We start from the raw sequence: 69,608 nt of genomic DNA on the forward strand, positions 1-69,608 counted from the left end.
CATTCTTAATCCAGCGTACCAGGCCTTGAGCTGAATGTTTACAAACACCATATCATGTAACCACTTCTACAGGTATATGAGGAATCACCATGGTTTTATAGATTAGGAAACCAACTCCGTGAGTGAGAGAGATCCTGAAGTTACAAAGCTAGCACATGTTTGAATAACATTAGAATTATTTGAGGTAATACATACAAAGCACTTAAAGTACCGGGTCCCTAGTATATAACTAGGTCATCACTTCGCATGTAGGACCTTAATACAGTTCTTTTCGGTAGGAACTGTTATCAATATCTCCATTTTGCAGGCAGGGAAACTGGATCAGAGCTGCTAAATGATAGAGTTGGGATGTGGACTCAAGCTTTATGGCTCCATAACCTGGGCTCCTTGCCTCTAAATCATAAGGCTTTGTCCATTGGACTCAACTAACATTCAAGCCCAAAATCTGTCCTATGTCAAAATGTAGGGTTTTCACATATACTAAATACAAGCAAATAAGTGTTTTCCAGTCTCCAGCAATCTTACAGTTCAGCTGGGGTGGCAGTAGAGTATGAAACAGGCAGTCAAAGATGGGACCTAATTTAGATGTAAAATATGTGGTAGTGACCAAATACCGCAGGAGTTCAGCAAGGGCCGGACTTAGGACTTTTGGAGCCAGATCCAGAAGATCGAGTAGGATTTGGGTCAGCAAGAGGGAAAGCACACATCATGAGAAAGGCAGAAATGAATGTGGCACATTCACAGTAGACTACTAGGCTGGTCCCTGCTGGGTTGGGGAGTATATATTTGGGAACAGGAGAAAAGATTGGCTTGGTATGGAGAGTCTTCAACAAAATTTTCAGGAGGATAACAAATGCAAGTGAAAAAGATCCAATGAAACTATACTAACCTGATAAAAAGGCTGCGGCTATATGGCAGCTGTGCTTCCTACCTGTTGGTGCCTCAGCAACTGCTCTTAATCTCCCCCATCAAGGTGAAAGACCAGTAGAAATCCCACCAATGTCTTTAGTAGAACCTGGGTTTCTTTGAGAATAGCGGGTAATTCAAATCTTCAGGGCCAATAACACCTCATTCCAGGCCCCTAGCTTTCTAGGGAGTCTATCTAGTAAATAAACTGGAAGGCAGATTCTGTTTTCCAGGAGTATAAAGTTTCCCTTAGGGATGTTTGAAATTTTGTGTGTTAAGCACTGTCATCTTGTTTCTTTAAAAGAGACATTATCTTGAGAACAAACATATTAAGATCTGTATATGATAATGCCAATCAGCTCTCCTATCCCTCCATCCCAGGATTTATTGGAATAATGTAAGAGCCCTGGATATGGAAAATGAGAATGATTGAAAAGTGGAAGGGGTGCCTGGGTGGCTCTGTCGGTTAAGGGTCCAACTTTAACTCAGGTCATGATCTTGCGGTTCATGAGTTCGAGCCCCGCATCAGGCTCTATGCTGATGACCACTTGGGAGCCTGGAGCCTGCTTCAGATTCTGTGTCTCCCTCTCTCTCTGTCCCACCCCCGCTCGTGCTCTGTCTCTCTCTCCCTCTCTCTCAAATAAATAAATGTTAAAAAAATTTTTTTAAAGAAAAGTGGAGAAAAGGTATTGGAAAAGAAGTAGATATGAAGACAACTCTGTTTAATGTAGAATTTTTCTGAGGGCTTTCTGCTTTTCTCCTTGAAAGAAACATGAAAGTGAGTTGGTTTTCTTGAATTAGGGAGCTAAGGCCTGGTTAGAATGGCAAGAATTTTTTAGTGCAAAAATTTATTCAGCCTTCTAAGATTTAAAGTCTATTAACTACTTTTCCCTTGTTAATCTCAGTTAATATGGTTCTTCATGTGGCCTATTTCCCAATTTAGTCTTAATAATTCAACAAACAAGACAGCAACTTTACTAAGTGGTTGAGTCCAAGAGGTGGTGTTCTAGATCAGTGTTTCTCAACATGTATTTGATGGAATATTTGCACCAAATCCTCCCATGGTACTTAGAAATGCAGATTTCTAGGCCTCACTGCAGAGTTACCAATCCTGAATCTCAGAGGATAGGGATTGATCTCAGTTTCTTAAGCACCTTTAAGAGCCATTGTACTAGATGGGGGCCTGGGTGGCTTAGTAGGTTAAGCATCCAATTCTTCATTTCAGCTCAGGTCATGATCTCACAGTTTGTGAGTTCAAGCCCCACATCGGGCTCTGCTCTGACAATGTGGAGCCTGCTTTGGATTCTCTCTCGCACTGTCTCTCTGTGCCTTCCCCACTTGTGTGACTGTTCTCTCTCTCAAAATAAATAAATAAACTTAAAAAAAAATAAATGAACTCTTGTGCAAGAGCAGTGGTTCTCAAGCTTGAGAGTACATTGGAATTACTTGGAAGGCTTATTGAAACACAGAGTGCTGGACCCTACCCCAGAGTTTTGGATTCAGTAGGTCTGGAGTGGGTCCTGGGAATATGCATTCTAACAAGTTTCTAGATGATGCTGATATGACCACATTTTAAGAATCACTGTATTAAAGTATTGTGAAAGATATGAAGAAGTATTAGATACAATTCCTGTCATTAAGGGGCTTATGATGTGGTTGGGGGAGATAAGTCATATACTTAAAAATATAGTGAAGAATATGGTGTTCTGTATAGTATTTGACACTGGAAGGGATAATATGGAGGATTTGGGATTTAATCTGGGCCCTAAAAGATGGATAGGCCTAAGGTTCAGCTGAGAATAACATAGGTGTTCCTTTTTTTTTTTTTTAATTTTTTTTAAACATTTATTTATTTTTGAGAGACAGAGACAGAGCATGAGCAGGGGAGAGGCAGAGAGAGAGGGAGACACAGAATCTGAAGCAGGCTCCAGGCTCCAAGCTATCAGCACAGAGCCTGATGTGGGGCTCGAACTCACAAACCATGAGATCATGACCTGTGCCGAAGTTGGACACTTAACCGACTGAGCCACCCAGGCGCCCCTAACATAGGTGTTCTTGATAGGGATATATAAAAGAGAAAAAGCTTAAAGGTGGATGGGAGTGGGGTAGTCGATACTTGTTTGTCTGGTGCAGAGCTTTTTATAGGACTCTAGTGAAGGGGTAAGGCCCAAAAGTTTGGTGCTAGACTGTGAGGAGCCTTGAAAGCCTGTCCCTCTCCCCTGCCTCCACCAACTTCACAGTCTTACCAAAAATGCTACACAGCTAGAAAGAGGAAGTGTCTCCTGCTGAGTGTGCAAGAGGAAGCACAAGAAGATTCTGAAGGCCTGTGAGCTGTAATGACTGCTTTCCCCCATGAGCCAATTGTAGAGGCTACAGGAAGACCAGCGCACCAACCAGGCTGGGTCCCTCCGCCCAGGGGGTGTCACCACCCAAGCTGAAAGTGTTTGGGGAGATTCGGCATTGCTGTCCGGATACTCCTCTCTTTCGGTGGCCATCATGTCTTTGACCTCTGCCTACCAGCATAAATTAGCCGAGAAGCTCACTATTCTGAATGATCGAGGTCAGGGGGTTCTCATCCGCATGTATAACATCAAGAAGGTAAGCATGAACAACTGGGCCAGTACTAATTATTCCAGCAACAGTAGGGCAGGGGACCCCGTGGCTGGCAGTTCCAGGGGCTAGACTCCTCTTCTTTCCCACTGGCCTTCAGTCACTCGGATTACATAGGCCAGCCAGTGTAGGAAGGCAGAACGGGAGGCTCTTTTTAAGGGCTTTCCCCTTCTAGATATGATTCTCGCCCCAATGAGAGTGTCTGCTTTCTGCTGGGCATATGGAGGTAGGAAATAATTTTGTTCTGAGTCACTTGAATAAGGTCTGGGATCTAGAATTCTGGGTCTCATTGTTTATTGTTGATCTCCCATACTCTGAAGACATCCAAAGTTGGGTCTCTGGCAAAAACTTTTCCATGGAAGTACTTACCTAAAAGGAAAAAAATAGATATTTCAATAAAATATGGGTAGGTGCCTTCTGAGATACTTAGAGTCTGAGAGTTCATGCTCTGGTTGTGTGTGTATGCTTAGGATAGGATCTGTTGAGTTGAGAGAGGCTGGTGACAAGAGTGAGACTAGGCGGGGCTGTGGGGTGGGGGGTGGGTGGGGGGCAAGGAGCTGGGCCTAGGGAAGTAAAGAGAGAAAGACAGGGGCGGGAGTGGGGAGTTTCTGGAAGAGAAAATAGGGAGAGGGAACTTTTATGCATTTTGTAATAAAACAAATCACCAGGAACATGGTTTGACCCCGTGACTCCTACAAATGCCCTCTGGGTGAGATACTTAGATATGGACATAATTGTGACACATTTGCCCATGAAGTCTAATTCAGGAGCAGCTGCTTTTCTCACTCCTTCCGGCTTCAGCTGAGGGGTGGGGAGAGAGCTTCCTCTTTGCGCTGGGGCCCCAGCAGACGCTGAATTCACTGAATTCTTCTCCGTGAGACAAGATACCCAGGTTGTTCAGCTCTACTGATAGTTGGCTTCATGTCTTGGAGCTTGTTCCTCGTCTGCTTAACAGTAGACTTTCATAATGCTTTCATTATGAATTCTCAGATTCCCTTTCCATGAGACTGTGTGAGAATGAATGCTACAGGGAGGGGTATGTTTGGAGGGACAGGAGAAAGGGTTGAAACAGAGTGTGCTTTATTGGTGCAGACTTGCTCAGACCCCAAATCCAAGCCACCTTTTTTACTGGAAAAGTCCATGGAACCTTCTCTCAAGTACATCAACAAGAAATTTCCCAACATTGATGTCCGAAGCAGCACGGTGAGAACATGATCCGTCTCCTCTCTTTTCTCTGAAATAATTCTGTGCTTGGATGGCTTAAACTCTCCTCTTTTAACTGCCTTTCTTTGAACTTGGGCAGGGCATAGAGTAGCCTCCTTTTAGTTTTCCTGGGCTCAACCACAGGGCTTCAGGCTCTTGTAATCTTGAGAGTTCTGAGATAAGATGGGATTCTCTCAGGGTAAGCTAGAGCAAAGCATTGCCCCTTTCTCTGTTGCAAGATTCATGAAAACACTTTGTTCTTGTAGAGAAAGACAGCTTGGTCAACCCAGCAGGGTACATTTATTTTACCGTTGTTCCTGTTTCCCCCTCTGTTTCCTTGCTGATTATCTGAGAATCAGGCATCTCATGGAATGTTCCTTAGTTCTCCTCCATTAAATATTAGCCCTAGATTTCTTACCATTATACATATAGCATCTTCTCATTCTGCTTCTTTTGACTTTAATATAAATGACAAGCCTCTTTGACTGAAAGAGACCTTGAAGTTTCCTCTCATTTAGCACTCTGTATCTAGTCAAGATTATACGCATCATCTTACCTAGAGACTCTCCTCTGTTTAAGACCTTCAGAGCATTGGAGATTTTCCAACTTTGCCTGTTAGTGTATTTCAAGTCTTTTCAAGAATGTTTTAGGCATGACTCCTATTCTTCTTGGATTACCTTGAACAATTGTGTTATTTTGTGTTTTAAAATTTTTGCTTTGTGTTTCCCTCAGCAACATTTAGGACCAGTACATCGAGAAAAATCTGAGATAATTAGATTCCTCATCAACTACTACCAGTCATTTGTGGATGTCATGGAATTTCGGGTGAGCTCTCTCTAGCCTAGGACCCCAGTATAGGCATTATCCTTCTGAGGCTATTCCTTCTTTAGTAGATGTTCATTTATGTTTCTTAATATTGTTTCTTGAAAAAGTAAGGGATTGGGGCGCCTGGGTGGCTCAGTCAGTTGGGCGACCGACTTCGGCTTAGGTCATGATCTTGCGGTCCGTGAGTTCGAGCCCCGCATCGGGCTCTGTGCTGACAGCTCAGAGCCTGGAGCCTGTTTCAGATTCTGTGTCTCCCTCTCTCTCTGACCCTCTCCCATTCATGCTCTGTCTCTGTCTGTCTCAAAAATAAATAAACGTAAAAAAAAAAAAATTAAAAAAAAAAAAAGAAAAAGTAAGGGATATGTACTGATGTGGAAGGATATCTTGGTTAAAGAAAAACAAGTTACAGTGTATGATATAATTACATTTCATTTATGGGGCACCTGGGTGGCTCTGTTGGTTAAACGTCTGATTCAGCTCAGGTCATGGTCTCACGGTTTGTGATTTCAAGCCCTGCGTTGGGCTCTGTGCTTACAGCTCAGAGACTGGAGCCTGCTTCGGACTCTATGTCTCCCCCTCGCTCTGCCCCTCCCTGCTTGTGCTGTCTCTCTCTCTCTCGAAAATAAATAAACATTAAAAAAATAAAAATAAATAAATAAAAGGATACATAGGCTTGTATATATATATAGTGTTAGTATGTACTTGGGCAGATTTGGAACATTATACATTTAACTGTTAGGAATAACTACCTTTGGGAGTAGACTATGATTAGCTTTAATTTATTACACTGTATATATTTAAGCATTATTAAGTATTCAAGTATTTTAAGTACCATTCCCCAATATTTTATTACAAATCTGAAAAATTTCAAGAATATTACAATGAATATGATTCTATTCTTCTCTTAGATTTCCTAATTGTTAGTATTTTACCGTGTTTGCTAATCTTTATTGTTTTCCTGAACCATTTGAGTCAGTTGCAGATGTCGTGCCATTTCCCTTCCTAAATACTTTAGCATACATCTAAGAACAAGAATATTTTCTTACATAACCCTAATATAATTATCGCACTCAGGAAATGTAACATTACTGCAATATTATTAGTTTTAACATACAGTCCGTGTTCACATTCTACTAGTTGTCTCACGTATAACACATTGGATTTAGCTGTCATGTCTCTGTAGTCTTTTTTTTTTTTAATTTTTTTTTTTAACGTTTTATTTATTTTTGAGACAGGGAGAGACAGAGCATGAACAGGGGAGGGTCAGAGAGAGGGAGACACAGAATCTGAAACAGGCTCCAGGCTCTGAGCTGTCAGCACAGAGCCCGACGCGGGGCTCGAACTCACAAACCGTGAGATCATGACCTGAGCCGAAGTTGGCCGCTTAACCGACTGAGCCACCCAGGCGCCCCTGTAGTCTTTAGAATAGTTCCCAACCATTTTTTTTTTTTTTTCCTTATGTCTTTGATGACACTGACTTTTTGGAGTCCAGACTAGTTATTTTTCAGAATATCTCTCAATTTGGATTTGTCTGATTTGTTAACTCTCTGATTGTAGTTTTGGTAGCAATACTACATAGATGATATTTTCTTTGTGTTTTAAATAATGAGTGGGTACTATTTTTGTAAATGTAAACAAACTGTAAAAATTATTTGGTATGATGTTTTTGAAGGGCAAATTGATGATGTGTTTCAAAAGTCTTAAAAACACATATTTTTTTTTTTTTAAAGTTTGTTTTGAGAGAGAGAGAAAGAGAGAGAGAGAGAGAGAGAGAGAATGAGCCGGGGAGGCATAGAGAGAGGGAGAGGCAGAATCCCAAGCAGGGCCTGCTCTGTCAGGACAGAGCGTGACTTGCCGCTCAAACTCACCAACCATGAGATCATTGACCTGAGCCGAGACGAGTCCGTCGCTTAAGGGACTAAGCTCCCAGGCATCTCTAAAACACATACTTTTTAATGTAGTAATTTTATTTCTAGACGTTTTTCTTAAGGAAACAATCAGAAGTACAGAGATATGTAAGAGTATGTACTCTGTTAAAAAAAATAATGTACTCTTTTGCCTTATTTAAGATCGTGACAAATTGATAATTGATGTATCCGATATATAGAGGTTCGGTTAAAAGTTCAGAGTATATGTCTATAAATGAATATTATGCAGCTGTGAAAGATGATAATATTTATGATAATCAGCATGGAAAAATGTTTTTCATATATTCTTTAATGTCAAAGCAAATTATAATACAGTAAGACATAAGATGTCTCTAATATGTATATTTATATGGGGAAACACGCATATAAAGAAAATTTGAACTTCTGATTGGTGGGATTTTGAGTGATTTTAAAAATGAATTAAAATTATGCTTGTTTGTATTTTATAATTTTTCTGCAATGAGCATGTTATTTACATATTCAAGAAATAACACAGATTTTAGCCATCTGAGCAATCCAAGTTTGTGATGGTACCATAGGATTTCTTCAGATGAAACAAGAGTATGGAACCCTGCTTTGGGTGCCCCGAATCTACCCGAGGGGGCTAATCCAGGCCTTTCATCACACAATGAAGTGGGGTCATGGAAAACTGTAAAGTCTGAAGGAGGGTCAGGTCAGAAGTTATTAATCTTGGAATTGAGGGTAGTGGTTAGGAAGAAGGTAGGCAGGCACTGGTGGAGGTGGTGGAAAGAATGCTGGATGCATATAAACTAGGAAACTTTTGGGTCCAAAGGGGATTTTAGGACACCTTCTGGTTGCTGCATTGGTAAAGTTCTGAGCCCAGGGTGTATGGTATCGCTCATTTAGGGTAAGAGGAATAATAGAGACACTGAGATATTGTGCATTGTAAAGTAGGTAGGCTCTGAATCAGACAGACCTGGTTTCAAATCTCAGCTTTACCATTTGCCAGATGTATAAATTTAGACAGGACACTCTTTGGATTCCAGTTTCTTTATCTATAAAATGGGGAAATAAGATCTATGTGGGGTATTTGTGAGAATTAAATGAGATGATGCAGGGAAAACATCTAGCTCAGTGTTTAGCATATAGTAAGGTTATAGGCCAACAAATGCTAATTCCATTCTCTTTTGATTCTTACCTTTAGAAGATGACTTATGTAGTGACATTGTGTGAGTGGCTGATAGTAAATCTCATCTATAATCTTTGGGAATTGGGTTTCAGGAAGATGTGGTAGAAAGGCCCTCCTAGCAAATGAGGCAACATAGGGGTAGACAGAGATTTAGAAGTCATGTAGTATACAGGGAAAATCATGAGCTCTGTGTTCTAATTCTGATACTATCCCTTACTAGTTAGTGATCGTGGGCATGTATCTTAACTGCTCTTAGCCTTGGTTTCCCCATGTATTAATTTATTTTTAAATTTTGTTTGTTTGTTTATTTATTTATTTATTTATTCATTTGAGAGAGAGAGAGGGAGGGAGGGAAAGAGAGGGAGAGTGTGCATGCATGGAGGAGAGGGACAGAGAGAGAGAGAGAGAGAGAAAGAGAGAGAGAGAGAGAGAAGGAGAATCTTAAGCAGGCTCCACGCTCTGCACAGAGCCGGACATGGGGCTTGATCCCACAACCCTGGGATCACGACCTGAACTGAAATCAAGAGTTAGATGCTCAACTGGCTGAGCCGCCCAGGCGCCCCAATCCCCCATGTGTTAATTTAGATTAGGTCTTTTGGGGAAGATAACGTGGAAACATTTTTTCCTGTTTTAATAAGTTTGACACATATATGCACCTATGTAAAAACCACCACAGTGAGAGTATAGAAAATTTCCATCACTCCAAATGTTTCCTGAGCCTTTTTTTCCCCAGTTCAATCCCTATCTCCTCAACTCCTGGCCCCAGGCAACCACTGATCTGCTTTCTAGATTAGAATTTTCTTTTCTTCTCTTTTCCACAGGTTCATATAATTAGAATTTATACAGCATGCATTCTTTTGTATCTGGCTTCTTTCACTCAGTATAATGTTTTTGAGATGTCTCTCTGTTGTTTCATGTAACTGTGATTCATTTCCTATTTTTGTGGAGTACTGATCCATTGTATGGATACAATTTATCTATTTACCTGTTGATGGCCATTGGGTTGTGTCCATTATGCATATTGGTGGCCATTATGCCCACGATGCTATAAACATTTGAGTACAAGTCATTGTGGCAACATATTTTTCATTTCACTTGGGAAAATAATTTAGAAATTGAATTGTTAAATGGTATGTGTATGTTTAATTTTGTAAGAAACTGCCAAACTTTTTTTCCAAAGTCGTCGTTCCCTTTTCTCCTCCCATCGGTCATATATTAGTGTTCCAGTTGCTCCACATTCTCATCAGCACTTACTATTAACTGACTTAAATTTTAGCCTTTTCATGGGTATACAGTGTTGTTTTAATTTGCATTTCTCTGATGACCAATACCGTTGAACATCTTTTCATTTGCTTATCGGCCATGTGTATATTTGTTATTATCAAGTATCTGCTCAAGTCCTTGGCAACACATTTTTAAAGTAAAAATATATATATTCTTTGATCTAGCAGTTCCACCTTGTAGAAATCAAAGTACCAATATGTTAGGAATAGGGAACAAAGGAGAGGCCAGGGACTGGGAACAAAGAAAATGTCCATCAGTGGGAAAAAAGGCTGAATGAATTGACCACACCATGGGCTATTATGTGACCATTAAAAAGAAGTACATTAGTGTTCTACCAGATGACTTGGAGGACTTTAAGCAGATAAGGTTGGATGAGAAAAACAAAATGGCAAGAAGAATATAACATTATCTCAATTTTATAACACAAGTGATGATGAAAAAAACCTCTCTCTCTAGTTTTCTCCTCCCCCCCCCCCCCAACTGAATAAGACTATATAAATAGGGAGAAAATTAAGAAAGGCCATACTGGGTTGTTAAACTGGTTTACCTGGGGGTTGGGGCAGGATGGAGGGTGGTGCCGATGTGGGGGGAGGGAAGTGTCCACAATAAAACTGCATATTTATTTAGGTAAAATTATGTATGAAAAGAAAACGAATCCCTATCACACTGGAATGAGGGTTCAATGAAGGATATGCAAATTACCTAGTAAGTAGTACTTAGCACATAGTAAGTGGTCAGTAAATAGAAACACAGGTTGGGTCGTAGTCTCATTTGTTAATGACTAATTTCTGAAAACAGGAGATGGATTACAAGAAAAACTTTTGGGATTTATCAATAAAAAATGGGTCTAATTTCCGGTATCTTAGAAACAGCCTATCAGATGATCTGCATTTTGTAACCTTTTTGTGTGTGTGTGTGGAGGAAGGGGGCACTGGGATGATAAAATTAGGGAGAGTATGTGTAATATAGTAGTGACTTGTGTCTGTGGAAACTTGGGCATTTGGTAGGGTAAGCTTAATGGGGGCCCACTGATGGCTTCCTGAGGAGAAACTCCCTCTATTCAGCTTCCCTTATGTAACTCAGTGGCTCTCTAGGACCTCTAAGGGAGAGAACCTTCCCTTCAAATTCTAGTAGTACATGTCACCTTCTCTTTATTCTTTATTCATTCTCATTTCCAATTCTACCCCCAGGATCATGTATATGAGCTTCTCAACACCATTGATGCCTGCCAGTGCCATTTTGATATTGTAAGATTCTTCGTCATTCTCTTCTACCCTAGAAAAGGTCTTGGTTGGAACAGTGTGGGTTGGGAAGGGACTGGAAGAATGGCTATTCCTTCAGGATGATAATATATTACAATATGTTTAATATAATATACTGTATTATTCACTCCGTGACTATGGTTCTTTTGTATAAAGTGCTGAAGTTAAAGGATATTTACATGTGAAGCAGATCAGCAGTATGATTTATTTAATATAACAATGACACCAAAATGTTCTTATTCCACCTCTTCTAACCTCCAGATGTTACCAAATTTCCTGGCCTTTTTGTATCTTGAGCTCATTTTTAACCCCTGACTGTGGTTCCGATTTTCTCCTTCTGAATTTTCCATCCTACCAGTTCCTCCTTCTAAACAGACCCTTTCGGAGTCTATTTAGTACTGTCTGGAATGGTGGGTGAAATAGGGATTAATTGGCCTTGCTGTTCTTGGGTTCCTATGTATTTTCCTTGCAGAATCTCAACTTTGACTTCACCCGGAGCTACCTGGACTTGATCGTGACTTACACCTCAGTTATTTTACTTCTGTCACGGATTGAAGACCGACGGGTACTCATTGGCATGTACAACTGTGCCCATGAGATGCTGCATGGGCATAGGTGAGTTAAAGGGATTTAGGAGATGAAGAATCTCATACATGGTGGTATGAGGTACAAGGTGGACACAAAGGAAATAGAATCCATGTTTTCTCATTTGAGGACTTACACTCTACATGATGATCCAGGCCAAAAAAAATTTTTTTTAAATCCTTATAATGGCATATGTCAACAAGTGCACAGCTCTTTTACATATAGTTAACTCTTGAGCATCTTCTAGTGGATTATCCAATTTGCATTGTCTCTGATCATTTTTTAATCCTGGGCTGGCTTCCACTGTGCTTTTCAGGTTATTGCGAAAGGAAGATAAAGTTTTCTTTTTTTAGTATTGGTAGGAATAATATTAGCAAGGTAAAGCCATTAGAGGTAAGTAATGTATGATAGTACATTTGAAGCCAAATATAAATGGATTTTGGATTATCTGAAATTCTGTGCCCCTCCATTAGTGCAAATAAAAGTATTTAAGGGCTGAAAAAATGAAGACGAGAAGAATCAGAGTAGGCTGTGACACATTGTTCTATGTATGATGTGTATTCCCATGTGTCTCCATGAATACCTAGGCACGTGCCTTACCCATTAGCTTTGAATTTACTTGTATCTTTTTGGGTTGTGTACAGATTTGGACCTAGGCATGTTATTCGAATTGCAACTAATTAACATGAATTTATAGAGTACCTATCATGTGTTCAGTACTCTTTTGGGTACTTACATGGCAGAAACTTTCATGGACCTGCCCCAAACTATGTAGTTCTATCTAATAGCTTGATACACTTGGGTCTGGAATGGGTTATCTATATATGTAACTCACAGTTTAGTTTCTATATCTTTGAAGGTGGAGGGGGATGCCAGCCTATGCACACAGCTTTATCCCATCTGCAAACATGAGAGTTTATATCATGGTCAAGGGAGACCTGTAACTCTTCTTTCCTATGCTTTTTCCAGTGACCCCAGTTTTGCCCGTCTGGGGCAGATGGTGTTGGAGTATGATCACCCTCTGAAGAAGTTGACAGAGGAGTTTGGGCCTCACACGAAGGCATGTTTCCTGAGAGAGTGGAGAATTCCTCTGGTGGAAGTATATCGTCCTCGTCATTGACATTAAGGATTCATTTGTTTCTTCCCACAGGCTGTGAGTGAAGCTCTCCTCTCTTTGCACTTCCTCTTCATCCGGAGGACCCAGGGGGCTGAGCAGTGGCGCAGTGCCCAGCTTCTGAGTCTCATCAGCAGCCCCCCAGCCATGATTAACCCTGCCAATTCAGACACAGTACGTTCCCTTCTCTGGTCAGTGATAACATTCTCTTTGCCAAGGCCATCTCTGTAGAGAGTGCTTCTTTCAAGAAATATCATCCCTAAGAGTGCTTTAGCCCTCTTCTAGGATATGCATCTAAGTTGATAACCTCTTATAGCTAAAAAATCATGTTTGGATTCGAGCTTTTGTTTGGACCAGGATTAGCGTGTGGCTGCCCATAGGAAGAATTTAATGAATAATCATAGAATGAATGGACAGATGAAAGTGAGTCATTAGACACCTATTCAGCCCAGCAGGAAATTAAACATAGGCATCAGTTAATGAACAAATATTTTTATTCAATTAATATGGGCCCAACATCCGTGCTTCAACAACTTAAACTCTTGGAGGGAATATATGCCACGTAGTCATAAAAATACAAGAGATGGTACAAGATGAATGAGAAAGGCCAAATGAGTGATTTGTACTTGAAGTGGCAAAAGAATCCAAAGGAGGAAGCGATCATGAGAACATTTTGAGTATTGCTTTTCTAAGCTGTTAGAGAGATATTATATTACATGTTTCGTTGTCCCAACTTCCAGCCCAAGCTTCATTTCCTTTTCTCAAGTGTATTCATTTTTGCTCGTTTCACTTCCACTGCCTCACCTCCATGATTGGCAGGTTCCCCAGCTACTAGTTTATCAAAGTGTCCTGAGTCAGTCTGGTAAAATAAAAGTTGGTTTTGATACTTAAATTCTAGTTTGACTGCCCTGGTCTTGACTGCCTTAGTCTTTAGGGGAAGACCAGGTTCAATAACTGCTTGACCATCTCTGCCTCTCTTCTCACAGATGGCCTGTGAGTACCTATCTGTGGAAGTGATGGAGCGCTGGATTATCAGTAAGTTTCATGGGATCAGGTGGGAGTAGATGTCGCAGCGTGTTACGTGGATAGAAAATTCTAAAAGTCTTCCTCTGCACTATTTTATCCACCTGCAGTTGGGTTTCTTCTTTGTAATGGGTGCCTCAACTCCAACAACCAGTGCCAGAAGCTGTGGAAGCTGTGTCTGCAGGGCTCCCTGTACATCACCCTAATCCGGGAGGATGTGCTACAGGTGCACAAGGTCACCGAGGACTTATTTAGCAGTTGGAAAGGGTGAGACATGAGAGCCAACTAATCTTATTTTGAGATTTTTAGGGTTTTGGGGAAGAGGGAAGACAGAAGTGAAGGGAAGAAAACATTCTCAGGAGGGAAGATCGGTTATTTACATTAGATGACATTGAGAAGTCAAAGAAAATGAGGACTGGAAAATGTTCATTGGATTTGGCTGTAAAGGTGGTCTTAGTGCCCTTCCTGTGCACAACTTCAGTTGAGTGGTAAGGTTGAAAACCGGGTTGTGGGTTTAGAAGCAAATGGGAGATAAGGAATTTAATAAGTAATTCTTTTAAGAAGTTTGACTATGAAGGGAAGAATAGAGAGAGAACTATAAAGAAAAGGAGCCGTTGGATTGAGGAAGGGGTCACATATCTTTATTACTTTTTTATTATTGCGCACTAATGTCCAGAAATGCACAAAATAGAAAGTGGACGTTGACTACAATCTCATCTCCCGGAATAGTTTGGCGTATGTCCTCCAGATGCTTGTGTGTCTGTAACACGTAAAGGCGTGAATGTGTTTTCAGCCTTACATAAGCAATTTTTAAAGAGCAATGGACCCGCTGCTACATTATGTTCTGCAGTTTGCTTTTTTTCACTTACTATATTTCGGATATTTTTCATGTCCGTCTATAGTGACTTAATCTTATTCTTTTTAGCAGTTGCATAGTATTCTATTATGTGGTTGTAACATAAGTTATTTACCCAATCCCCTGTGATGGACATTTGAACCATTTCCACTTTCCTTTCTTTGTTTTTTAACTGAAGCATAGTTGAGAGTGTTTCCTTTTTTAAAAAAAAAATCATTACAAACAATGCTATAATGAACATTCTTAGACGCATATCTTCATGAACATTTCTCTAAGGTAGATTCTCAGAAGTGGAATTGCTGGGGTAAAGGGTATGCATATACCAAATTTTAATAGCTTCTACCAAATTGCCCTCCAAACAGCTGTATTATCTGCAGTCTATGAGAATTCTTATTCCTCATACTCTCAACAACTGGATATTACCATAAAAAGAATCACTGTCAGAGTTAAGAGAGAGTAAGTCTAAGATTAATAATTAGAAGTTACAAGGGGTGGATTTGGGTCTATATCTACATCCATATCTGTATACCTATAAAACTTTCTAATAATTATTGCTTGTTTTTTTTGAAGTTTCTTTATTTCTGAGAGAGAGAGAGAGAGAGAGAGAGAGAGAGAGAGAAAGAGAGAATGAGTGGGGGAGGATCAGAGAGAGGGAGACACAGAATCCAAAGCAGGCTCCAGGCTCTGAGCTGTCAGCCCAGAGCCCGATGCGGGGCTCGAACTGGCAAACCGCAAGATCATGACCTGAGCCGAAGTCGGACGCTTAATCGACTGAGCCACCCAGGTGCCCCAAATGATTATTGCTTTTAAGGAATGGAAGCACGTTTGAAGAGTGTTCAGTTCCCCATCACTAAGAACAACAACTAAGATGTAAGGTTTATAGTTGAGGGAGGTTTTTGGTATAAATGATCTAATTTGATCTTCATGGTACTTATACTCATGTGTAAGTATTAATATATTTTTTATAGATGAGAAAATGGAGTTAAATCTCAATGCCACTCATTGGAAATAGGAAATAATTCCAGATTATTTGACTCTAATCCTGTCGCTTTCCATCATACTATGTAGAGGTGAAAAAATTATCTACCAGGAATGCTGTGGAGTTGAATCCTGATTTAATTAAGATACTTTCCAAGTCTAAATTTCTTTCATTCTGTGCCAAGTTCAGTAAGGGAGTGGTTTGGAAAAGGGAAAAGAAAGGTTATGAAGTTTGACTAATGCAGTGGCAACAGTGATGCAGGACAAGAGAAGACAGATCTAAGGGACACAGGGAACACACAGAGCCTAAAGTAATGTGGGATTTTTGAGCCTGGATCACTAGTAGAAAAAGGAGATGGTCAGGAGAGTCAAATATCACAGACCAGTGAAGATCAACGAAAAGGCCATTTGGTGATTCAACAGTTCACATTGACTTTAGAGAGAACAGTTTTTTAAGTGTCAAAAGCTTTGTGGGATTCAGGGGTCAGTGAAAGGTGAGGAAGTAAAGAGTTTAGGTGTGTCTTTGGAGGAGTTGGGTGGTGTGGGAGGACAGGAAGTTCAGCAGATTGTCAAGGTCAAGTGAAAGTCTTTCAGGATAAGGGAGGCTTTGAACTTATGTGTTGGGAGTAGAGACTAAACTGGTGGAGAGGGAGAGACCAAGTGACAGAGGTAACTGATAAAGAAAAATTCTAAGAGAAGAAGGGTGAGAATGGGATCCAAGGTAGAGCTGGAGTAACTACTCCTACTTAAGAGCAGGGCCCGTGCACTGCCTCTTTTGTCTCCCCCAAACCTGGAAGAGTACTTGGCCTAATGGTGTCAAGGCAGGAGCACATGACAAGAAGTCCAGACCCAGTTTTGCCATTACAACCCTATGTAACCTTGGGCAAGTCGTTCCTCTTCCCTGGATATTATTTTCTTCATCCGAAAATAGTGAGGAGAACTGGATAATCTCTAAGCTGTATGAGTCTCTTATTAGTAGGCCAGGGAGAAAAGTTGGGTTTGGAAAGATCCTGAAAGTGAGGGGTGCCCATGCTTCCCATACATAGGCTGTCATTTGGAATCTCTCAGGACTGGGAAGGTGGGACAAGGTCTCTAATTGGTGGTGTGGCCAACCCTGCTGTGCTTGTGTCAATTTTCAGGTATGGCAAGAGAGTGGCAGACATAAAGGAAAGCAAGGAGCATGTAATTGCAAACAGGTAAAGGTGGGGAATGGGCTCTCCAAGAGGGGATGGAATAGGAATCTCTCTTGACCTTTGTTCTCACCTAAACCGCCCACAGCTTAATTGCTTCAACCCAAGAACCTGCTGCTGCCCCACAGATTCTTGTGTTTTCTTACCAAGTCTAATGGCAGCACTGAATGTTCCTCCTATCTGATACCCCTTCCTAAATGCCTTAGGAGGATTTTTAAGGATGGGAGAGGCACTATTCTCTCATTTCTACTTTCTTTCCTTAGCGGCCAATTTCACTGTCAACGGCGCCAATTTCTGCGGATGGCAGTGAAGGAGCTGGAGACTGTGTTAACAGATGAGCCAGGACTGCTGGGTCCTAAGGCAAGAAAATGAAAGGCTGGCAGGGGAATGATGACCAATGATGAAAGACTCTGTGGGGGAGTGACTTGGCATTCGTTAGTTTTTGCATTTCTGAGTCGTTCGTGATCTGTTTATATATGTATACACTGATTCCCTTGAATCCTCCTGGAGCACCCCAAAACTTTTTGGATCTCTTTATTGGGTACCATCAGGGGGTAGTATATGATGCATTATAGCTATTTGTGTACTTGTCTTATCCTCTATTTGAGTGTGATCTAATTGAAGATAGAGCTTGCTTTTTTTTTTTTTTTTTGCCAAACCACATAAATGCCTACTAAATATTTCCAAGACTTAATAGAGATGAAATAGTATTGACTGTGAGCTAATGTCAACATACGTGCATGTCTGATTCTGTTTCATGTGGTTTTTATGGGTCTCTGTGTTTATTATTGGCTACTATTGCTGGTGAGGTTACACGATTGTGTCCGTAGGCATATTATCGTGATGGTTCTCTGTGCTCTGAAATCCATTTTTAAAGTTGAAAATTCTCATAATCTCTGTCCTCTCCTTAGGCCCTTTATGCTTTCATGGCTCTGTCCTTCATTCGTGATGAGGTCACCTGGCTGGTTCGCCACACAGAAAACGTCACCAAGACAAAGACACCTGAGGACTATGTTGACTCGTAAGTACTTGACATGGTTAAGAGCCTTGACCTTAGATGGATTGGGAAATGGGACAGGGAGGCATCAAATGACCTCAGGAGGTCTCCGTTTCTGCTCTATTATCACTGTCTTTGTCTCAGTTGATATTTCTAGCCTCAAAACCTCCCTGTTCTCTTCCTCGACTCTGCAGGAGCATTGCAGAATTGCTTTTCTTATTGGAGGAGATTAGGGCTCTTGTCCGGAGACACATCAAAGTGATACAGCAATACCACCTTCAGTACCTGGCCAGATTTGATGCCCTTGTGCTCAGTGACATCATTCAAGTAAGTTTAATTAACTAAACTTTGGAACTGTCAGGGTGATCCCTGGTCATTTCCCGCTGGGGGCCACCCTGGCTGAATCTCATGCTTTGTAGATTGTCAAAAAGCCCGATTTTCCTCTCTGCATTTGTTGAAACAAAAAAAAAAAAGACCGATAATCTCCACGGTCTTTTTTTTTCCCCCCTCTTACATGAAGAAATAGGAGAGAAAAATACTTAGGAGAGAATATTTCTTCTTACATGAAGAAATAGGAGAGAAAAATGCTACTTAGAAATAGGAGAGAAAAATAAAGAGAAACTGGGTGTTAGCATGGCAGTGAACCCAGGGGATTTCCTCCATCTCTTGGTTAGCTCTTTCTGTTTCTGGCACTTACCAGTTCTTTCTACCTTCATGAACTGACTGAGCCTTGTAGTCCTGGTTTCTGTCCTGGTGGAACCTCTACCCACTTGATGTCAACTTGAACTTCTCTTTTAGAACCTGTCTGTGTGTCCTGAGGAGGAGTCCATTATAATGTCCTCATTCGTCAGTACTCTCTCCAATCTCAATCTCAAACAAGGTAATTGGAGGGAAGAGGAGAAGGTAAGGTATATAAGGGTGAACATCTTTTGTTCTAGAAATATTGATCTCTTGAGCCAGGGAGTGGGACAAGATGACTTTGAAAAGGACCTACCATTCTGTGGAGTTTGATATAGGGTGCTGTTTTATTATTTTCTTTTAAACTTCTGTTTTTCTTGTAGTTGATAGTGGAGAGAAATTTGAATTCTCTGGATTGAGGCTGGACTGGTTCCGTCTACAGGTAGGTCTGTTCCTGTTAATGGTCCCGCATTCTCAGGGTTCTTCCTCCTCAACAATCCCTTCTCTGTTTATTTCCTAATCTCTGCTGTATAGAGTGATTCAACATTGACAACTACTGATTGACAGGACAAACCCTAGCCAAACTGTAGCTCCTAGGTGGGCTGTCCTTTTCATTTATTTTGTTCTTCTCCACCCTTTTCCTAACTCCAACCACAGGCATATACCAGTGTGGCTAAGGCTCCCCTGCACCTTCACGAGAATCCTGACTTAGCCAAGGTGATGAATCTCATTGTCTTTCACTCCCGAATGCTGGACTCAGTAGAGACTATACTGGTGGAAACTTCTGACTTGTCTACTTTCTGGTATGCCCTTATTCAGAGCTCTTTATCATTTGACCTGATCTCTTCCCTGGCTTCTGTGGAGAACAGTAGTTCCTTCCAACAGATGGGAAAATATTGTTTGAGAGTTCCTTAGAGGCAGGTGCTCCAACTCACTCATGCCAGGTTCTACCAAGTCATAGGAATTTTAGGTTGACTCCCTTTTGTTTTGGCTTTCTTTAGGATAATTATCTGTGATAATTCATCAGTATATATTTTTCCAAACTGGTATCTTTGGAACCTTCTGCAGCTTCTTTTTATTCTTGGGGTATTGTGATTTAAAAGAGACATGGAAAATGTGGGGTTTCAGTGGAGGGAGCTGAAAATAATTGAGAGAGTTGGAGAATAGGGCCTTTGGAGAATGAAAATTAGTTTGTCTTCCTTAGGTATCATTCAGCATTTATCAAGTGACCACTGTTGGACATAACTCTGTCCTTTGGCAGATCAAACAAACAACACAATATGTTGGCTCTGTTCTCTGCATTCAGTATAGGTGGGGAGATGCAACACCCATGTACATGTGAAAAGGACATCAACATAATAATTGCAAATGTAAGAAAGTGTAAAAAGAGTGCATGATATTGAGAGGATATAGGGTTGAGGAAAGATTAGTATCATGGAATTAACCTGAGAAAGTTTTCTGGAGCCTCAGTGGTCGAATTTTGGGAGGGATGTGAATTAATATTACTGTAGGACTTCTAAATTAGGGGGAATAGCCCAAATCATGCAGAAGCTCTAGGGCGCCTGGGTGGCTCAGTCGGTTGAGTGTCCGACTTCAGCTCAGGTCATGATCTCACAGCTCATGAGTTCGAGCCCCGCGTTGGGCTCTGTGCTGACAACTCGAAGCCTGTTTTGGATTCTGTGTCTCCCTCTGTCTGCCCCTAACCCACTCGCATTCTGTCTCTGTCTCTCTCAAAAATAAACATTAAAAAAAAATTTAAATCATGCAGAGGCTCTGAGGGAAGAATAACAAATTTTGGACAAGGGCAGGGAAGAAGATTAGCACTAAACCACCATGGGGTCCAGTATGAAAATCGAAAAGGGTTAAGTTTCTTGGTTTCCTGTCTACCTTAAGAGTAGGGAGTTGTGGGGGCACCTGGCTGGCTCAGTATGTAGAGTATGTGACTCTCAATCTTCGGTTCATTAGTTCAAGCCCCATGTTGGGCATAGAGCTTACTTAGAATGAGAGAGAGAGAGAGAGAGAGAGAGAGAGATTGAGGTAGAGAGAGAGAGAGGAGGGAAGTGAGGGAGGGAGGTGTGAAGATCAGTAGATATTTGTTGAAAGAATGAATATTCTCTCCACCTCAAAGGGACCAGCTGGCTCCTAAACCCTGGTTCTAAGTCTGCTTCCCCTTTGTCTGCAGCTTCCATCTCCGCATCTTTGAGAAGATGTTTGCCGTGACCCTGGAGGAACCTACCATGTTACGTTATGCCATTGCTTTCCCTCTGATTTGTGCTCATTTTGTCCACTGCACTCATGAGATGTGCCCGGAGGAGGTGGGTACCCTGACCTCTAAGCCCTGTCATCTCTCTAATCACATCTCATCCATATTCCACAAAACACAATTCCAAGGGTTGGTTTTGGTCATAAGAAGGGTACAAACATAGGTATGTGACATGTGACCCTAAGTGTCTCAGCTTGATGTAGAACGTGTCCTCTCTCTGGGTCTCAGTTTCTTCTTCTGAGTGGTGGCTCAGAGCAGATTATGAGGAAGAAGTGACTGTCTTGGTGATGACAATTTCTTCCTTGGTTCCTCTTTTCCAAAGTACCCCCACCTGAAGAACCATGGCCTTCATCACTGCAACTCCTTCCTTGAAGAGTTGGCCAAGCAGACCAGCAACTGCGTCCTGGAGCTCTGTGCTGAACAACGAAACCTGAGCGAGCAGGTAGGCTCAGTCTTCTCTCTCTATTTCAGTTTCCCTCTGTCTACCTTGTCTTCCTGTCAAATGCCAAGTTCTCTAACCCTTTCTCCCAAGTAGAGCTAGGGCTTTTGTGTACTTGAGTTTACGGCAGGTTTCTTTTCTTAGTGTAGTTCCTTCAGTCTTTACTCCCTTAGGATGAGATAGAGGTGTCTAAAAATACTCTTATTTGAACAGCTGCATACCAGCAAAATCTGTGCTCTCACTTGAAGCGTTCTGAGAGAGGAGTTAGCTCCCTTGTTTATTCCCCCTCCCCTCTCTGCCCTGTGTATGCATAATTAGGACTGTGGCCCCTATATCACCTGTCTTGTCTCACCTTTCTGTCCAGCTGCACCCTAATCCGTGGCCATGTGAACATTTTCAGGCACCTCCTCTGTGTTTATCCTCAGGGCTGCTTTCTTGTCCTTGTCTGCTTGTTTCCCCCACGCCCCACCTTGACTGACTCACAGCACCTGGTCATGATTAGCTCAACCTAAATTTCAGAAAATTAGAAAATGAGGAACTTGTTGTCCTGGAGTCTTTCAGGCTCCCTGGCCTACCCACCCTTCCTGGGTTTGAGTCGGGCTTTGTAGCAACTTTGGTAGAAGGGGGTCCAGGTTGTGTGTGTGTGTGTGTGTGTGTGTGTGTGTGTGTGTGTGTGTGTTGTGTATACATATGGATGGTTAATATTATTACTTACGTAACCTTCCCATTGTCTCATATGTAAAATGTGGATAAAAATAGTTTCTTCACAGAGGTATCATAGAGATGCAATGAAATAGAGTATGTTAAAGATTTAGTACACTGCTCTCAATAGATGTCAGCTGTTATATTATTTGGTACTTACTGAGCCCTAAGCTCTGTGCTGGATTTTTGGGATGGGGTCCCAGAAGGAAGTTACACAATCCCTGCCCTTGGGGAATGTCCTGGTTTAAGGGAAAGAGGAGTACAAACACATGCCAGAAAGAAATTTAAGTGATGAATGCCCAGAAGCTAGGCAACCAAGTAGAATTGCGGGCATATTCTTCACTTATTTTGAGTCCCTACTACATGCAAGGGACGCGAAAGAGATTTGCTCAGTGTTGTATCAGGGGTGACTCAAGCGTGATGTGAGTAATTGTTTTCACGCACACCAGGACTTTGTGCCCAGATGAGTATTGCCCCCTCTAAAGTTATCATTTGGAATAAATAATTAGTGATGTTGCCATAACGAGCAGAGTTACGTTATTTTGGAATTACTTTCAGAATCTACCGCAGACGTTTTGGCATAATATCAGGGTTGACACATCTTTAGGGTCACATCTCTTAGCATGACTGTGAAGTACCAAAACCGGTTTTCTCATGGTGCTTACGCTACTCTGAGAGGAATTCTGAATGAGGAGTTTCCAGACATGCTCTGCACAGGCTCCGCAGCATTGGATTAAGTGGAGAGAATTCGAAGATGATTATCTTGAAGGAGAAACCTGAATATATAATTCTATCTTATATTTTCTGTGCAGCTGACTGGGCTATCTCAGTGAAGAGAAGAGATACAGAATTGATTAATAATAATAAAAAAAGAAGTGGAAAGAGAGTGCTGGCCATATTGTGAGCTCTGGATCTTTGTACAGCTACGTAGCACGGGCATCTGTATCCATGGGACAGAATATGAAGGGATGTAAAGTGAGATGGTTGTTCCATCCAAGCAAAAAATAACTTTCTTCCCAGGTTGGAAGATCCTAGAAAGTGCAATTGCGTGGAGCTCTTAGGTCCTATTCCTTTTACTTGAATTTTTCCATCAGTAAAGAGTTTCTCTCAGGATGTGAGTGGGGACTTGACGATCTGATCCATAAAAAACACTGCCGTTTCTAGATTTTGAGCCCTACCCATGGAGAGATATTTAGTGATACCTAAAAGAAATGAGTGCATTTCAAATTGGCCCCCATTCAAGGAGGAGATGCTGGAAGGAAAGAGGGAGAAAGGCAGACAAATAAAAGAATAGACAATAGTGGAGGGTCTGCGAGATGGGCTCCTTGTCAGTTTTAGAAATGGATCTCACTATTCACTTGTGTTTGTCCCTAAAGCTTCTACCTAAGCACTGTGCCACTACCATCAGCAAAGCCAAGAATAAGAAAATCATGAAGCAGAGGCAGACTCCCAGAAAAGGAGAACCTGAGAGAGACAAGCCAGGAGCTGAGAGTCACCGGAAGAACCGCAGCGTCGTCACCAAGTGAGGACCTGGGCCCTTGAGGGCCAGGTGGCCACTGCCTCCAAGAAGGGAGAGCAGGGAAGAGGGAAGGTGATTCGGCAGAAGAACGTGGAAGTGGTGGTGGCAAATGGCAGATATGGAAAAGCACTTCCGTGTGAATTTCCTACTTTGCCTTTGAAGGCGGCATCAATGTCCTAGAAGCTGAAAGGGTCTGAGGGTCATGGGCCTGACAAATCCTTCCTGGGTACTAGCAGGTAGTGCCAGCCCTGTAATTAAAGCTCGCTTTACTTTCTCAATTTCCCAGCATGGACAAGCTACACCTAAACTTGACAGAATTGGCACTGACAATGAATCATGTGCACAGCTTCTCTGTGTTTGAACACACGATCTTCCCTTCTGAGTATCTCAGCAGCCATCTGGAGGCCAGACTCAACAGGTATCACTCTTTCCTTGTCTTCTATGTTTGCATAGTATGGTAGTCCTTTTTTTTTTTTTTTTTTTTTTTTTTTTTGAGAGAGAGAGAGAGAGCACACACATGTGAGTGTGTGCGTGTGCGTGAGCGGGGAAGGAGCAGAGAGAATCTTTTATTAAAAAATTTTTAAAAATTTATTTCATATATAGAGAGGGAGAACAAGTGGGGAAGAGGGAGAGAGGGAGAGGAAGAGGGAGAGAGAGAGAGAGAGAGAGAGAGAGAGAGAGAATCCCAAACAGCCTCCATGCTCAGTGTGGAGCCTGACATGGGGCTCTATTCCATGACCCTGGGATCATGACCTGAGCCAAAATTGAGTTGGATGCTTTACTGATTGAGCCACCCCGGTGCCCCTGCATAGTATGGTAGTTCTTAAAGTTGGGTTCTGTTAGATTCATTCTGGTGGTCACTCTGATGGAGTTAATCTGGCATAGGTCTCAAGTATCTTTATTAAAATGCAATTAACAAAAAAGGTCCCAACATTCTACAGGTGGTTTGGTAAACAACCAGAACTGATCACCACTGGTTTAGTGGTTTAGTAGAGTGAGCGGGGATTTCGCGGTCAGGAGACCTGTGTTGACATCCTGGCCATTAGTTAAGACACTGAAGTGGGGAATCTGACTTGTTTGCACCTTGTTTCCTACCCTGCAAATAAGGATAATGATATTTACCTTATAATGAGAATTACCTGTAATTGAGAATTGGTATAGAATTAAAGGTAATAATGTGTACGAAGTTCCTGACACATACAGGCTTCAATAAAATAGATTCCCTCCCTTCACTTTGCTTCTCTTTCCATTGCCCCCTGAAGTAGGAGGAATATTCCTTATATTGGAGTTGAGTGCTATAGTCAGTAATTAGGGGAATGAGGGGAAGAGGTTTTGGTTTTTTTGTTTTTGTTTTTTGTCTTAAATAATACTCCAGTCTTCTATGTTTTGTTTTGGAATTTGTAATCTATTCGCTTGAGTTGCCAGGGAAGGCGTGCTTGAGAAAGTGACATTTGGGTAAACTCCTGAAGAAGCCAAGTGTGTGACTATCTGAGGAAAGAGCGTTCTAGGTAGAGGAAATAGCCAGGGCAAAGGCTCTGAGATGGGAACCTGCCTAGAATGTTCAGGGACACGGGGGAGGCCAGGATGGCTGGACCAGAATGAGCCAGGGACTGATGGGTCAGATGTCAGGTTAGAGACTAGGTTGGAGGAGTTGGCAGACTGTGTAGGTATTTCTATGTCATTGTAAGGACTTTGACTTTGACTCTGAGTGAGATGGGGAGCCTTGACAGGGTTTGAGCAGAGCACGAACAAATGTACCTACCTTTTTGGGTTTCTGTGAGATTTAAAGGAGGTAATGTGTGTAGTTAAATCATAGCACAGCACCTGGAACACAGTATAAATGTGCTGCTACTGTGTTTAATATTATGATTGTGATTATGATTTTTGTCACCCAGAGCCATTGTGTGGCTGGCTGGCTACAATGCCACGACCCAGGAGATCGCGAGGCCTTCTGAACTGTTGGCAGGAGTCAAGGCATATGTCGGTTTCATACAGTCACTGGCCCAGTTTGTGGGTGCAGATGTTTCCAGAGTCATCCGCAATGCCCTCCTGCAGCAGACACAGCCACTGGACTCGTGTGGGGAACAGACGATCACCACTCTCTACACAAATTGGTCAGTGTTGCTTAGCCTCTTCTACTGCCTTATTCCTTTGTTACCACTTTTGCCTTTACACGGTCAGACCTTGGGTCCAGGCATTTCAGCTCTGAGGGTCATAGACCCCCAAATAGAGGCTTGTTTCTGCTAGAGGACTAGAGCAATAAGCGGGGGGCAAACCCAGATGTCCTTCTTTCCATGTACCATCTATTTCTGACCTTCCATGTAACACCCATTCGTCTACCCTGTAGTAATTTGACCTTTCCCCTCTTACTCTCCAGTTCCTAATCTTCCTTTTCTGGATTCTTACTGTTTTAATTTCAAATGCTCTCTCTTCCTCTTTCTGAAGTTCTCTTATTTCTCTTTGCCCAGCTTCTCTCCCTGAAGACTATTCTGTCTAACGCAGTATCTCCAGAATACAATCACTTCATCCCAGATACGACCATGTCGAGTCTAGCAGTTTGTTTTTAATAGGAAGGGAGCCGCCTCTCCAAAACCAGAGGAGGTAGGGATTAGCAATGTTTCCTTTGAGAGTTTAAGGATGGAAAGGAGCCGGATTCCTACCTCCCCAAGCCACTGGGTGGCGCTCTTAATCCAATATCAGCTCAGCAGGAGCCAGGCTGCAAAGAGCCCCCCTGAGCAGGGGGAAAGACGGAGACCAGTTTTGCAAGTAAGAATGCCACCAGGGGCGTGTCAGGAAAGGAAAATGGGTGCTGTGGGTTAGGTGAAAACTTTGAATTGTTAAAGAGGGCATGCTTCTCTGAAGGGGGCACCCACCCCTTACCTCCACCTGATCACTACCCCCACGAAGCGCCTTACTTTTAATGGAAAGTCTCCCAGTTTCAAAATTTTGACAACAAACTCAAACTAAAAGAAAAAACCCCTCACCTTTGACGGCTGGGTTTGCCCCCCACCCAGGGGACTTCTGTAAGACCTAGACCCAGAGCTAGTTCCTGGGTGAGTGGCAGGGGCTGGCCACACCCTCCTTTGCCTGGAGGTCAGAAGGGGATATTTGGAGGCTGGATGACCAGTGCTCACAAGGCTTCTGTCAGTCCAGGAGGTTTGACTTGGGACTCGGCTTCTAGAATCCTATGTCCTCAGTCCAACATTCTTTTATTTAAAAATTTTTTTTAACATTTATTTATTATTGAGAGACAGAGACACAGCGAGAGGCAGAGAGAGAGGGAGACACAGAATCTGAAGCAGGTTCCAGGTTGGTCCAACATTCTTTTATTTTATTTTTTTTAATGTTTATTTATTATTGAGAGACAGAGAGAGACACAGTGTGAGCAGGAGAGGAACAGAGAGAGAGGGAGACACAATGGAACAGAGAGAGAGGGAGACACAATCTGAAGCAGGGTCCAGGCTCTGAGCTGTCAGCACAGATCCCGACTTGGGGCCCGAACCCACAAACTGTGAGATCATGATCTGAGCCGAAGTCGGACGCTTAACGAACTGAGCCACCCGGGCGCCCCCCCTCAGTCCAACATTCTCATTGGAGAGGTTGAGGCTAAGTATATTTCAGAGGAGCCCAGTTAGTAGGAACTTTTTTCTTGTCAGTTTGGGCTTGTCTTACCTGACAGAGAGAGGCCTAGGGTGAGGGGAGAGAACAGTTGGAAAAGAGCAGGGGCTGAGAGAGGGGAGTGCATACTGTTACATCTGACAGCGCCCGTGAAATACCCTGTGGACTGGAGGAGAAGCAGAATTACAACACTGCCAGTTGTTCTTGAGCCAATGGCTTGGGGTGTTAATTAGAGTGTTTTGCTGTCTTCTTTGAGTTTCTTCCCCCCACCCCAGCCTTTGGCAGAGTTTCTCTTCCCGAGCCCAGTGGTAGTAGTGGGGAGCAATGGCAGGGAGAAACGATCGAATGCTAAAATCGTGTGCTTTCTTGCCCAACCCTTAGGTACCTAGAAAGTCTGCTTAGACAGGCGAGCAGTGGCACCATCATCCTCTCCCCCGCCATGCAGGCCTTCATCAGCCTTCCCAGAGAGGGGGAGCAGAACTTCAGCGCAGAGGAGTTCTCTGACATCTCTGGTGAGCCTGGGGCCTGGTCTCCTTGGCGAGGAGCTGAGCCTTTCCCCTCAGTTCAGCATCTCAGCCTCCAGACCTTCCCAGAGGCTCATTCTGTAGGCTCCTTAACATCTCTGCGGGATTACACGTTGGGGACAATAAAGAGATCCTAAGTGAGAGCCAGAATTGAGGAGTGGCCGGGGGGTTGCAGGTGGAGAGGGAGAATGAGGGGAGTTGGGAGCTAGGTAAGGCCACTCAAGTTACTGAAAGGGTTTATTTTTCGAAGGGTGGTAAATAGTTATTTTCCATTTCCACACAGAATAAAGAGTTAGACATATAATGAAGGGTAAAGGATAAATAAATAAATGTAAGAAGGGAATTCTGATATTTGGAGTTATTAAATAGTGGTCTGATGTCATGGCATCTTCTTTCTGAGGGATAAATTTTAGGGCCTGAGCCAGAGCTTGGATTGCTGATGTATAATGATGATAAAATAATAGATGACATTCGCTGTGGGCTAAGTTCTAAATGTTCACACCTATTAATCCCTTTAATCCTCACAATGGCTTTGAGGTAGGAACTCCCATTACCCCCATTTTACAGATGAGGACACTGAGACACAGGGAGGTTAAGGAGCTTACCTAAGGTCACACATTCATAAATGTCTGAACTGGGATTTCAACTCAAGGCAGTCAAATTCTAGAACCTGGGTGCTTAATCACATGCAGTGCTGCTTCCCAGTGTCTAGAAGGACTTTTGTGTCTTAAGGCCGGTGGGTAAGGATTGTGGAGTGAATGAGTTGGGGTGTCCTTCTCTTTTTAAAAGAGGGCTGGAAGCCATACAGATCCTTTTTAATGGATTTGTTTTACTGACTGATTGATGAACTATCCTACTGTTTCCTCCCTCCTTTCACCTCCATGTAAATCCTGGCTCCTGCATGGTGTCTGGTACAGGTGGGGGATGCTTTCCTGACCCCGCCTTCTCCATTCTTCCCCTTCCTTGTTTGAGGCGGGGGGGCATGTTATAGAAGAACACACAGTTCTGTTGTCCAGTGCTGTCTCCTTCTTACCCTCATTCTGACTCCATCAGTAAGCTGACCCTACTCTTTGCGTTCTGGAGGCTTCAGATGTCCCCTTTCATCAACTCCACCCACAAACTGTAGGCAGCATCTAAAATCAGCTTTAGGTCTTGCTGACAACTGATGAGCAGCAGGAGGTAAGGCTGATTCCCCCTTCTACCACCCCCACCCCAATTTCCCCGAGTTACCATGGTGATGGGGCAATGCTACTGTAAAAATAGATAGATGGAAAGAGAAGGATGGCCTAGGGTTACTAGCCTGGAGTTGAGAAGACTAGAGTAAGGAGATTCAGCAGATCTGAACTGGATGATCAGTGTGTTTTCTCTCTCCAGGGGAGGCAGTTCAGCCCCTCTTCCTCTCTATCAGCCATTTTGGCATTATCAAGTTGACCAGGTGGCACATCTTTTTCTAATTCTCAGCTCAGTTTTTTCTACTATAAATCGGAGAGGCCAGAAGTGTGTAGTATTTACTCTAGACGGGGCTCTGACCAAGTTCCACTTCCTCTGTTCTTGGTGGAAGCAGAGATCAACTGGTCCTGCCTTCAACAGCTTGAGCGTGAGCCTTGATTTCTTTCCCCTCTGAACTCCTATTAACAACGCTAAACTCACTTTTCTGCTACCGGTCTCTTGTTGTTGCTACTTTTGGTTTTGTACGATTTTCTCTGCTGGGATGATGCATGGCCAAAGACCATCGCTGGAGCTCCTTCCTATTTGGATTTGTCACTAATGTTTCCAACAGGGGATTTCCCCAGTAGGGTGTCGTTTAATCCACAAAGAGCCAAAAGTGGGATGAGTAGGGACAGATAAGGCATCCGGGGCAGACTAGAGGGAGGAAGGACTTAGAGGAAAAAACAACTGGGATTCTGGGGATGTGTGTTGGTTATGAAAAAGAAAAGGTAGGTCCAGGAGAGGAAAATTTGGACAGTGAAGCATTCAATAAGGGAAGCAGAGGGAGGAGCACAGAAGACACCAGAGCTTAGATAAGAAACTAGTTGTGGTATCTACAGAAAGGGGCAATAAGAAGACATTATGCTAGGTTTCAGGTACCAGCCCTTGACTTGGTTAAGTGACCTTGAACAAGCGCTTGACCATGTCTGTTAAACCAGAAGAATGTACTGTATACCTCAGAGGGCTGTTAATAATGATCACATCAATAATCCTTTAATCATATATATCTTTGTGGGCTTCTAAGATTTTTAGCATGGGCTCTTATTGACTCTCATATCCACTCCGTGAAGTATTCGGGGCAGATATTAATTTCTTCATTTTACAGAGAGGTAAATGGAGGCTCAGAAGGGTCAGTGATTTGTTTAAGGTCTTACATCTAACAAGTTAGTACAGCTAGTCTTGCAAGAGCAAAACCCAGGTACCACAGAAAGGGACTTGGGAAAGGATCGCTTCCTGTAAGAATGTAAAGTAAATATCATTTGCGGTAAGTGTTTGCGTGAGTACCAGTGGGGAGGGGGTAAATGGTCCCACAGGATGGCCAGGTCTGTCACCTAAATGTAGGATTGCAGGCCACTTCTGCTCCCCAACTTCCCACTTCCTTTCCTTGAGGAAAAATATTGTAAATGTTCAGATTTACCGTCTGTCTGTGGTGTAAACACTCCAGTGCCCTCTGAGTCCCACCCGGGACCTCTGTAACTCTGTTTCAGAGATGCGGGCCTTGGCTGAACTGTTGGGCCCCTACGGCATGAAGTTCCTGAGTGAGAACCTGATGTGGCACGTGACCTCTCAGATTATGGAACTGAAGGTACTGTGGAAACAAGGCCTGGGAAAAGGCGCAGCCTCAGGGAAAAGGGGCAGGAGTAGGAAATTGGTCCGGGGGTGGGGGGATGTACCACAGTCTTGTCTTCTCCTGCTTCATGTCTCTGTGTCCTGGCTGCAGAAGCTGGTGGTGGAAAACATGGATGTACTTGTTCAGATCAGATCCAACTTTAGCAAGGCAGACTTGATGGCTTCTCTGCTGCCCCAGCTGATAGGTGAGCACCTCCCTGATGGGACAAGGAACTGTAGCCATGGCATTACGGATGACAGGGGTTTTGGGGGAGTGGGGCGGGGCTAGGCTGGGTGTGCAGAAGCAAAACCCGCACTAGTCTCCTAAGTTCTACTTTTCTCACGCTCTTCCTTCTCCGCAGGGGCTGATAATGTGCTGAAACGCATGACCATCATTGGAGTTATCCTCAATTTTAGGGCCATGGCCCAGGAGGGACTTCGGGAGGTGAGCTGAGGGCAAAGGGCTGCCCCAGAATCACAGATGCCCCTGAGGGGAGGGTTTGTATGAGAAATCGTGGAGATGTGTGGTGAGCATTGAGGAGAGAGGGGGAACGTAATTTGGTAGAGGTCCCGGAAGATCTCTGGGGACAGATGAGCAGAGGACACCTAGAAGCATGATGCGAGGGCCGCGTGGGAGGCTGGTGGGGCCCTTATCCAAGCTGGGGCCCTTGTTATGTTTGTTCTGTCTATCTTTGCAGGTACTGGCACTGCCCTGTGAACTCATTTATCTTCTCTCTCCTCCAGGTGTTCTCCTCCCACTGCCCATTTCTCATGGGTCCCATAGAGTGCCTGAAGGAGTTTGTCACCCCAGACACAGACATCAAGGTATGGGACAGCTCGAAGTGCAATCCACTTAGGAGATTGTTGTTGTAGAAAGGACGTACCCAGGACCTCGTGAGGGAGGGAGGGCTCTGAAGAATACTGTAGGGAAGGAGCCAGCATTTGAATTTTTTTTTAAATCTTTATTTATTTTTGAGAGAGAGCGAGCGAGCAGGGGAGGAACAGAGAGAGAAGGAGACACAGAATCTGAAGCAGGCTCCAGGTTCTGAGCTGTCAGCACAGAGCCCGAGGTGGGGCCCAAACTCACAAACTGCGAGATCATGACCTGAGCTGAAGTTGGACACTTAGCTGACTGAGCCACCCAGGCGCCCCAAGGAGCCGGCATTTGAATAGGAAGGAGCTGGGAGAGATTTTGTAGAGAGAGGAGTAGTGGTCAGACGATATTCTTGGAGAGACAGGGCAGAGCTGGAGAGACATGAGGGGGATGGACAGAGGTGGGAGCCTGGCGTACCTGTGAGAGGGTTGGGGAAACATTACTGGAGAAAGGTAAGATCTAGGGTAGCATCGGCGGCTTTTTGTAGCTAAAGTGTGCCAATTAGATACTGAACTGTGTGCAAACAAGTTCCCTCTTCAGTCAGGAGCTCAGGTACTTTTTGTAAAATGATTTATTGCTTCCATCCCCACCCTCTCCACCTGAGCCCAGTTTCCCTTTTCTGGCCTTTCCTTCCTCCTGGTTCTGAAACTTTTTGATTCCTCTATGTCTGTGTCACCTGGCTCAGGCCTGCATCTACTACAGAGATGGAGAGAGGAGGAGGGGCTTCTGCAGGCACCCTGAGTAGAACATCCACTTCTCTGCCCGCCCCCCCCCCCCCACTCATCTTTGCAACATCTTCTTGTCTTTTGGATCACCTGAAACAAACAGGTCTGTTATGTAGGATATACAGCCAAAGGCTGGGAACAAGGGTCTTCAGACACATAGGGCAGGCCACTTCTTCATGGAGAGAGCTCTGTGATTAAGAGGGAACTGGTCAGCAGGAAGAATCAAAGTTGGATATTAAGAAAAACTTCCTTGCCTTGAGATCAAAGGAATTATGAAATTTCCCCTCTCTCCCCCTGAACCTCAGGCTGAAGCAGTCCTGGGGACCATGTGGGTTTGATGTTTCACTGGGCTGGCTGCCCCTTCTGACCGTTCTTTTACAATGAACTTGGGTTTCTGGAAGCTGCTGATGTCGGGGACGAATGCTATAGCCTGTCAGAAGCTTGTCTACCTGTATCTCCTGGGCAGCACTGATTTTAGGCCCTGCCTGCTTGTGAAAATAAGTAGGTTGGAGCCGGAGTTGGGGGGGAGGAGAGGTGGCCTGTCCATCAGAGATTCTGTTGCTGTCTCAGAGGAGTGTGAAGATTAGGGAAAGAGAAAATAAGACTCCTTCGATCATCCCTTTCTTCTTCCAGAAAAATCACAGGTCATGGACCCGGTCCCTGATCTCCCCAGACCCATGAACTATAGGGAATTTAAATAAAGGGCAGAGCAGGATGTGGCAAAGGTGAGCCTTCCATGACAAGTACCATAGGTGAAGTGTGTGTTGATTGGTGTATCTGTAGGGTGCTTTGCTAAAGTTACCCCACCCAGTTGTCTACTCTTGAAACAATTGTCCTTGTTCTCTCCAAACATTTTCAAGTAATTTGGTTAACCTCAAATGAGGTCTAAATACTCGGCATGGGAGTGGGGCTTTGGGGCCATATCCCGGGAACTTGATTTTAAGTACTAGAGATTCAAGTATCGATCAATAAATGTATTTTTGTAATTTAAATTTGGTTAGCTAACATACAGTTCAATATTGATTTCAGGAGTAGAATTTAGTGATTCATTACTTACATACAACACCCAATGCTCATCACAACAAGTGCCTTCCTTAATGCTTGTCACCCATCTAGCCCATCACCCACCCACCTCCCTCCATCAATCCATAGTTTGTTCTTTATTGTTAAGAGACTCTTATGGTTTGTTTCTCTCTCTTCTCTCCGTCTCCCTTCCCATATGTTCATCTGTTTTGTTTCTTAAATTCCATCAATCAATAAATATTAATTGAATACCTTCTATGTGCTTAGCGTTGTGTTAAAAACTAAAGAGGAGAAAAAGAAGTGCAATGTTCCTGGCTTTGAGATAAAGGAAGAGGAGGAAAGGAATAATGTTGATTGGTGACTAATGTTTATTAGTGACTCTGAGTGTGTAGGGTAGATGCTTTATACATGTGACCTAATTTAATCTCCACAACAACTCTGTGAGGTATTGTTCTCCCAGTTTTACAGATCAGGAAACTGAGGCTCAAAGAGGTTAAGTAACTTTTAGCCAAGGTCACACATTTAGAAAGTGGTGGTCCTGGGATTTGAACCCAGATCTTCTCACTCCAAGGCCTTTATCTCCCCTCAGATGCCATGAGGTTGTAAAGGATTATTTTCTAGGTGCTGAGATAAGCCATATGTGCCACCTCCTATCTGAAAAGGTAACTGATAATACCATGTGTGATCCATGATAAGTCCGTGGTACCACTTTAGGAAGAAAGAGATGAATTGGGCCTGAAGTGTTTCAGTGAGGGCTTCACACATAATATGAGATTTGAGTTAAGCCTCAAGGGGTGGGTGTCACTTAGATATAAGTAGAGGTCAGGAAAAGACACTGTAGATGAAGAGGGAACCAAAGTATGACAGTAAGGAAGCAAGTTGTAGTTTGGAGGCAGTGAATTGATGACTCTGGTTGCATTGACTGTAGGAAGCTTTTGGGGAATTAAGAGTGAGAGAGGAAATTCGTACTGTGGAATATCTGAATGCCAAACAAAAGCATTTGTGCCTTTTCTCTGTAGGTTATGGAGAGCTATGAAAAGAATACCTAGAAAAGATGATAATTCACTGAAGGGTTAACATCTGTGATCCGGGAATCCTGACTACCTGTAGCTTCTGTCAAACACTTCTCTCTGGGAACCCTGTCCAGAATGTTGTTTTCTTCTCTACTAGGTGACCCTGAGTATCTTTGAGCTGGCCTCTGCTGCAGGAGTGGGCTGTGACATTGACCCAGCCCTGGTGGCTGCCATTGCCAATCTGAAAGCTGGTAAGATTGGGGAAAGTGGGCAAGGGAGGGCTTGGACCATTATTTTCAGGTGGGAAAATGTCAATGTCAAAAGAAATCTTCCCTTGGGATTGTGAATTCAGAGGATATAAGCTGGGAGCTAAAGAAAGACTTAAAGTGCAGTCCCTAACCCCCAGAAAACATTTACATAGGCAATTTAGATTCCTAGCCACGTTCCAACCAGTTGACCTGTCAATCTGCTAAAAAATATTAAGCGAGAGCCCCTTTGATGCTCAGCAAATACTCAAAGGAACTTGTGCTCTAGTTGGGGAGGTAAGATTAATGCAAATGAGACAATGAGAGAGCAAGCCACAGTTACATGTGATTTCATGCTGAGTTACATGTGATTTCATGCTGTGGTACAGCATCTATGTGCCTCAGAGTGATCTGGTGCTCTCCCCTCCCATAGAATCACCCTGATGCTATTCACTTCTTCCTCTCGTCTCCTGTTGTCTTTTACATTTCCCGGTACACATTTCCTCTTTCTTACGCACACTCAGAATGGGATGAAACCAAGGGGCTGGTATCAAGCCCTTTTAAAATTGCTGGACTGGCCCTTCTCTTTTAGTTTGGTAAGACTCTTCCCTCTCCTTCCTGCCTCCCCACCCCATCAGGCAGCTGACAGTGTCCTCTGACTGCATGTCCGCAGAGCCCTTCCCCAAGAGCTCCACTTTGGTCACCAGAGGAGGCCTCCAGGATCAGGCCCCTCATGAGAAGTGGAGGCCAGTCCTGTTCCCCTTCAGCAAGAATGACTTGCCTGCAGTGCTTTAGAAAGCGTTTTCCTAGATAATTTTCTTATAGGATCTTCCCAGTAATCCTGGGAACTAGGACCTCTATAGAAGATAACTCCTGTTTGCTGATATTACTTTCCCTCTTTTTTTTTTTTTTTTTCGTCTTACCAGATACTTCATCCCCTGAGGAAGAATATAAGGTGGCCTGCCTGCTCTTGATCTTTCTTGCTGTTTCCCTCCCACTCCTCGCCGCTGACCCTTCTTCTTTCTATAGTATTGAGAAAGATGGTAAGTAAGGAGTAGGTGGGAGGGACCAGTGCTATTAGGATAGTCTCCTGGGGTAGGGAGAGGAGACGGAGACATTTGTCCGGAGAATGTACAGAATTCTGACTCAGGTGTAAAGTTCTGTTTCAAAGAACACTTGAGAATGAAGTCTCCGTAAAATTCAATTCCAGTGAGATTTCTTAGGAATACCCTTATCCTAATATCTAAATATCTTCTGATGTTTCTAGGAATATCATCCCCCAAATGCCTCCTGGTCCTTTTGGTGTCAAACGGGGGTGGCCTAGCCTGAAACAGTGAGAAAGTACCAGCTGGGGTCAGCCTGGGGTGGCTCACTTTATTCCTTTTTGTGTCTCTCCCCCTCTGTCAATCATAACCTAGGTTACAACAACAATATTCACTGCTTGACCAAAGCCATCATCCAGGTATCTGCTGCCCTCTTCACACTCTACAACAAGAACATCGAAACTCACCTCAAGGAGTTTCTGGTGGTGAGTACAGAGCCCAAGGCATAGCCCACCTCAAGCCCAATACAGGGCTTTGAGATCAAGAGCTGAGCTGTGATCAAGAGTTGAGTTGGACACTTAACTGACTGAGCCACCCAGGGACCCCCAAGTCCTCTGTTTTTAATAAGGTCTCCGGGACGTCTGATCCACAATCAAATTGGAGACACCAAGTTTTAGAACCCATAAGGAAGCCCTTTCCAACTCTAATCCTCACAAACAACAACGGAACCTTTTTTCACATTCTCAAACCTTAGTGTAAATCAGAATCACCTGGAGAATTTCTGAGTCAGTAGATTTGAGGTGGGGCTAGAAAATGTGCGTTTCCAAGACCCCAAGTTGATGCTGTTCATCCTGGGATCTCGCTTTGAGAACCACTGGGCTTGATTTCTAGGACTGGGGCTTATAATCAGGCAGCCGATTCTACTGTAGGTTACATCCCATTTATTCGAGAAAAATTGTTTCAAAAAATATTTTTAGCCAAGGTTTGACTCCCTGTAACAATCACCATTTATCTTAAGTTTTGCCTCTGGAAAAACACAGAATAAGTAGTCTCTTTCCATTGTTGAAAACCCTGGGGTTTTCCATTCTAAGTCCTCCATGGTAGAATTCAATCCATACGCTTCTGATACATGGTCCATTACCCACTGCCTGACTTCAGCATTCTCAACAATGGGGAACTTATTCCTCTGCAAAGCATGGCCTGACTTAAGAATTAGGGCCTCATTTGTCTCCTTTTAGGAGGACACACGGTAAATCATATTCTCTCCGGAATCATACCATTTTCCTGGAAGCTTAGTTAGAGGGTCTCCATTTAAACTGGGCCAGCCAGCCAATCAGAATGGGATCCGAGCATCTTAGATATAAAGAATATTCGTACCAGATCTCTAAGATGGGGTGAGAAGGGACCCCCTCTCCCCTTTTCCGTTTGCCCTGTTTCTTTACTGAATGAGAGTAACCTGGGCCTGGGATGCAGTTAACCATGTTTCTTCCTCCCTCTTTGATCTGTTGGGGGCCTGGAGGTGAATGGAGAGGACAGGCATTTGGGAGTTGACAGGAGGGGAATGTGAAGAACACTGCCTCTGAATCAGAGGCCCAGCTCTGTCTCTAGTCTGGTGGGGAGTCAGCTGTAAACAACTTGGTGACAGTGCTGTCTGAAGGCTGCCTAGGAAAAGGGATTAATCTCCAGCATACAGTATTACCTGTCTTTGTTCTAGCTTTTGTCCTCGCCCCTTGCAGCCTCTCCCCCAGCACCTCTGGCAACCTCCTGTTGTCTGCCCTGCCTGGTTTACAGGCAAAGCGCGTCTCTGGAGCCTAGGGGATTTGCTACTTTTCCACCCAGAGTCTCCAGGAACATCGCAGCACTTCTAAACTCTCCTCCTTGATCTTTGCTTAACTTCCTGTAGCCTGAGGCTGTCCCACTCTGACCTCCATAAAAATCTGCTTTCTTACAAATTCTTCCCCTACAGGTGGCTTCTGTCAGCCTCCTGCAGCTGGGCCAGGAGACTGACAAGCTTAAAACCAGAAATCGGGAATCCATTTCTCTGCTCATGCGCTTGGTATGTATTTGGTTTAAGTTGGTCTGGGAACAGAAAGAGCAAAGGCCAGAGGGTTTTGTGTCCTTGCCTTGTTGTGACTCAAAAGCATGAACTCAGGGGCACCTGGGTGGCTCAGTCGGTTGAGCGTCTGACTTGGGCTCAGGTCATGATCTCACAGCCCATGGGTTCCAGCCCCATGTGGGGCTCTGTGCTGACAGCTCAGAGCCTGGAGCCTGCTTTAGATTCTGTGTCTCCCTCTCTGTCTCTGCCCTGCCTCCCCGCCCCCCCCACATTCTCTCTCTCTCTCTCTCAAAAATAAATAAAAACATTAAAAAAAAAAAAAAAAAAAAAAAAGGCCTGAACCCAGAACTGAATTCGGCCTGACCGTTAGGACTCACATTCTGGCTAACCTTCCAGACTTGTCCTGTAATCCCAAGGTAGAGTCTTCAATGACTTCTCTGCAGGACAGGGCCTACCTTGTCCCTGGCTGACTGGGTCCTTTTTCCTGCAGCATTCTCAAGTCTGATCTGATGGGGCAGCTGTGTCCCTCATCCATAACTGCCTGTCCAGTGCATGTTTGATTTTACTTGACCACTTCCTACCACTGTATGTCTTGTCCTTAAGAAGTACTATGGGAAGGGTGCGGAATAATACAGAGCTGAGCTGGGGGTGGGGAACTGGGGGCTCAGAGGAGGAAAGAATTTTCCCCTGAAAAGCTATTAAGACCGAGAGCGCGGTGGGTCATGAATCAGGCGCCTCCTGCTATCTCTTTCTTCCCAAGCTGTGGGCTTTTTGCTACTTTGGCAGAAACTTCTGGGAACTCTGACTCAGTTAACTTAAAAAAATCTTTTCCTCATGACCCTGTTTTCCTCTTCAACACGCTTACTCACTCTTTTGCTCTAAATGTCTGATTCTCCAGGTTAGTACTGCATTTAGATATGGTCAGGAGAGACTCCGGGACTGACCCCTGTGTTTCAGAGGCCCTCCTCTGGCGTATGGGGAGAGGACAGGCCCATCTGGAGCCTATGCTCCGCCTTGAAGTCCACACTAAAGATTTCTGGGACCCCAGAATTCTCTGCTAAGCGGTTCCAGCCTACTTGTAGGGCTTGTGCAAAGTTTCTTCCCCAAGTGCATCCTATTGAGGCGGGCTGTGCTGTTGGAGGATTACCTCTAGTGCTCAGGGAGAGAGACAGAGACAGAGAGACAGAGAGACACAGAGTGTAAGTAGGGGAAGGGCAGAAAGAGAGGGAGACACAGAATCAGAAGCAAGTTCTGGGCTCTGAGCTGTCAGCCCAGAGCCCCACAGGGGGCTTGAACCCGTGAACCGTGAAATCATGACCTGAGCTGAAGTCGGATGCTTAACTGTCTGAGCCATCCAGGCGTGCCTTTATTTTTATTTATTAATTAAAAAAAATTTTTTTTGAGTCTAAGAATTCTTAATTCAAACCTGACCTTCCACGAAATTATAAAGGTAGATTGTGAAGGTTGAACAACAGAACATAATAGTTTGATTTATTTAATCACATAGTATGCTGTACTCTTGGCAAGGCCCACAGATGTTAGGGGCAGGCATGCCTGGGACTCCCTTTGAGTCTGCTGTAAATACACAGGCATGGAGTGGGATCTGTGTCTCAGCTAGAAAAAGGCCTAGACTGGGCTAAGGATCCTGATGGAGATGAGAAGAGAATGGAATGAGGGTGTGGGGGGAGGGAGGGGTGTATGGTGAGGGGTGAAAGGGCAGAGGAGGCAGATGAGGGCAAAGGCCAGTAGTGTGCTAGGTAGAGCACAGTCTTTGGAGCAGCATGACCTTGGGCAAGTTAATTAACCTTTCTGAGACTCTGATTCTTTATCCAGAAAAGTGGGCCGTAGTCCTTGCCATAGAGTGTCAGGATTCATAAGAAAATATATGTGAAAGTGCTTAGTACATAATACATGCTCAACGAATGTTAGTTCTCTTTCTCTGCCGCTCATTTTAGTTTCTGGATGATTCTTCATTTGCTTCGTCATTTACTTGGGCAGCTGTCATCTCTGTAAGGTTGGAGGCGATTCTGTATGGCCACTCAGCCCTGCCTCCTTCTGTTTTGCTGGTCCCCTGCTCGTCCCCAACTCCCCCCCCCCCACCCCTTCCCCTCAGTGTGGGAGGGTGTCTGCCCCTTGTGGCCTCACAGTGAGGCAGCCGAGTAGCTGGGACAGAGCTAGGCCCTTTTTGTTAGAGGGAGAGACCTAGGGAGGAGCTGCTGCAAAGCAATTTAAATGCAAATGTTTCCCCACGGAAATACAGGGGAAGGAACTGTATTCTGAGTTAAGAGGCTACTCATGTAGCCCCAACTCCTGGCCAGGCACTTCTCTCCCTGGGGGTCTTTCTGTCTTGGCTGTCAAGCCTGGGCAGTGCCCACCCCTGTTACTGCCAGCCTGTTCCTGGCATGGGTTTAGCCGGGGAAGAGATGGCTCTCAGAGAATCATAGAATTCTAGATGTCAGGATGAGACCAGATCCTGGCAATTGGTCCAGTCCTTACACTTTATGGGTGAGGAAACTGAGGAGAGGGCGGGAAAGATGACACATGCAAGGTCTCCCCCAAAATATATGGACATGAGAACCCAAGTGTCTTGGCTTTCACTTTAGGGCTGTTTCTACTGCCATGAATTTCCTCCAGTTAGGAGCCGTGTTATCCTCTGTGCTTAATGGAGCAAAGAATAGGAAGTCTTGGGCCAGTGGATTCTTCGTGAAGCCATCACTCATTTCCCTGGACCTGAGGGTCATATCCTAGAAAAGAGACCCTATCTCTCTCCTGGCTTACGGTTTGAAAGTCTTGCCTAGCGAGAAATTCCTTGTGTTATCCAACCTACGATCGGAGCTACTGTTTTTCTGGCAGATTTCCTTTCCTCCAGCCTGCCGTGTCTGTTCCTCTGAGGCTGTTTGTGTGCGTTTGTATGTGCACATATTTGAGAATAGCAGAATCTTATAAAATTTAAAACTTGAAAGGACTTCAGAGAAATAAACACATTAGAGTTGATATAGTAGATTCTCTTTCCAGGATGAATTTTGAGGAATCAAAAACACCAGACATATTGGGGAGGGCCCATCTGTGTAAATTGCCAGAGGATACAGGACACTTCTCTCCAGAGTGTGTTTTTTAGTCCCACAACTTCATGGATGAGGAGAGCACTGAAGGAAATACTCCCTGTTTCTTCTTCCGGGATGGGGAGCCTCCAGCCCAATGCTAGGCTGTGGGCTCTTCGCTAATATGCCCCCCTTCCCCCACCCCCTCTACCCTCAGTCTTATCCAGGCATCTTGATCTATCTTTCTGCTTGGCTGTGGGGGCTGCTGGGATCACCATAGCACACAGGCTTCTAATTAAACTAATTAATCATGCCTGCTCCTTTATGCAGCATCCTTACTGCTCCCCAAGCACTGTACTGAGGGAGGGAGGAGACTGAGACCCAGCACAAGAGGACCCATGTGGATTCCAGGCCCTTCTTTCTTGGCCTGCAGTGGTGATTGTTGCCTTCTCTGTAAAGCTCTGTCATTGGCGCTTTTATCCAACCTTACCTGCTTCTGTGCTGCCCCCCGCAAATGATTTGGCATCCAGAATGGGGAAAATGGGAGTTTTTCTGCCACTGGAGAAGTGATTCTTTCCTGCCTTCTGCTTCTGACCTTTTCCTGTAACCCTGAGAAGGGACACAGGGGCCATTATAGGGAAGCTGAAGAGGCCACGTTGCTTTCCTAAAGCTAAACCAAGTGAGGGGAAGAAGGAGGGGGGTGTGATTTAGAAACTTGTTCACTTGCAACTCTAAGAGCCTCAGAGGGCCCAGGAAACTGAACGAAGGAACAGGGTGTCACAGAGTTATACCCTCCCTGAGGTTCTCATCTCTTGACCTGTTTCCCTTCCAGGTGGTAGAGGAGTCCTCCTTCCTGACCCTGGACATGCTGGAGTCCTGTTTCCCTTACGTCCTGCTTCGAAATGCCTATCGGGAGGTATCCCGGACCTTCCACCTGAACCGAGTGCCAACTAGTACCCACTGAAGGGCCATTTGGACCTACCTAAACCCAGGAAGCTGTAGCCATTTTCTCAAGGGATGGGGTCAGGAGCCAGAGCTGATGAACAGACATATGGAGGAACAAAACCAAAACCATCCACGGCTGAGAAATCAAAGAGAAATGGGGCAGACGGTAGGGGGTGGGGGCGGGGGCGGGAGACGGAGGACAGGTGACGGGAAAAATTAGGGAACTGGGGCCACGTGTGTACATTTTAACATAGTAACATATAAATCATGTTTTCTAGCTTCTGGTGGCTGGTGCTTGAGCTCTGACTGGCATGGGTCTCTCGACCTTCATCACTATTCTAGGATAATGCTGGCGGGCAGAGATGATCAATCATCATATTAAACCATAATGAGCTTATAATTCTCCCACTGGAGCTGCTATTGTCTCCTGCACATTCATTAGGACGATTATCTCCTCTCTTCCTCTTCCAAATGTGTTCGGCAAACATTCAGCCTGCTCCTACTGCAAAGTAGTTAATAGCAAAGGAACTTCCTTTTTCCTTTGTGGGGGCTCTTTCAGGAGTCACGGGTCTCTTCCTCTCCTCCATCTCTACTGCCTACAAGAGGGAGTGCCCTTGAGAGATTCTCTCTGGCCCCAGCTGCCCTCACCTGCTCTACCACACCTTGTAGGGACTAAGTTCTCCCATCTGTGTAGCCATAACCCCTCCTGCTTTTTCTTTGACATGCCACAACCCAGAGCCATGAGTCAATCTAGCTAATTCTAAGTCACACCACAACGAGTGGGATCCGAGTCATGTGGGTCTCCCTCCCAGATTGTTTGGGGATACTCTCCCTGCTATCTGGAGCCCCTAATTTAACCCAAATCCCCTTGTTGTCATCCTGGGTACAGCTGTTGCTGTAGGCAGGGATTTCTCTGCTAGATCTTAAATTTCATAGACCTCATTAGATTATAGGGCCCTGAGAGTGGGTATACTTGAGGGAGTCCAAGCTGTTTCAACTTAGCCCTTTTCTGCACTAATTAGAATTTCAAGTGTCACAAAGCCTGGGGCGTTCAAGATAGCACTAAACTAGATTCAGTTAACTCCGTGGCAGGAAAACAGTGGCCCCATCCATCACTTCTGTGCACCACGGCCAAGGAGGACTGGGGCAACAGACTGTAGGTCACAGGTTGAGAGTGGTGGAAGTGGGCGAATATAATTAGTTGATTAATTAGGGTCATGTCCATCATTAAGCTATTTGATAGCTGTTTTGGGATTTTGTATGCACGTCTGATCTTTACTTCTCAGTACCCAGGCTTAGTCAATAGTTCTTAAACTTAGCATTCATAATCGATACACAAGTTTTTCTTAGCAACAGTTGTCTGCTCCTCAGGATAGGAGCAACTGAGGATCCAGCTTCAGGCGTCAGCTGGTTGTCCTTCCTTGCTGTGGAAGGGACATTATGTTGTAAAGGAGTGATTCAGGGTCAGGCCTATTGAGACTGAGGGCAAAGTTGATCAGGAAGAGGAGTCTCAGACGTATCTGAACAACTACTCCTGCATCCTACTCTGCTAAGATCTTACTCTTGAGATGGAGACCTCTTTTCCATGCACGTGTAGCACTATGTAAGAGGAGCCTCTTTTTTTTTTTTTTAATTTTTTTAAATGTTTATTTACTCTTGAAGGAGAGAGATAGAATGTGAGTCAGGGAGGGGCAGAGAGAGAGGGGGAGACCCAGAATCCGAAGCAGGCTCCAGGCACTGAACTGTCAGCACAGAGCCCGATGCGGGGCTCGAACTCCTGATCTGTGAGATCATGACCTGAGTGAAGTTGGTTGCCTGACTGACTGAACCACCCAGGCACCCCAAGAGGAGCCTCTTAAGGACAGAAGAGATAAGTTGCTGCAGGAGAGTAGAGGGTAGACATGATACTTCTTTTTTTTTCAATTAAAATTTTTATTGAGATGGGGTGCCTGGCTGGCTGTCCTTAGAGCACGTGACTCTTTATCTCAGGGTCATGAGTTCAAACCCCACGTTGGGTGTAAAGCTTACTTAAAAATTTTTTTTTTATTGAGATAATTAATCCACATGCGCTTGTGAGAAATAACACAGAGACACTGTGTGTCTACTATACTCCAATTAAAAAAAAAAAAGGAAAACACAGAGAGCTCTCGTGTATCGTTACCAGTTTCTCCCAGAGGTAGCCTCTTGCAAAATTATAGTCTACTATCATAACCAGGATATTGACATTGATACAATTCATGATCTAATCCAGATTTTCCCAGTTTTACTTATTCTTGTTCCTCTGTGTGTACAAAATGTTGTTCCGTACAGCTTTTTTACAGCCACATCCCCTTCGCCTTCCCGAACACTTGGCAATACAAATCTGTTCTCCTTTTCTAGAAAATGTTGTCATTTGACATAATATCTTTTCACAAACATGTAATTACACACACATTTCTCTGCTACGTATACTTTTCCGAAGTGCTTTCACAACTTCTATGACAATTCTGCAAGGTAGCTGGGGAAGGCTTCCCTATTTGAGGCCAGTCAACAGATTCAGAGACGTTCAATGATTTCATGAAGGTCACGTGTTTAACAGTACGTCTAGACCCAGGACCCGAGTCTGGTGTCTCAATCCTCGACGTTTTCTACCTGACCAGACTGCTTCCACATCTGGGAGCTTTCGCTGTTAGGAACCAGAGACCCTAGAATGAGCGAATAGGAGAAGGTTTGGACATGATGGCCTTCACCACCTGAAACAAAAAGTGTCTAGAGGTGAAGGGACCCATCAGCATTTCAGGCGGTTTGCTTCCTTGACCAGGAGGTTCTCTGACCCCGGACAGCTGGGGACACAATCCACGATAAGCCGCCTTCTGCTATCAGATGCCCAGCTTATTTTATTCAGGCCTTAAAAGGAACTGAGGAATGAATTCTGAGGGAGAAATTCTGACTCCAGTTTGTTTTGTCTTGCAGGCAGAGAGTAGGTTCTAGGCTCAGCATTTTGATTAGTGCAGTGTTTTCATTAAAGTCTCCATTAACTTGTTTGTGGCAGTGAGATGGAATTATCTCTCCCACGGGGCTGGGGTGAGATGCTTGTAGAGGAGATCCCTTTCCTTTGGGAGGGACAAACACTGCTCCCCCCACTATGGTGTTCGGTTCAGTGGGCAGGTGGGGCCGGAGCCTGGCAGAGGGGATCTTGCCTGTTGGTCCTTGGCCTGGGAGGAACGGCCAGCCGTTTGAGCACCGGGCCCCAGGAGGGAGGGAGGTTCCAGCTAGGGAAAAGCTTCCTTCACACAGGTCCTCTGTGCCCGTATCAGTTCTTCTCCAACAAAGTTTGACTCTCGGAAGAAGCTGGCACATGGCTGAAATGCACTCACGAGGTTGGGGGAAGCGTGTTCTTCCAGTTCTCCCCCTACAGGGCCTCCTGCTTCTCCCAAGTAGCTGTCATCAAAAGAGTTGAAGATGAGTCCCCCCTCAGCCCCCACACCTCAGTGAGTGTCAAGCGCTCTCCTCCCACCTGAATAGGAAGCAGGCGCACAGGCCAGGCTGCAGGTTGAGGAAGTCAGAAGTTAACTTGAGCTGAGTTTGCAGCTCTGGAGAAATTGAGGAGCAGGCTTTTCTCTTGTCACTTTGGAGGGAGAGGATTGTGAGGCTGCCCCTTTAAATAGCATTCCCGTAGGAGGCACATCACATCCATCCGTCACTGCTGCCAAAGCATCATTTTTGGTCTCTATCAAACTCAGAGCTTGTTGGGAGGCATTGTGGGGTTAGGGGAGTGATGAGGCAGGGTCTTCGAGAGGCAGGGGCCATTTGGAAGGGAAAAAGGAAAGGAATGAGGTTGGCAGCAGGAACCTGGAAAAGGGGGGTTGGGGACGAGAGGACAGGGAGAGAAAAATAGTGGTCTGTTGAGCCTGTGGATGGAGCAGATATATCTGGTTCTTATCTGTCTGGAGGTAGAGGAAGGCAGAAATGGAATGAGATTGCTGCCAGAAGGAAGAGGTTGAGGTTAAACACCAGGACGGGTAACTAAAGAAGGAGAAAGAGAGCCACAGAATGGAAAAAACACAAGAAAAAGGTTAGGAGACTTGGCCCTGGCTTTGTTGCTTTACTCTCTGTGGGGACCGCGTCATTTTTCTGGGCTTAGTTTTCCCATTTGTTGAATGAGGGGGGTTAGACTCGATGGACTCTAAAGCATCCTTCATGAATAACTTTTTGTTTTGTGTTGGTGAATTTTCCTTTTCTTCAAATGGGTTGGGAGTTGGGGGCCTGGGAGATCGGGGTGGGATATGCCATTGTGTTGACAAGAAGTGTCAACGGATGATCTGAGATCCCTCTGAAAGTACATCTCCCGCCTCTTTCCCACCTCTTTGTGTTTAAATACCTGCCTAATTTGGGAAGCTCCTTAGCTTGGATCCTAATTTGCAATTCTTTTGTAGTTTCCAGCCCATTCTTTTTCAGTTGTTAAGGGAGGTGATTGCTCTCGAGTTTGAGAACTGGATTGCGTAGGAGTCTGACTGGGGTCTCGGGTTGCAGCTTTGTCCTGCCTGGGGCTCTTCCTCAGGAGAGAGGGGAAAGGGTGATGGATGCGGAAGTTCGATGGACACAGCGAGGGAAGTCTCCTACTCTTTCTGCTTTTTTTCCACCTCTGCCTCTGCCTGTGTAACTTCCTGGGAGCTGGTGTTGCTGATTCTTCTCTGTCCTGCTAGGTCTGAAGGCCCGACCTAATCTAATCCCCTAAAAGGCAATTCTTTTATGTAGGAAGTCTTTGCCACTTCACTTCTGTCCGGCTGCTTCTTTTCTCCTCCATTGCCTGGGAAGGTGGGGGGGGGGGGCAGGGGGAGAACTCCCCTCCCCCATTTAGAATGGAGTAAATATCTTCTGATCATCCCTCCTTCCAACCTCCAGGGTTCTTGAAATGAAAACTCACAGTTTGGGATTCTGGATTAGTGGCCTGCTTGGGATCCAGCAGTTAGTGAATACATCCCCAGTTTCTATTTACATAGGATTTTCCCATAATGCCAAGGTAGGTGGTTATTAAGGAGGAGAGCCATTCTGAGGAATCCTAAGGTGGTTCCTGCCAGAATCCTTAGTAGGATTCAGTCCAATGCAAGAGGCTTTGCCTGTCACAAGGTCTTGAATTCAAATTTGGGTTCATTAATTGTTTTACAAGTGTTTCAGCAGCCAGGCTGTTTGGTGTGGGCCCTTAGGCACTAGATTTCTTTTACTGAAGACAGAATAAGAGGAAATAAGAAGGCCCCGCTACAGGAGGGGTTGAGATGAGATACCAGGAACGGTTTCCTGGTTCTTGAGGAGTTCTGTACAAAGATGATGCGGTCCTGCCTGCTCTGGTGGATTCCGTCTGGAGAGCTTTAAGCTTGGAAGAAACCCCCACAGGCCAGGGAGATGGAGAGAGGCACGAGGGGGAAGGCCACAGGGATGGAGACATATCAGGACCACCAAGTTAAGGGAACTGGGGAGAGGAACGGGATCCCGTGGCAACTCAGAGCAGACCTTGAACTTTTCCCTTCACATGAAGGCAGGAGCACAAGGTGTGAGGGTCTGTCTGGTCTGGGGCTGGGTTTCGGAGGGTGGATGGCTTCGGTCGGCCACGGCGCACGGGTTCCCCGAGGCAGAGAGAGAGTGGCGGGGGGTGGGGGGCGGCGGGGGGACTCGACCCCTCCCCCTCCCGCCCCACCTGGGGCGCACGGGCGGCTAGGCACCCGCGGATCCACGAAGCCACACGCACGCACACCGAAACTCAAAACACACACCGGGGAAGGCGCCCAGCCGCCCACACGGAGCGCTGCGGCCGCCCGCGCGCCAGGCACTCTGTAAACACGCACTCGCACCCCCCGCGCGGGGCACACGCGCCGCCGCTCGTCCCGGGCGCCCGGGTGCGTGCGCTCGCCCTCGGCGCCTGTGTCTGCGTGTGCCCCCGGCTCCCCCGCGCTCCTCGGGGAGGGGGAGGAGGGGCTGCGCGGAGTGAGAGACGAGCCGGCAGGCCGAGGAGGGAGGGCGCGCAGGGAGGGGGGCCGGCCGGGGGAGGAGGAGAGAGCAGAGGAGGCGGCCCCGGCGGCGGCGGCGGCGGCGGCGGCGGCGGCGGCGCCGCGGAGGGCTCGGACTGGGAGCCAGAGCTCGGCTGGACAGCGCGAGAGCAGGAGCCGCAGGAACTGCAGCTCCGCCAGCTTGGGCCGAGCCCGGAGATCCCGGCCTGGCTGGTCGGCGCCAGCCGCAGGTGGGAAGTGGTTGGGGCGGGCGGTGAGGGGCTCTCCCGGCTTGGGGCTGAGGCTGAGCCGCGGTGCCGTCTCCTCCCTCGGTTCCATAGATTGAGGCTGAGCATGGAGCTGTCCCCCCGCAGCCCTCCCGAGATGCTGGAGTCGGATTGCCCGTCACCCCTGGAGCTGAAGTCAGCCCCCAGCAAGAAGATGTGGATTAAGCTTCGCTCGCTGTGAGTCCCCGGCCGGGCGTGGGGGGAAGGGATCTTAGGGAGCCCGGAAGGGGGTGGGGGTGGGTGGGTAGCTGGAGCCGGGCTGGTGGATTCCCTCCGGCACACATGTTGGCAGGTGCGAGGAAATAAGCGGCCCTGACGCGCAGAGCCAGGCCACATGTGCAAAAGGCATGTGCGGAGCAAGTCGGCCGGTTGGAGAGGGTTTAGGAGTTGCAAAGCTAACGACGCGCCCGTGCCGGTGGACCCCCCGGGGGACACACGCAGCGCGGAGAGGCGGCACGGGATGCGCCGTGTGGCAGGGCTGCAGACGGGCAGCTTTCGGGAGGTGCCAGGCTGACTCACACGTATCCGTGTGCAGGGTCGTGCAGATGTGAGAACACATGTGTGTGCATGAGGGTCCGTGGGACACACAGATGTGTGTAGAGTGATGGCACACAGCTGCAGATCTAGTGCATGGGGATACTTGTGCCAACCTGTGGGTCATATGGGTCTCCGTTGGGATTGGTGGTTTCAGCCTCCTGCATCTTTCAGGGGATGGGGATGGGGGGCGCCCCGTACCTGAGCCCCTCATTTCTCTTGGGGCCTGGAAATCCACTGTGCACAGTAATGATGGGGGACCCATCTGGGATCTGGAAGAGGGGGGTGGAGCCCCTACCTGGGAGCCCCCGGTGGTGGTGGTGGTGGTGGTGGTGGTGGTGAAGAAAAATTAATTGACAGGGATAAGGTAACTGTCAAAACCTTTTTGTTGCTATATGATCTCCCAAGGATCTCCAAGCACATTTAGGCATCTTTTCTTGTTGTTGCAGGAGAAGGGCACGGGGGGAGGATGGATAAACAGGGAAACAAGGGACTCAGGTGTCCCATACTCCGGTCCCAGGGGAAGGAAGCAACTTTTCTTTCTGTTCCTCAGAGGAGGAGAGGATTGGGTCAAAGACAGACCATGCACCATGTTTATCTCGCAGTCAGACGCCATCGGGTAATCTCCGCAGTCTGTTGATTCTTAATCAGAGAACAAGGGAAGGTGTCCTTCTCCCTGATATGACTCCCAATGGTCCCAGGAAAAAGGCTGTAGATGTTTGGTGAGGAAATGCGGGAACCATAGCCCTGAAACCCAGTTCCTCCCCATTATCCTCAATAGTGAGCACTGAAGCTTTCCATTTACTGGGTTCTGGCAGCGGGAGAGACGGTGGTAGGAGATGGATGGATGCTAGTGGTTGCTTTGTTTTTAAAATACTGTATCTATGGTAATAAGATGACCCCTTGATATTGGGTGGGTCTGTCTGATTTGTACTGTAGCTGCTCGGAGAGGGCTTAGGGAGAACTGAGGCACAGTGGGCAACAAGGCTTGGCATCCAAATGTGCTTCTCAGTTCCTCTCCTTTGCTGCCTCCAGCCAATGCAATTTGCTGGGCTCTATGAAGCGCAGCCTTGGAATGAGTTCTGGGACGAAGAAATGGAAAACCGGATTGAATTGATTTTTGTTGGGAGGAGCACTGGGTGATTCTTGACAGAAGACGGTGCTCTGTTAATGGTGACTAAGCCAGGGTTGGGGTGGGGGTGGGCAGGTAAGGAAGTGGTGGAAAAGCAAAGAAGGGACCTCATGGTTCATACATTAGAGAATTCAAGGTGTCCCAGGACGGCTTCCCCATAGCGCTCATAGCTCATCATATACTTTCCTTGCCTCCTTTCCAGGTAATGAATGAGAACTGCAAGAGAGCGGGTTTTACCTGTTCACTGTCTCCCACACCTTTCTAACCCAAAGTCTTTCCTGGAAGAAAATTGCTCTTTCTTCCTTGACTATGAGAAGTGCTCACTGGTGAGAGAAGAGGATCCCCAGAGGAGGCACTGAAGCCCAGGGAAAGAAGGGAATAGAAGCAGCTGCCCCTACAGACTGCATTAGCTGAGATATCCTTACAGGAGATCATGGTGGACAGGGATCGCTAGCCTTATTGATTGAATTATTCTGGTCTTCACTCCTGTCAGCAGTCTGGTTCTTAAGAGTGCTAGCTGCATGTCATAACTTATCCAGAAAAGGCCCGTTTTCATATTATCAGTCACCAGGAATAGATTCTTGATCTCCCTTTCTCAGAGCAGAGAAAGATTTTGATATCAAGGTAGATCCCGAGTTGATGGCTTATTGGATTTGGCCCTGTTTGAATATTGGGGAGGCTTGAATGTGGAAAGAGGGGGATGGACATGATTATCCCATGAGTGGGTTCTGAATAGAAATGAAGACATATGTATAAAGGCCTTGATTCCTCTACACAACATATCCTATCCCCCCAGCCCCCCAACTGTCCTTTCAGTTTCTTTTTAAAAAAATTATTTAATGTTTATTTGTTTTTGAGAGAGAGAGAGAGAGAGAGAGAGAGAGAGAGAGAGAGACAGAGCATGAGCAGGGGAAGGGCAGAGAGAGAGGGAGACACAGAATCCAAAGCAGGCTCCAGGCTCTGAGCTGTCAGCATAGAGTCCAATGCGGGGCTCGAACTCGTGAACTGCAAGATCATGACCTGAGCTGAAGTCACTCCAAACCCTCAACCACCGACTGAGCCACCCAGGTGGCGCCCCATATCCTTTCAATTTCTAATATAGGACATCTAGAGGGAGTCCTCCATTCAGGGAGGCTGGGTCTGGTGTTTTTGCCTTGGGTTACAAAGCCCATACAAAGCCCATCAATGAATCTCATTGTGCAGGGCAGTTTCTTCTTGGGAAGGGCATCCAGGACTCCTGTTTCCCACAGTAGGACTCTGCCAAAGATTAACTTAAAATCTGGAAGCTATGAGCTGAAGTGTCTCTAGCTATGGGATTTCACCTCTACCTGGCAGGAAAATTTTCCTAACAGCGCAGACCTGTGAGGGGAGGCACAAGAGAGGCTGGGATAGACAGTCTGGAGATGATGGGTCGAGCAGGGTGAGTATCTCTAACACTGAGTGAAGGATTTGACTGGACTGCCTACCCTTCTCTGAGACGAGAGGGCCTTGAGGAGTGTAGGGTAGGGTCAGTAGAAGGAGGTTTTCTGTGTATTTTGTGAATCAAGAAAATCTGTGAACAGAGATTGGTTGGCTTGCCATCCTTAGCTCATTCATTCATTCAACAACTATTAATTGACTGCCTCCTGAGGGTCAGGTGACGTGCTGGAGGCTGGGATATACTAGTGAACAAAGTAGACGGTCCCTGCTCCTATGGAGTTTGTAATCTGGAGTAAAGTGCAGTGGAGAGGGGATAAGGCACCCTGTTCCTCATTTTGCTACATCCATCCAAGTGGTAAAGCTCTACCACTCCAGTTTCTGCCTAAACTTTTCCTCTGAGGGGGCCTAGACACCAAGAAAAGCATAGAAATGAATTCTTTCTCTTTCTCCCAGGATAGTACAAGCATCACTTTCTTCTCTCTGTCCCAGTTTCTCCTGGAATTTTACAGACAGAACTTCCCTTTTCCTTTGGGATAGTATAAACACAATCCCTTCCTCTTCTTTCTTCACATGGACTCAGGACTCCCCAGATCTAGGTGCTATGTCCTAAGCTGTGGTTCAAGGTCATTACGGCTGAGCTGGAACAAGGACCCAGCTGGGCATTAGTTTTGGTCTTCTTTGTTTCATCAGAGTCTAGTGTGCTACCTGAAACATAATAGGCACTCAATAAATGCCGTTAAATAAAAGGAATGAACAAATGAATTAATGAGTCTATGTGCACATGTCACAGAGCCCAGTTCTGTCTCTGATTCTGTGGTGCGTGTGTTCCTGCGTGTGGGTGGAGGGGGGTGGGGTAGCAGGAGATAGGGATGGAGGAAAAGGAGATGGTATTGTGTTTTGAGAAGGCGATGTTTGAAAGGCGTGGTGTTTGAGGACCACAGGACGGAGCCTGGAACTGAAGGAGTTGCAGAGAGGATACAGAAACGTTATTTGGGTGTGTGGATGAGATGTATGAGGATAAAACTGTAATGCCTGACATGGGTACATATGTGTCTGGGTGAAGGTTGTGGGGGGGGGCAGCTTGTGGAGTCAGACCTCCATGAGGATGCCTCTTTGTTTTCATATTTATAAATGGCATTTGTGATAATAAATATGTCGGGAAGACATGCACTTCCCTGAATACCCGAAATTGTCCTATGTATGAATGAGATGATGATGATGATGACGATGATGATGATGATGATGAGTGTGTGTGTGTGTGTGTGCATGCGCGTGGGCATGTAGGTAATGGGATAATAAGTATGTGTGATCTTGTGTATGTGTTTGCGATACACTAACATTTTTTTTTTTTTTTTTTTTTTTTTTTTTACAATACTGGGGAGATGAAAAGGGCAGTCAGAGGAAGCTGAGGGACTGGACTGGGTGCCTCACTGATTGATTTATCCCCCCTTGTGTCCTCATTTTGTATGTGACCCACAGAGTGATCTTCAGTGGCTTTTACTGTTTTTGAAAGTTGTGCAGCCGTTCTCCTTTTTCTGCATATGGCTGTGGGGCTGCTGTGAAGATTGCAAGATAAACTGTGGCTCCCTGGATCTCTGGAGAAAAAGCCCCATTTCTCCCAGGCCCTGGCAGGGATGAGTTTTAGTGCCTCCTTCCTCAGATCAGCCCAAGTCCCTCTTTTATTTCCAACCATGGCAAAGGGAATCTCTCCTTCCTGGGTTTTCTAGCCCCCCGTCTCACCAATACCTCCCGTCTTTCCATTTCCTTCATCAGCTGTGTCTTGAGTGAGGCATCTCGATGGTAGAAGGTGAAAAACTCTTGCAGTAAGGGAAAGGGAGGTGCAGGGAGGGAGGACATCAATTTAGACCAAAGGAAGAACTTCACAAACCTCTGGTCGGAGCGGGTGGCTGGAGAGAACGAGCATGGCCGAGTGGTGGTGGTGGAAGAACATAGGGAATGGTGGGAGACTTGAGTTGGAGTTCATGTGCCCATGCCGCCAGTTAGTAGCTGCATGACCTTGAAGTCACACGTAGTCCCTCTGATCTCAGTTCTTCATTTGATACCATCCACGTGAAGGTTTGTAGATGGCAAAGTCTGGAGTTCTTTCAGCATTGGAGAGCTTGCTGTGTGAAGAGGCAGGGGGAATGAATGGGTGACCGTTGGCTTGGATGGGGGGGGGGAAAGCTAAAGATTCAAGAAGCAGGAATATGAATTACTTAATGGGTTGAAGTCCCGGTGTCTGGGACATGATTTGGTAGAGTCTTGTTGATAAATGGTTGTCTGGAGGGGTGAGACAGGTGTCTGAGCTTAGACAGTAGAAGACTGAGTGGGGTTGCAGGCTGGCTGTCTTACAAAGGATGTGGGACACTGAAGTCAAAAGAAAAGAGAAGGACTTAACTCCCGTCACCCCTTTTCCCAGTGGGTCAAGCTAGAAGTGGATGGGCCAGTTGTAGTTCTAAGACATGGTGGGTGTGGGGAGCCCCGGGACTGCCACTGGCGAGTTCTGGGAGCATTGGAGAAACTCTTCTCTGGCATTTATCCTAAATTTCTAGGTCTTGTTGGGAGTGATATGATCAGGTATGCCACATCCTATACTAGAGAATCTCTAAAGTCTCTCAGAACCCAAATATCACTTTGTTTGCCCAGAGGCCCCAGGAGGCCAGTTGGAAAGACCAAGAGAGGAAATTCTACAGTGGAGATTGCATTTGCCAGGAGGAAGGGGAGGATGGTGAGGTGTGATGTACCGGTACTGGAAGGCCAGGTGAGAGACCCAGCAGGAGAGAAAAGCCTAGACTTCTCGAGACCCCTTTCTACCTGCCCGCTGTCCAGGGAGCCCCTGAAGTCAATGAAGTGACTAGCTGTTTCCTATCTTCCCCTTTTTTTTTTGGCCGCTCCCATCTGACTGGGATGGAGGAGCAGGGGACCTTGAAACAGATCTTTCCCTCTCTTGTGAGTCTTTAAAGGAATCATCGAGGATTTGTTTCCGGCTCCTCTGCTCCCTCTGCTTTCCTCCTTTTTTATTTTTCTTGCATCCTTTCCTCTGTCCCTTCCCTCCTTTGTTCCTGTCTTTCTCTGCTGGGGTGTGTTTTGCTCTTATCTCTTGTCCCACTTCCTCTCTCCCTATTCCCTTTGACCTGGCTTCTCTGGCCCTCAATTCTCCTACCCCTTTCTCACCTTGGCCAGGGGCCAGGCCATCCCTGGGGCCTCCCCCTCCTCTTCCCCCTCCCTGCCCCCAGGAATGGTGGTGATAGTGCAGGGTGAGTTTGCTGCAGGCGCCCTTTGGGACCACGTTAGGAGTCCAGCCTCAAAGGCTGTATTCTGCACCTTCTGCACCGCCTTTCTTTTGCCTTCTCAGTGACCTCATCCTCCCAGCCTCCCTGGGGAGGAAGCCAAGTAATTGCCTTTGGATCTCAGGGGGCTGATTTTCTCAGGTACGGAAGTTGAGTAGCTATTTTCCAACCCTCTTCAGGACTGAGAAAAAGGGACAAAACCAGGGCAGCAGGTGGGGTGCAGGGGAGACACCCAAGAGATGGGAAGTTGTTAGATAATGAGACCCTCCACTAGAGAGGAAGACTTAATGGTCCCCGGGAACTGGGAGAGCATCCTGGGGCTATTTAGTGGGGGCAAAGGGAAAAAAACGTGAAGGGAAAAAAACATTCATTGTTGTCCATTCAATGCCAAGAGGTCCCTAATGCAGGTGCTTTTGCCCCTTTGTCCTGAATATCCACCCCTCCGCCCCCCTTTATCCTGCAGTGGCTTCTCTCCCCTCAGCTCCTGCTGCATTTGTGTGAGTCTGAGAAGGAAACACCAGGTTAGGATTCGACTTCAGCATCTTAGACCTGGCAGGAGTCCACTGAGGGAGCCGTGATGAGGTTTTGGTGAAGAAGCAGGCTTGGTGGGAAAAGGGTAGGGTATATCCAGGGAGTGACCTGGGTGGGGGGAGGGGGCTGGGAGAAGAGCGAGAAAGGGGGTGCTTCAGGTGGTGCTGTTGGATACAGCCTGGGTCCTTGGTCAGCAGATTCCATAGCTGCAAAGAGAAGTCAGATTTGCAAATAATTACTGTGGCTGCAGTGGCGTGATTAGGCTGCCAGCTGCTGTTGGCACCATTTAGTTTTGGGAAGGGAGCTTAGCTTCCAGGGGGCTTAGTGATTTTTTTGGCAGGCAAGACCCGAGGGCTAGAGAAACGTCCCTTTCCTTCCTGTTCCTTGGCTTCCCTGCTCCCCTGTTTATCAGCTCTTCCATATCTAATGTGATTGGCTCTCTCCTCTAGGCCCACCTTGTTTGGAAACTTCTTGGGGCCTGAGCTGAGTGAGCACACATCCCAACAGCGTCGCCAAGCTCCCTAAACATGGACCATATCTACCAAACAGTAGCTTTAGAAATTCCAGTCTTGAAGAAATATTATAAATCAGATTGTACCAGACTCACCCTAAAGACTTCTGTGTCCTGGTTGTTCTCTTCCTTTCTGTTCCTTCTTGAAATGCCCAGAAGATTGGCTGTTGTTTTGATTGCAGCAAGATGGAATAAACAGAGATACACAGGAGAACTTCCTGGAAAGTTCATGGAGGTTAGAATGTGACGTTCCTGTGATAAAGAAGAAAACCATCACCCTCCTTTTACATCAGGGTAGGGATGAGTTGGGGAAGCGGTGAGCTACTCAGAAAGGATGAACTTGAACCAGGGAATCGAGACCCAGGCATCTTGTTTCCTGAGTGCCTCCAACCCAGGCACTGAATCTGAGAATCATAAAATGTTCAGAGGAGGGAGCGCCTGGGTGGCTCAGTCTGTTAAGTGTGGACTTTGCCTCAGGTCATGATCTCATAGTTCGCAAGTGCTGACAGCTCAGAGCCTGGAGCCTGCTTCAGATTCTGTCTGTCTGTCTGTCTGTCTCTCTCTCTCTCTCTGCCCCTCCTCTGCTTGTGCTCTCTCTCTCTCAAAAATAAATAAACATTAAAAAATTTTAAAAAATGTTCAGCGGAGGAAAGTGATGCCTAGAGATGGTTGGTAAGGTTGGGGGGCAGGGCTGGGACTAGGCTCCAATCTCGCTAGTCCACAGTTTTGTGCCACGCTGGAGTATCACACCTGCAGTCAGTCCCTTTCCAAGCTTCCAGCTCACTTTCCCATCCCAGGCCGCCTTCAACATCTGCTAGGCCCCCTGGACACAGGGCATCTGCTGGAACATCTGCTGGGATGTGGTTTGGAGGGCTGGTGGGGTGGTCCACATGGAGGTGGTTAATGAGCAGAATTAAACAATGCAGGGAGGGAGGGACAAGTGAGGCAGAGAGAGAGAGAGAGAGAGATCTTAAGGATTGGGTCCTGGGGGCCTCCTCCCTCATTAGCTAGCCTTCCTTGGACTCTATTGCCCACCCCTCCCAGTTCCTCCTTCTCTGAAGGGCTGAAGCCTCAGGGAGAGGTGACTCATTTGCCGGCTGGGCTGGGCTGGGAGCCAGGATATCTGGGGTCTTATTGGTCTGGGCTGAGGCTCAAGCGGTTTGGTTACCCTCTTCCTCATCTGATCTGAGCTGTTCTGGGCTTTTGCTAGGAACACCTGTTAGAAACGGCTTCTGGTCAGGAGGCAGAGGAGGAGTACTTTCAGACACAGCATGGGTTGGGGCCAGCCCCTTCACCTCTGCTTCAGTGTTTCCCCAGACCCTCTTCTTCAGCATCTTTCAAATCTCTCTTTCCCTCCCTGCCCCCTTAGTCCTCACTGCTCCTCCTCCTCCTCCTCTCCCTGCACTCTCTTGGTTTCTGTTCTTCTCCCACTCCCTGCCGCCCTCCACCACCCTCCCTCCACCCAGCTCCTCCGTCCAGTGCCTAGAGATCTCTTACTACCGCTGCCATGTCAACCTGAGGCCCACTGCCTCCCAGGATGGCACCCCAGCTCTGCCACCAGGGGGGCTATTTTTATCCCTAGAGCCACCCCCGCCGCCACCGTGCCCAGCCAGCTGCCAGAACTGAGGCTGCTTGTATAGCAATGGGGGAAGCCAGGGGAGTGAGGGGAGCAGCAGTGCTTGGGGAAGGTAGAGATCTGGTTGTTCTTGGTTGCTGGAGCACTCTGCATTTTCGCCACTTTCTGCTTCTGACTGCCTCCTGGCCCCTGTGGACTCAGGAGCCAGGGAGAAGCCCTAAACATCTGGAGTGGTGGTGGCAGGGTGACTGGGGCTTTTCCACACCAGGGGGCCTGGGTACAAGGGTGAGCATAGGAGGCTTTGTTCATGGAGGACTCCCAGTGAACGTTTGCTGAACAAATAACTAACTAAATAAAGCTCTGGGCTAAGGAATAATCTGTGACCTTCATGTATCACTTTATAGTTTGCAAGGTGCTCTCATGTGATCTCATTTGATCCTTGTGTGAATTCTGTGAAGCACATATTACTTTCCCATTTTACAGACAACGAAAGGACCTCAGAGTGTCCTGCCCAAGGTCATACATGGTGACAAAGTCTAGGCAAAAGTCTCCTGATTTTAATTCATGTCCTCTTTCCATTGGATGTAGGTGATTTCTTTGGCTCTTTCAATTTCTGAGATTTTGGAGCCTTGACATCAGCCAGTTAATCCCTTCCCTAACCCTCCCCACCTCCACCCCTGCTCTCATCCACTCCCCCATCTCCACCCCCTCTCTTACACTCCTCTGACCAGAGGCAGGGTTTCCAGTTCTTTGTTTACCCCCTGTCCCAACTCCTATTCAGTGCAGGTGGGGAATGCTGGGAAAAGGCCTGGGAGGGAGGCGTTATGCTTGTGCTCCTTGCTATTTTTAAACTAAATTTAAGGACTAAAGGAAAGCCCATGCTGGACGCTGCTGGGGTCATCCTATCTATGCCCTGCCTTCCACCCAGGGAAGTCTCGTTAGCTCAGACAGAAGTGTGGGGTGTCTGTAGATGCGTAGGTGAGTGGATGTGTGTGAAATTGTTCTCCCCAGGAAGGGGTGGTGGTTGGCCAATATCCTTCCTTATTAGGAACAGTTCATAATAATACCAGGCTGGGATGAGCAGGTATGGGATACATGCTGGGATGATGCAGCATGTATGTATGTGGGGTGAGGTGGTCAGCAGTCACTTGTCCCACCAGCTTTGGTTTTACTGAGCAAGAGAGCAGAGGGAAAGAAACCTGCACCTTTCTGTGGGAGGGTTGAGGTTCGTGAGTACTTGACGTGGCAGGGCCTGGAGTTGGGGGTGGGGGGTGGGGGAGCTGCCCTGGCTTGGTGTTTGTTGGTTTTCCAGGCTGCGTGCAGCTGGCTACCACCTTCCTCCACTCCTAGCCCATGCATGTCCCTCCAAGCAAGCATGTCCACAGGCCAGGCCAGTGACTTGTCCCTCATTCCCTGGGTGTCAAGTTCTGGGTCTCTGACTTTGGGTCTAGTCCCTTTTTTCTCTAAAAAACACTCATCAGTGTGTGTGTGTGTGTGTGTGTGTGTGTGTGTGTGTGTGTGTGTGTTGGGAGAGCAGAGAGAATGAGATGGGCCCAGAGAGGGTTTCCTTTCTTCCAAAATCTGCAGCAGCCCCGCTTCATGGCTACCGGGACGTACGCCAGGAAACAACTTGTAGATATTTAACCTCCATTCCTCTGTTGCTGTTGAAGCCCACTTCCACTTGTCCCAGTGCTCAGTGAGACTGAGAAACAGCAGGTTCCCAAACTTCATTTGTTTATAATCCTTCAAGGCTTTGGCACAGTGACAAGGTATTTTAATTTCTCTCCGCTTTTTGGGGATAGAGCTGGCGGGGGGAAGACTTCCCGTCATAAAATCCTAGCTCTTGGTCTGTTTCTTCTCTTTTCCCTTTCTCCTGTCATACTCATCCCCACTAGTCCCCTTTCCTCATCTCCATATTATCCCCAGCTCTAAACCCTGGATTAAGGAGAAGGCAGTCGCGCGGGACTCTTCCCTGGATGCGTTTGTCTTCACCCGGGGCTCTCCTCCTTGGCCCCGCCCGGCCCCTCAGCTGACCAATCGCGGCCCCGGTGCGCTTGTATCAGTGACGTCACCTCACAGCCAATCGGGAGGCGGGCTGGGGCTGTACGCGCACGTCCACTTCGCGCCGCAGAGGCCGGCTTCTGTCCCCCAACCTGAGCGAGAGCAAAGCCTGGAGGCGGAAGGGGTGGGGGGGTGGGGGGGTGCCTGGTCCCAGGCCCGTCCTAGGCTGTCCCATCAATTCTCTTCTCCCTCTGGGCTGGACTGGCCTCTCCCCAGTTCATTCACAGTTATCCCCCAGTCCGCGTTTTCTAGATGAGACCACGGTGGGGGGGGGGGGGGGGGGGGGAGGGGCTGGGAGTGGGAAAGTAACTTGCCCAACCTCTTGGTTTCTATGAGTGAGTCCTCCCGACTTTCATTCACTGCTTGGGCGGGGCCTTCCCTCCCCCTTGAGCGGGTCTCTGGGTGAGGATTCCCCTGATTCCTGGCTTCCATAAGCCCCTCCCCTGTAGTTTCTGCTTCTCATGCTGTCTTGCTTCTGTCCTTTCAGGTGGGTTAAAGCTCATTTTGAAGAATGGCCCCGGAGGAAGACCCTGGGAGGGAGCTGAATCTGCCTTAGCCCCTCCAGGGGGCCCTTGCAGGGTCCCTTCCCCTCCCACGGGCGGACTTCCTCTCCACAACAGGTTCAGGGTGGGTCCCTGGCCCTGTACCCTTAAGCCTTCTGCTCACCCCTTCTCCCCAAAGAGGAGCCCCACCTCCTCAGAACAAGGGGCTGGACTGTGCTATTTCTGTCCTTTCTGGGATTCTTCTGAGAACAGATTCTTGTTTTCGGTCTGATTCAGATGTGAAACTTTTCCCGTGGCCTCTCACCCAGTTGCTGTGGGCTGCTTCTCTGTCTCATCACTCCCTTCTTCCTCCCGTCAGGCCCCTCCTGTTCCCCTCCCCAAAGTTCTCTCTGGTCAGTCGCTCAGTTCTGCCGAGACCTGGAGGAGGAAGTTGGGCCCAAGAGGGAGTCATTCCCCTCAGGGGCCCTGGGGCCCTGGGGGCGGCATTTTGATAACTCTGAAGTAGGACACTTTGATTCCCATGGCAAACCCTGTTCCTGTGCAAAGGAGCCACCTCCAGGTCCCCATCCTCAGGTAGGCACCAGGGCTGAGAAGGGGAGAGGGGGGGAGGAGGAGAAGGAGGACAGGTTGCTGTGGGTCCACCACTAGTACTTTGGTGGAGGGGGAGGGATCAAGACTTGATGGCCCCCATATGTGGGGTGTGTGTGTGTGTGTGTGTGTGTGTGTGTGTGTGTGTATGTGGCCTTCTCCACCTTTTACACCATCTGTCTTACCCTTCGCCTTATTCTCCTTCCATTTCCATCTCCCTTTTCTTTGTTTCTTTCTTTGTTTCTTCTTCCTTTCTTTGGCTTCCTATTAACGGTGGCAGGTGACTTAGCAGTGCCTCCCCCCTTTCTCTCCTCACCCCAGCATCCTTAGGACCTCACATTCCTCTGAAATCTCCTCATCTGGTCTTAAGAACCCCAGAGGGAAATAGGATTCTTCTCCCAACCCCTAGCCCTTTGACCTGAGGCAGTCCTGTCCTAAGCGCCCACTCACAGTGATTTTTTTAGGAGTGTGGTTGCTGGAAGTAATACAGGGAGGTTTGGAAGTGGCCAGATCATCAGCCATGATGATCCAAAGAAATGAAGTGCTGGGGAAGCTGAGCTCTTCTGGGGTGTTGGGATTGTTACTGCCCTGAGCCTTTCCTTTCGGCTGCCTAGAGCTGGGAGAGACTGGGCCTTCCCAGGGGTCAGGGTCTGAGACTTTTCCTGGGGCGCAGGGGCTGAAGGGAAAGGAGAAAGAAGCGGGTGTGGAGAAACAGGGCTAGGGGTGGAGGTGGAAGGATTGCTGGGGAAGCTTCCAGTTTTCCTTAGGCCGGGATGAGGACTGGACAGGGGTGAGCATCCTGTTGTGCAGGGAAAGGGACCCTTTCCTGGACTCTCTGAGGACCGAACCAGAGGGGGTGGAATGATACTGCCATAGGTGGAGAAGTGGGACTTCCTGCAGAATGCTGAGGTGAGGGCTGTGGGCAGGTCTGGGGAGATCCTAACTCCGCAGCCCTGAAGGACTTTAGAACCAAGGCCACTGCCAGGCTGGAAGGGTGGTGTGGGAGAGATAGAGGACTTCAGAAGGGTGACGTCCAGCACCTGGAGCCTTCTAGCTGCCCGAGTCCAGGTCCCCTTCTTGGACTCCCCGTTTGTCAAATGTATTCTTTAATCTTTCTTTCCCTCCCTCCCCGTTCCTTCTGGTGTCTGGATCATGTCGGGTTCAGATTTCACCAGAAGCTATAAAAGAGCAAGATCTAGAGGGGGAGGCAGGAGGAACTTGGAGGGAAGGGTGTGTTAAAGCCAGCCACAACTTCATTCTTCTCTGCAGGCTCTCCATTAGAGTTTCAGAAGCCCTGCCTCAGAGATCTCCATCGTGAGCTCTGGCAGATAACTCCGCACCTGATTCCTCTGCCCCCTCTCCCTTTGTTTATTGAACGAACATTCACTGAGCACGTACTGGGTGCTGTGCTGGGTATAGCAGCAGAATAAGCAAAGTCACTGTTAGCGTCGCTAAGGTGCTTACAGGCTGCTATGGGCCGACAGACACGAGCACTTCCTGGTGGCGCACTGAGGAGCCATGATGAAATGGGTTCTAGCTTCTCTCCACGCAAGTTACATGCTGGAGCTCCTTCTGCCCAACACCTTTGGTGTGCGGGGCACAGCTAGGCTCCAGTAGTGTGAGTCGTGGGCTTGCCTGCCTGACTGAGGTTGACAAGTTGTGTGACCTTGGGCCAGTCACTTAACCTCCCTCATCAGGTGATTGTGTGGCCCACGAGAGGTTTGTCACTATGAAGGAGAGATCATGGCCAGGTTCACTGCCCCATTTCCCCTGTTAGGGGGCTTCCTAATCACCAGCCTCCGTCCAAACTAGACTCACCCTTCTCCACCCGGACTTGGGATGGAGAAGGCAGGCGCTTGTTGGGTTCAAAGGCAACGGCGGGTGAGCTGGTTGGGGTGGGGCCAGCGTGATGCTGGTCAGTTCATTCCGATTCACATCACGTTTATAGAAACCCATCATTGTGTGTCAGGCCCTTCGCACACATTATTTCATTTAGTCCTCTTGTTGACAGCCCTTCACAGGTGGTTTATCATTATCTTCACTGTTTTACAGATGAAGGAAAAGAGGCTCTAAAAGAAAGGTTCTCAAACTTGTGTGCAGGAGAACCATCCTGGGTGTTTGTTAAACATGTTTGCAGATCCTTGGACCATGACCTCAGAAATCCTGGGTCAGTAGGTATGCAGGGGGACCTAGAATCTCAATTTTTCACAAGTAGTCCAGGTGATTCTGGTGCCAGTGGTCTGCAGGCCACATTTTGATAGCTCCTGATTGAGAATTAGTCAGTGACTTGCCCAAGGGCTCAGAGCCAAGAGGTGATAGATTTGAATCCAGGATTCCTGCCTCCCAGAACTCAGCCTCGGTTTCTGCCTTGGAAATAGGGGTAGCGATTTCCTCCCAACTCCCTCCCTCCCTCTAGGCCCATTGTGAAGATAATATGAGATAATGTGGGAGAAATCACTTTTTAAAATGTAGAGCTGGTGACACTGCTAACGATTATGCGAATACATGCAAATGAACACGCGTGGGCTTGGCTGTTCACTTTGGGAGCCTGTGCTGGGATGTTTCAAGAGGTGGGTCGAGAAAGGAAGTGGAAGAACTTTGGTGAGTTTAGTTTTGGGTTTTAAAAAGGGCTGACCAAAGTGGAAGATGAGGGCTGGGGCGGGAATCCGTGAAGAGAGATGAGACCAGAGGCTTTTCTTTCTTCTTGGGTTGTGTGTCCCCAGATTTGAGGGTCCCTGGCCACAGGGACTGACCAGGAAAGGGAAGCCCTGGCTTGTGCCTGGGCTCCAAAGGCCCAGAGGCGGAGCGAACCTCTTTGTTCTGCCATCTCTGGGATAGCAGTCTGGGAGAGGCTGGCTCAGTCCCCCTTCCCAGCTCATTGTTTTTTTATGTTGACTAGCCTCTATCCCACCTCCCTAATGAAGCCCTAGCTGGGGCAGCAGCTTTACTGAAGCTGGCTTCTTTCCTGCCATTTGCACATGCAGCAGGAAGGTCAGAAGTGGGGTTTGAAGATGATCCACTGAGGAAGCTGCCGCATCGTCCTCAACTGTTTTCTTCCTCCCTTTCCCCCTTTCCCTTCTGCCCCATTTGCATTCTGACTGTCTTCATCAGGACTGCTGGCCCCTGAGGTGAGAGTTGGACTGTGACTCTCCCTCTGGCTGGCTATTTCGGGCACCCCCTTTCCAAAGCTGCTGAGACCCCAGGATTCTGGAGCCGCTTCTGTTCAGGAGTACCATTGTTCTCCCTCCCCGGCATCCCTGGGAATTGATGCTAATTTCAGCCTCTGGTCCCTGACTCATTCTTTTCTCCTTCCTGACTCATAGGGTGACCTTGGGTTTCTGAAGCCCCTCTCAGTGGGGAAGTGTCATGGCTACCATTTCACCCCCCACCTTGGTTTTAGGCGAGGCAGGGCAGAGCTGGGGGAAAGAGTGAGAGGGGAATGTTTCTTTGCTTTCTTTAAAATCATCATCTAAAGTCAGAGTTTTGTTGGCTTTGTGGCTGCCTGGGCTGGACTCGCTGGACTTCTAAGAAGTCTCCCACTTAATCTCTGACCCCCAGCACTCACGGGTGCAAAAGATGAGGGATTGTACCTTCAGGCAAAGCATCCCGTAAGTGAGACCCATGACCTCACTCCCACCACTCTGGCTCTGGGGGAAGCTGCTGTGGGGCAGACGTTGGGGATCGGCACAGTCACACATTGCCAATGCTTCTCTTTGGCACAGCATTGGGGAGGCAGGGGTTAATCCTGCTTTGTCCGGGTTGATGGATTCAGCAATCATAATCCATTAGCTCTGCCTGGATGGAGTGAGGCCAGGCGAAAGCATTCAGATTGGTCTTTGTTCTGTGTCTTCGCCATCCCTGACAGGGACGGAGGGGTTGTGGACATGTACCCCCCTCCCTGCCATGACCAAGGGACATAATGGAAGAATCTCGGGAGCTCTTTTGCTTGCTGTTGACCCCACAGCTCACTCTTCTGGGGGAAATTGGCAATCTCAGCTCTTGGTTATCCAGGCTACGAAACAGATCATCCCCAAAACATTGCCCCAGGGGCTTGTACCTACCTAATGGTGCTGCGCTCGGGGCAGTCTGAGCCAGAGTTTTCAGGAAACAGTGACTGAAGGGAGGTGTTGAGAGGTCAGAGATAGGTGGGGATGGTGGGGCCAGAAAAAAGCCCAGGATGAAACTTTGGGGGTAGATAAATTTAATATAGGCAGTGGCAGTAGCCTGGGATGAGAGACACTAGCTATGATGCTTACTGTTAGAAAGAGTAATGATCTGTGGAAGACTGAGGCCGGGTCTGTAACATGCACCCCATCAGAGGGTGTTGTGTTACTACGACAAGGTAGCAGCAGCGTCTGACCGGGCTCTGCGTACCCACCCCCCACAGGCTGCGCTACATGGTGAAGCAGTTGGAGAATGGGGAAGTGAACATCGAGGAACTGAAGAAAAACCTGGAGTACACAGCTTCTCTCCTGGAGGCCGTCTATATAGACGAGACACGGTGAGAGAGCTGCACACACAGGAAGATCCCAGACAGGCACAGTGATCCAGGGTTGGGAGTAAGACAGAAAGCTGGTACAGAGACGCGTGCCAGGGCCGGAGCAGGATGGGAGAGCAGAACTGTAGATAGAGATGTCATGGAGGTAAAGAAGCAGAGGAACAGATAGGGAGTAACAGAGGTAGAGACAGACACAGGTACCAAGGAGAGAAGACCTTCCGAGCTGGAAGGGACCTTGAAGCTCATGTGGTCCTAACCTTCTTGCCTGGCGGGTGGGGGAGGAATCCCTCTAGACCTGTGCTGCCCAGGATGGGAGCCACTGGTCACAGGTGGCTGTTGAGCTCAAGTATGAATTGAGTCGTGTGTGTGTATGTAAAATGCACGCTGGTTTTCAAAGAGTGAGAAAAAGGATTGTAAAATATCTCAATATACTTGTTGACTTCACATAGAAATGCTAATATTTTGGGTGTATTCGGTTAAAGAAACCTTATCATTAAAATGAGTTTCACCTGGTTCTTTTTACTTTTTTATTTTATTTATTAATTTTTTTTTGATGTCTATTTATTTTTGAGAGAGAGAGAGAGAGAGAGAGAGGCAGACCTAGAGGGAGACACAGAAACCCAAGCAGGCTCCAGGCTCTGAGCTGCCTGCCAGCACAGAGCCCAACGTGGGGCTTGAACTGACGAACTAGGGGATCGTGACCTGAGCCAAAGTCCAGCACCTAACCGACTGAGCCACCCAGGCACCCCTCTTTTTACTTTTTTAATATGGCTACTAAGCAATTTCAAATTACTTATGTGTGGCTTGCATTTTATTTCCGTTGGACAGTGCTGCCGGTCTCCAGGCTCCCTGACAAGGCGGTACCCGGTCCATTTTCTGCTTGAGCACTTGCAGAGTTGGGAGGCTCACTACCTCACATAGTGAGCTGTTTCATTATTGGAGGCATCGGATAGAGAGAGACAGACATTTAAAAAATGTAGTGAGAGAGCACTCCTGAGTGGCTCAGTCGGTTAAGCGGTAAGCCTCTGACTTCGGCTTAGGTGGCTTAGGTCACGATCTCACGGTTTGGTTAGTGAGTTCGAGCCCCGCCCCGCGGCGGGCTCCATGCTGACAGCTCGGAGCCTAGAGCCCGGTTCGGATTCCGCGTCTCCCTCTGCCTGCCCCTCCGCCTCCGCTTGCACTCTGCCTCTCTCCCTGTCTCAAAAATAAATAAACGTTAAAAAAAAAAATGTAGTGAGAGAAAGGCAAGGGAGGGTCAGAGAAGGGAGCGAGGAGAGTTGTTGAGCGGTGGGGTGTGGCTGGGCCCAGCGTCTCTAGGTTGTGGAAGCACCCTCTGTCTTTGTTCTGTGACTCCCCCTCCGGGGCCTCAGGCAAATCTTGGACACGGAGGACGAGCTGCAGGAGCTGCGGTCGGATGCTGTGCCTTCGGAGGTGCGGGACTGGCTGGCCTCCACCTTCACGCAGCAGGCCCGGGCCAAAGGCCGCCGCGCGGAGGAGAAGCCCAAGTTCCGCAGCATCGTGCACGCCGTGCAGGCCGGCATCTTTGTGGAAAGGTGAGGCCGCCCGTGCCCAGCCTCCCTCTGCCTCTAGATGTGACCCTGTCCCCCAGACACCCAGGGCTTCTGGGGCCCCTACCGGACAGCCAGCGTGGCCCCCCTGCGCCCAGCGCGTAGCCTCACAGCCTGCCCCACTCAGACCCCACTTCCCCAACCTTCTTACCTGCGCTTCTTTTCATCATTCGCCCTTAGGATGTTCCGGAGAACGTATACCTCTGTGGGCCCCACCTATTCCACTGTGGTCCTCAACTGTCTCAAGGTGACCCCCCGGGTTTTTGGGAAAGAGGAAGAAGGGTGGGGGATGGAATGCTCATTGGGACTTTCCGACTCTTCATGGGGTGATTTTTGCTTTCCCTTTTAACTGCCATTCCCATGCTCCTCAAAACGACATGTTGCCCACTCCAGAGGCAGACTCCTACGTTTTTGTCTCCTCTGTACTGAGAGATGTGTTGAGAAGAAGGAGGCCCCGCTTCACCACGTCTTTGTCTTCCTGCTTCCCAAGCCTCTGTAAACATTGGGAAGTCCTCCTTGAAGTCTAATTGTAACCCTCGCGGAGGCTGGGAAGCTCCCCTGGGAGTCTCCCTGCCTAGTCTGTTGTTTCCACAGAACCTGGACCTCTGGTGCTTTGACGTCTTCTCTTTGAACCGGGCAGCAGATGACCACGCCCTAAGGACCATTGTTTTTGAGTTACTGACTCGGCATAACCTCATCAGCCGCTTTAAGGTTGGGCAGCATCGGACCCCTCTTCCTGGGCAGGGTTCTCGGCTCCCATCACTCCTATTCTAGAAGATTCCCAACGAGCAGGTCCCACAGGCTCCCTCACTCAGTCTCACCATCAGGGAAGTGTCCCTGTGCCCACCTGCGCAGCCTCTCTTTCACTTGCTCCATCCTGAGCTTCTGACTTCATTTATTGTTTTCGAGGAGAAGATTCTAGGTCTGCAACCTTCCAGCCTAGGGTTCTGCTCTCTCCCGCTTTGCTTCTTTCTCATAACTTGTCCTCTCCAGGCTGGCCCGAGGTTCAGCTCCCTGTGTCAGCTACCCTGCCTCCTGCCTGTGGACACCCGAGGCCTAGAGTCCAGATGCTGTCAGCCTGTGCCCTTGGGACTAGAGTCTCTCCATTTGTTTCCTGGCTACTCCTTCCCTTCCCCCTCAACTCTAGTCTCTGGCCAGGGAGTTTTATGGAGAGGATCAACTCTTGGCGAGGCTGGGTGGGGCTGTCTGAGGGGAGGGAGGGTGTGTGAACTCAGTTTGTTCTTCAGCTTGGCTGACCACAAAGAATACGGGATTAAAGTCCTCTCCAGATTCTGTGCCAGGGGAGAGTGTCTTTGGGGAATAGGGGCTGGAAAAAACCACTTCCATGTGGAAAAACCACACTAGGAGTTGGAGGGTAAAGGGGTTGAAGGGTCACATTGGGAATATTTGGCCAGCGCTTAGGTGGGGGTGGGCCTAGATGTTAGAGCAGAGGAAAACATGAATGTTCTGAGGGGGCCAGGCTGGGGACAAAGGGGTCTAGTTGGAGGGGCCTTTCTCGGAGGGCTTTGGAAGATCATCCAACCGTCCGCTGCCTCTGCTTCACTGCTATACGCCGTTGGTGCGTGTGAGCCTTTCCTTGACCCTTGGCTCCTCATTTTACAACAACTCTCAAGAAGGTTTCCAGAACTTTCCTGAGATGCTCAGTTGAGATTTTCCTCGGTGCCTTCCTGAGGCCAGTCCTTCTGCAGCCTCATTTTCTTCCTTCCAATCCTGCCTTCTCCAGGCCAGAGAACAGCAGGGTCTTCCTTTTCCTAAGCTTTTTCCCAGCTCCTGTTTCTCCAAACTGGTTCTCAGACATACTCCAGACGCCAGGTTCTCCTAAACTTTGCTTCCTTGCCTGGAAGGACTAGTTTTGAGGGACCCCGAGAATAACTGCATCAGGTTGGGTTTGGCCCAGCCCCGGTCCACCGTGCGCCAAGGCAATTAGAGAGAGAGGGGCACTTCCTGCTTTAGTGTTCACTCAGGGCAGAGATTCCAGTCGGAGCCGCCCTTGTCAGGCTCCACGTTCCCTTCCTGGGCACCCAGCCCCTCCCCTGCGTCCCTTCCCTTCCCTCCAGGGACACCATGGCAACGCAGAAGCAAGGGCAGTTGTCATGGAAACGGTCCTTTAAAATTCCCTGAATTTGGGGCACAGCCCTCCGGGGTGGGGGTGGGAGATGTTAGGGTCTGACTGATTAGTGGTGCATCTTCTACGTCTCCTCACTATTGCTCACCTCTACAGAAGCCTGCCCCAGTCTTGAACCTCGCTCTCCTCACAGCCTCAGCAGATCCAGGGAGACTGGTGCAGACACCAGCCCTGCCCTCTGGGAGCCTTGGGCCTTTGAAGGAGGCAGGCATGCTCCAAGGGCATATACGGAGACAACTCACAGTAGCTGGACAGAGCTCTGGCTCCCGGTGCTTGAGTGTGTGTGTGTGGGTGTGGGTGGGTGGGTGTGTCTGGAAGGGTCATCTTATTCTTTCCCCTGAACTTCTCTCCATGGTCTCAGATTGGGGATGGGATGGGGTGGTTGGAAGATAGGAGGGAAGTTTTCTTTTCTTAAAAATCCCCAGGGAAATAATAATAATTACAGCTACTCTTTAGAGAGCACTTACTAAGTGCCTTGTACTTATCTCATTAAATTCAAGGTAGGTGGTATTATCTTCATTCTGCAATGAAGTATCGGAGGCACGTGGCTTACCCAAGGTCACAGGGCCAGCAGGCGGTGGAGGCGGGGTGTGAGCCCAGGTTCACCTGACTGCCGAGCTCGTGCTTTCTCCCTGGGCCTCACTGCCTCCTGTAGACAGGCGGCATTGCTGATGTCAGTCCTCGGCTGCAGGCCATTCCTGCAGATCCTCGATTTTCTCCTTCCCACTGCAGATTCCCACTGTGTTTTTGATGACTTTCTTGGATGCATTGGAGACAGGCTATGGGAAGTACAAGAACCCTTACCACAACCAGATCCACGCAGCAGATGTTACCCAGACAGTCCATTGCTTCTTGCTCCGCACAGGGATGGTGGTAGGTGCCCAGGAGATCATTCTTCCGTGGTTTAGGGTCTAACGGCTGCAGAACTGGGAAGTCCAGACTGTACTCCCATTTCCCTTTCTGTCTCTTTGGTTCCTTGCCTTTGGTATCTCAAAGTCTTTACAAAGTCAAATTGGACTTCGCTCAATTCTAGAGAATTCCTGGGTGGACCATAACTTCATGGGCAATGCTGGGGACGTGTGCTGGGATGCAGTGGGAGTGTTGCATGGTGGGGTAAGGGAGGGCATTCCGCCATTCTGGGAGCTGAGAAACCTGCCGTCTTGGCCCAAGAGCTGGCCTCGAAGAATGGAAGGGATGGGCTGAGTGGTATAGCCTGGTGTGGAGGTCTTTGGGCAGTGAAGGGCAGGGGTCAGACCCCTCTCATCCTGTCCCTTTCTCCCAGCACTGCCTGTCCGAGATCGAGGTCTTAGCCATCGTCTTTGCTGCAGCCATCCATGACTATGAGCACACAGGCACGACCAACAGCTTCCACATCCAGACCAAGTGAGGGGTGCAGATGTGGCAGGGGCAGGAGGGGCCAAGTGGGGGTGGGGGCGGTCACCGGAGTCGCCACCTATAGGGAGCTGGGCCTGATGATCCTTGGCTTTGCAGGTCAGAATGTGCCATCTTGTACAATGATCGCTCCGTGCTGGAGAATCACCACATCAGCTCTGTCTTCCGAATGA

General features: G+C 47.2%; 2 protein-coding genes across 19 annotated transcripts in view; both read left to right on the top strand.

Moving 5' to 3' along the window:
• The first annotated feature begins 3,186 nt into the window (after positions 1–3,186).
• On the top strand, positions 3,187–41,713 carry NCKAP1L (NCK associated protein 1 like). Of its 2 annotated transcripts, XM_042946742.1 has the most exons (31): positions 3,187–3,504; positions 4,609–4,719; positions 5,452–5,544; positions 11,097–11,153; positions 11,641–11,783; positions 12,723–12,813; positions 12,904–13,041; positions 13,854–13,902; positions 14,001–14,157; positions 16,864–16,920; positions 17,178–17,274; positions 17,826–17,935; positions 18,106–18,238; positions 18,710–18,791; positions 18,973–19,031; positions 19,247–19,392; positions 20,772–20,904; positions 21,175–21,294; positions 23,370–23,515; positions 23,799–23,930; positions 25,408–25,626; positions 27,512–27,642; positions 30,351–30,448; positions 30,584–30,677; positions 30,834–30,916; positions 31,216–31,296; positions 34,264–34,357; positions 35,278–35,394; positions 35,770–35,879; positions 37,361–37,450; positions 41,324–41,713. In XM_042946742.1, exons 1-31 carry the CDS (start codon positions 3,403–3,405, stop codon positions 41,453–41,455), a joined length of 3,405 nt encoding a protein of 1,134 aa, XP_042802676.1. In that variant the 5' UTR covers positions 3,187–3,402; the 3' UTR covers positions 41,456–41,713. The 2 variants fall into 2 exon arrangements, with proteins under 2 accessions (XP_042802676.1, XP_042802677.1); XM_042946743.1 differs by lacking the exon at positions 37,361–37,450 and having other exon boundaries at positions 3,209–3,504.
• A 5,913-nt stretch (positions 41,714–47,626) lies between these two features.
• The window catches only part of PDE1B (phosphodiesterase 1B), a 27,463-nt gene continuing 5,481 nt past the window's right edge, over positions 47,627–69,608 (top strand). Inside the window, exons 1-12 of one of the 17 annotated variants that reach the window (XM_042946754.1) lie at positions 59,045–59,367; positions 59,602–59,816; positions 61,884–62,006; positions 62,304–62,401; positions 64,219–64,332; positions 65,700–65,882; positions 66,078–66,144; positions 66,492–66,608; positions 68,140–68,322; positions 68,776–68,916; positions 69,326–69,426; positions 69,535–69,608. The exon at positions 69,535–69,608 is cut by the window's right edge and continues 52 nt beyond it. In XM_042946754.1, coding sequence (XP_042802688.1) covers positions 62,337–62,401; positions 64,219–64,332; positions 65,700–65,882; positions 66,078–66,144; positions 66,492–66,608; positions 68,140–68,322; positions 68,776–68,916; positions 69,326–69,426; positions 69,535–69,608 — 1,045 coding nt within the window. In that variant the 5' untranslated portion in view covers positions 59,045–59,367; positions 59,602–59,816; positions 61,884–62,006; positions 62,304–62,336. Of the gene's footprint in view, positions 47,651–47,740; positions 47,864–59,044; positions 59,817–61,883; positions 62,007–62,247; positions 62,433–62,815; positions 62,960–63,396; positions 63,440–64,218; positions 64,333–65,699; positions 65,883–66,077; positions 66,145–66,491; positions 66,609–68,139; positions 68,323–68,775; positions 68,917–69,325; positions 69,427–69,534 lie in introns of those variants that run through there. The other 16 variants (XM_042946755.1, XM_042946756.1, XM_042946752.1 and 13 more) reach the window with 16 other exon arrangements.

Source organism: Panthera leo, chromosome B4, assembly GCF_018350215.1.
Source record: "Panthera leo isolate Ple1 chromosome B4, P.leo_Ple1_pat1.1, whole genome shotgun sequence".
Classification (NCBI taxonomy): Eukaryota; Metazoa; Chordata; class Mammalia; order Carnivora; family Felidae; genus Panthera; species Panthera leo.

Bases quoted from the DNA above. Each gene is read 5' to 3' on its own strand.
- NCKAP1L (XM_042946742.1), top strand. From the start codon at position 3,403: ATGTCTTTGACCTCTGCCTACCAGCATAAATTAGCCGAGAAGCTCACT. The intron at 11,154-11,640 runs GTAAGATTCTTC...TTTTCCTTGCAG, and splicing joins GCCAGTGCCATTTTGATATT to AATCTCAACTTTGACTTCAC. The intron at 31,297-34,263 runs GTATGGGACAGC...CTTCTCTACTAG, and splicing joins CCCCAGACACAGACATCAAG to GTGACCCTGAGTATCTTTGA.